The sequence below is a fragment of the Antedon mediterranea genome, chromosome 5 (genome assembly GCF_964355755.1).
Source record: "Antedon mediterranea chromosome 5, ecAntMedi1.1, whole genome shotgun sequence".
Classification (NCBI taxonomy): Eukaryota; Metazoa; Echinodermata; class Crinoidea; order Comatulida; family Antedonidae; genus Antedon; species Antedon mediterranea.
Genome location: NC_092674.1, coordinates 11,417,253 through 11,472,655, shown reverse-complemented (window position 1 = coordinate 11,472,655; position 55,403 = coordinate 11,417,253). Strand labels below are relative to the sequence as shown.

Here is a 55,403-nt window from a genome sequence, read left to right as displayed (position 1 = left end):
AGGATATGTGAGTACAGATGGCAATGACAAACTGAGACGACCCATGTGTAGTGCACCAACATCACAAATACACAACTGCTGGATGTTCACAAGGATATGTGAGCATAGATGGCAAAGAGAAACTGAGATGACCCATGTGTAGTGCACAAAGAATTCCTTGCGCAATTTGAATTGAAACATCTGTTTCAAATTGCGCAAGCAACGTATTAAATTGCGCAAGTAATCTGCAAATTGCGCAAGGTTTTTTGACAGATTGTGAAATCATGCACACCCATATTTTTATAGTAATTTCTAAGAATGATTAAAAATTAAAGATAATATCGCATTTCCTTATTTTAATTGTGAAAATGTTGTTATTGTTAGCATACCAACGAAGACCCGACAAAGGAAAACGAAGTGGTGGTGTTCCCCGGCGGGTGACTATACTACTCTAGCTTACTACTGGCTATGTTTTGATAGCAAGTCTAAATGGTGGTGGCGGTAGACTATGTTGTGTATTACTGCCTTAATTTTTGTTATTTTTACATTCATTTTGATTTATTTCAAGTTACAATGAGTGATAATATTGTGATGAATTGAGTATTGAGGGCGCTGCGTAGTCATTCTGTAATTGGAATACAGGTGACACTGTGTGATAAAAGACCGTGCGTAAGCAGAGCGGGTCTTTTGTTCGTTTTGTTGGCTCTCGCTATGTTACTACAGTTTTGGTTGAGAGTTTGTTTAAGCTATTGATATGTTCTTATTTTGTAAGTACTAAGCTTAACTTATATATATATAAGCAACTGATTTACCATATGTTAACTATAATCATGCTTGCAATTAATGAAACTTGCATTTACAATATTTATCTTAGTTTTGCTCAGTCGGAAGTATAATAATCAGGAGTTGTTATCTTGTTATCACGAGTTGATGCTGTGTCATACATACGTTGGTGTTGATAACTTGAGGTACTATTATATTGTGATTGTTCGTTGTTGTATTAGTGTTGTGAATTATTACATTATTACTTATTGTTATAATTGACTGTTAGATACAGTGGCAATTGTTATTTGTTATTCGTATTTTGCAGGGCTTGAATCTTATATCTTAAATCTCGAATTCTTGTACCTGAAATGACTTATGCCTATGTAATGATTTGACGAAACTAATAAAATCGCACTGAAGGAAAGAAACCAAGTGTTTTCTCCTCTTTATTTGTTCGGACCACGACAATATTATTTAATTGTGTATGCCATTTATGTTGTGTATTATACACATGTTATCTTCGCATTTATTATGTTTCATTTTGAGTTATTAGTTTCCAATAAATTATTATTGTTAACCAATCGTCGACGTTAGCACGCATTCTGGTAGAATTCTGTTGCGCAATTTTACAATTTTACAAATTGTGCTGCGCAATTTGAAATTGCGCAAGGATTTTCTTGCGCAATTTCAAATCGTTCAAATCGCGCATAACATAATCATTCTACTTTGAATATTGAGATTTTCAAGGATTTATTTTCTAATACAGCTAGGCAACCATTTTGTTTACAGTCGGCATGGCCTCACAAGTGGCCCGCCAGAAGGTGGCAAACCAACTAGGGATAGGCCTAGCAAGAATTCTACCAAGGATGTTCCTGCTACTTCAATGTTAATGGATCTGCACTGGGAGATGGTTGAGCAATTAGCTCAGCCTGGAAGTGGCTAATTGTAACCGTACGCACCAACAGATATTCAACGATTCAAGAATATGATTAAGTTGGGTACAAAACATTTTCTTTCAAAATGGAAATTCCATATTTGGAAACTTGATCAAATGTCATTTAGCAGATTATCGTGCAAATGTTATAGATAACGAAGATTGGAAGCTAGATAACATTTTTGAAGCAGGCGTAAAAGTACGCCTGTATATCTGTTCTAAATTACTTATAAAGGTAAGAAGCATAATTATGTGTATGATCTAATTGGATAAAGACAATATTCCCTTGCCCTCCCATACAATGTATTCTCCCACCTGGCATGTTGATACATGCGTGTGCTTTTGATCAGCATAATATATATTATTATGTGTGACTTTTTTGTTTTAATTTAGCTTTTTGGACGCGACTGTTTCAGAAGAGGGGTTGTGCACTATTCCAAAACGTCTACGGGTAGGCCCCCGGTTGTGCTCTCCCTTGCTTCAACTCCTGGAAGTGATATTTGTACCGTCCGGTGTGTACAGGAATATGTGCTCATGTTTAAATACAAAGTCGGCCCTCTTTTGTAGATCTAGATCCTGCCAGATACAAGGTTTTAGAATTGGGGCGGCGAGCGAGTCGGCGTCTCAGGGTGTGGCAGAGAATGAAATTCAAGATTTAGGTAGATGGAGATCACGGGCAGTCGTTTTCGCTTAAATGGGTTAGGGGAACATAACACAGGGGTCCAGCATGTGACTGTCCCTACTACGGCTTTACTAAGGGTAGATTGAGAGGTTCAACAGATGGTTGCCTCGCGGAGTGGTCAAGTAGAAGTGGGAAATGGTGTATATGGTTCCAGAGGTTCAGCATATGGCTGCCTCGCACAAGTGTTTAGGTTAAAAGTGGGAACTATGGGAAAAGACGAGGTTCAATATATGGTTGACTCGCGATCGAACATAGTAAATGGGGTAACTATAGTGGTCAAAGAAATTGTTGAGGTTCAGCATATGAACCTCACAACGTCTGGTTGTCACCCAATTTCATCCAACAGATACGATACTGTGGTTATTGCAGGCAGACAGGGCCAACAGACTTCTGACCTACCCATACTATTTGAGCGGCTAATTAACAAACCACAAATCATTATTCAGAGGAAACATTGTTCATAGAAACAGACGAAATAGTTAACAAATCAGCTTGAAAGCACGTCAGCTTTAGTGGATTTCCAGATATTTTCCTCAAATAAAGGTAACAAAGGGCAATTTTTTCATCAGCACAAGAGCTTTGTCATATTATTAATGACTTTATTGCGACCCCTACCACCTATTTCAAGGAAACATTGTTCATAGCAACAGACGACATAGTTAACGAATCAGCTTGAAAGCACTGCTTGAGTGGATTTCCAGATATTTTTCTCAAATAAAGGTAACAAAGGGCAATTTTTTCATCAGCAGAAGAGCTTTGTCATATTATTAATGACTTTATTGCGACCCCTACCACCTATTTCAAGGAAACATTGTTCATAGCAACAGACGACATAGTTAACGAATCAACTTCCATATATATTCCTCAAATAAAGGTAACAGCGGGCAATTTTTTTAACAGCTTTAATCAACATTTCCTAGGCCTCTGTCTATTGTCTTTAAGCATAATTGGTTTTATTGTACATCCTGAGCAAGCTTTGTTTGCTTATTTCAAGATGGATGACCTAAGCCTAGCTTTTAGCTTTGTTTCTAACCACTATGACAGTGACAGCGATGATGAAAGCTACTTTAACAGCATTCAACAGTGCATTACGCCAAATGTCATCCACCCCAATTCAAACAAGGTGCAGCAGGAAAAATGCAAGACCTCAACAAAGAAAATCCAATATACTTAAAACAAGTACCTCTTCCAGCCAACCAAAGATAAGAGACTTAAACTTTCGGGAGATGGGAGATGTGATTCTCCTGGCTACAATGCCAAGTTTTGTACATATACCTTAATGGAGCAGGAAACTGGTACAATTCTGGACTTTGAACTAATACAGGTGAGTGAGGTAAAAAATTCTGGTGCGATGGAAAAAGAAGGGCTCATTCGGACATTAAACCGATTAACAGAATGATGGTCTGTTCGTCCAGTCTACGAAAAAAAGAATTATTCATTTGTTTCTTTGTTGATGGACAAAGTTGTTGAATACAAGCGTAATGGACAATCTCTGCCTTATATAGTAGTCTACCACCATTGCCTGTAAACATAGCTCCAGTACCACAGAAAAGCCAGGCTATCAACCAGCACAATAGTAGATTTTAATTGGGCAATGAAACAATTTTTTTTTTGTAAAGCTAATTTATGTTTACTGTATAATGTCATGGCATTTTATTTGTAAATATTCATATGGTAGACATTCAATTTATGCTTGATGCCTGCATTTTATTTGTAAATATTCATATGGTAAACGGATCACTTGGGTCTAGGCCAGTTTGCCGACTCCAGTTTGCCGACTGGCTATGTGGATGGTTGTTCGCAACCTCTTTACCTACACAGTCAACCAAATACCCGCTGCAAATCATCCTGGTGTTCCCGATCTTCTACAGTATTTCAGTGATACCTGGTTGAATGGTTCTTTTCCCATCGCTATGTGGAATGTACATGAAGAAGACAGCCGAACCAACAACATGCTGGAAGGTTGGCATAACGGATTCGCACTCGCTATAGGAAAATGTCACCCAAATGTCTATGAATTCATCATGGAAATGAAGGAAGAACAAGCTGCCACACAACGAATCATACGTGCTGCCGTGTTAGGTCAACAGCCACCACCAATAAAGAGAAAGTACAGAGAAAGAAGAACAGCTAATCAGAGTGCCTTGCTTTTCTCAAACAAGTGAAATCCTTAGAAGCCCTACTGAAAGAAAATTAAATGTTTAGAAATCAAAATGACTCTTTGACGTATCCAGTAAACACATCCTTATCAACATCACCAATTGAACTGAATAAACTCTTTGAGTGTCTAGGCAAATCATGAAATAGTATGGAAAGTGGACAGAAATAAGACTTTCACTGTTCACCACAAGCTAAAGAAAAACAGATCACATGCTGCTACTCCCACAAACCTAATAGTGGGCCATTAGATTCGCTGAAATTTGGTACTAGACTGACCGATCATTTGCCACTACATTGACCGATCATTTGCCATTAGATTCACTGACAATTTACCACTAGACTGGTCGACCATTTGCCACTACACTGACCGACCATTTGGCACTACACTGACCGATCATTTGCCATTAGATTCACTGACCATTTGCCACTAGACAGACCGACCAACCATTTGAATATAACCATTTGCCACTACACTGAACGACCATTTGCCAAAATGTCTCGATTTCTGGCAGCTGCACTTATGCCACAAACTCACTAAGAGAGACAAGGAAATATATATTTCACCTCATTGTACCCTTACGTCAACAAGTACATCGAGTACCCTGTAGGTCATATTGGGAGTCTACTTGGAAACTAATTTTGTTCATTCATACAAAGTTAGTCTTGGAATGCAAACACAAAACCATGAAGATGGAAAAAAACTACACTGCACTGTACGCCAGCTGAATGTCCTACTAGAACAGTAGGTATGTGAGATGTCTCACTTATGATACCCTTGCAAAAGTGACAACTGCACGTTATGTGATTTCAGGCAACGTCACGAGTGTTAATTAAAGCTGTATTCAAAATGCAAAATGGCAGTTCTGCTGATAGCATTTAATGTGCAAAAAATAGATACACTTCGAAATTGCCGGAGAAGAGGCCAATAGTGTGGAAAAACAGTTTCATTTGCAGTTTTGCAGGTGCAATTTCACTTGTAAAGATTTGGATATTTTTATGTTCCCAATTGTAGATATTATAGCAACATAAGACATAGCAATACAGGAGTTTTTACTACTGAACTCTTCAATTCAAGAGTATTTGACTTTAATCTTTCTGTTGATGTGTTTAGTTATTTTTTAAGGTTGAAAGAACATTCTTTCATCAAAGAAATAAATTGTATTGTAATTGTATTGATTTTTGTTACACATATTTTGTATACATTTAACCAAATACAACAATATTGTTACTAACTTTTGCTTTCCCTATTTACACAGTGGATACATCACAAATGCACAATTGCTGGATGTTCACAAGGATATGCGAGTATAGATGGCAAAGAGAAACTGAGATGACCCATGTGTAGTGCACCAACATCACAAATACACAACTGCTGGATGTTCACAAGGATATGCGAGTATAGATGGCAAAGAGAAACTGAGATGACCCATGTGTAGTGCACCAACATCACAAATGCACAACTGCTGGATGTTCAAAGTATACTTCAAGTACACAGGATATTCCTCTCAAAAATGATGTCTTGAGGGTGTGATGGTAAGGAGGTTGGCAAGCATGATATATCTTTTCAAGGACCACAAATATGGAATTCTTTACCTGAAGAACTCAAAATTATTAATTTTATATCTTCATTTAAGTTCAAATTACATGAATACCTTGTTTCTACTATTATTGTTTAAGTTAATAATATATCTCTCTTAAGTTAAATTATAACTGCATTTGTTAAGTTAAATGTCTTTTTTGTTCATTATCATATAATTATATATATATCTTACCTTACCTTAATTTTAAACATGTTGCCTGGACCCCACATTTTAAGGCTTAAGCTTCCAGTGGGGTACCATTTTTCTCATTTATTATTTATTATTTCTAGAAAATGTAACTGTATTTTTGTTTTTATTTGAGAAATAAATTTATTGATTGATTGAGTCGGTTCATGTTGGTTGCAAAAAAAAGAAAATATTGATAGGTTCTACAACAGAAAAGCTGGCACTATTGAAATTGTTATGACAGAGTCTGTGAGCTACATTCATTCCTGAAAGGGGAACGCAGGAGCAGCTGACCAATTGGTAAATCTCAAGTTTGTGGTAGACCTATTCCACATTAAGACACACAAACGCAAAGCATGTATGCCGTTGGGAACCCTGAATGTCAATATCATCCACAACTTCCAGAACACACAGTTATAGCTGGTGTTAACACACAATGTGCTGACATTTAAGTCACTAAACAAATATAAATACACTACTAAACGAATGTCACAGTTCAAATGCAAATTGTTGTTTGTATACAAAGACAAAATTAAAGGATACAACAGAAACTGCTGGCTCAGGGTAAACTTATAGACACTCAATAAATACAGAAACTTTCACTTTACAGATCGGTTATTGCTGTACTTTCCAAAATGGTATTGCTCAACAAAACATATCTTTTCAAAATGTTTCTTAAATGGGAATGTGATTATGAAGAGTATTTTTTAATGATGCTTAATGACTATATTTTTATTACTGGAAGCCTGCACTATGTCTCTAATTTTAAGAGGCAAGGAAATTGAATATATTTTACTTCATTGTATCCTTACATCAACAATTATGGCAAGTACCCTGAGATTCTACTTGGAAACACATTTTGTTCATTCAATGTTAGAGGTCATCTGACTGTGTGGATTTGTACTAGAAATTGTCTACAAAAAATACTTCATTTTCTACTTAAAATTTGTTCATTTTGAAAACTTTTGGATCACTGTGCTACTTTAATACCTGCTTGCCGGGCGGATTGGACAAAGATTGCAATCATTCTACTTTGAATATTGAGATTTTCAAGGATTTATTTTCTAATACAGCTAGGTAACCATTTTGTTTACAGTCGGCATGGCCTTACAAGTGGCCCGCCAGAAGGTGGCAAACCAACTAGGGATAGGCCTAGCAAGAATTCTACCAAGGATGTTCCTGCTACTTCAAATGTTAATGGATCTGCACTGGGAGATGGTTGAGCAATTAGCTCAGCCTGGAAGTGGCTAATTGTAACCGTACGCCCAACAGATATTCAACGATTCAAGAATATGATTAAGTTGGGTACAAAACATTTTCTTTCAAAATAGAAATTCCATATTTGGAAACTTGATCAAATTTCATTTAGCAGATTATCGTGCAAATGTTATAGATAACGAAGATTGGAAGCTAGATAACATTTTTGAAGCAGGCGTAAAAGTACGCCTGTATATCTGTTCTAAATTACTTAAGAAGCATAATTATGTGTATGATCTAATTGGATAAAGACAATATTCCCTTGCCCTCTCATACAATGTATTCTCCCATCTGGCATGTTGATACATGCGTGTGCTTTTGATCACCATAATATATATTATTATGTGTGACTTTTTTTTTAAATTTAGCTTTTTGGACGCGACTCTTTCAGAAGGGGTTGTGCGTGATGGTGCACTATTCCAAAACGTCTACGGGTAGGCCCCCGGTTGTGCTCTCCCTTGCTTCAACTCCTGGAAGTGATATTTGTACCGTCCGGTGTGTACAGAAATATGTGCTCATGTTTAAATAAAAAGTCGGCCCTCTTTTGTAGATCTAGATCCTGCCAGATACAAGGTTTCAGAATTGGGGCGGCGACCGAGGCGGCGTCTCAGGGTGTGGCAGAGAATGACATTCAAGATTTAGGTAGATGGAAATCATGGGCAGTCGTTTTCACTTAAATGGACGTGACTGTCCCTACTACGGCTTTACTAAGGGTAGATCGAGAGGTTCAACAGATGGTTGCCTCGCGGAGTGGTCAAGTAGAAGTGGGAAATGGTGTATATGGTTCCAGAGCTTCAGCATATGGCTGCCTTGCACGAGTGTTTAGGTTAAAAGTGGAAACTATGGGAAAAGACGAGGTTCAATATATGGTTGACTCGCGATCGAACATAGTAAATGGGGTAACTATAGTGGTCAAAGAAATTGTTGAGGTTCAGCATATGAACCTCACAACGTCTGGTTGTCACCCAATTTCGTCCAACAGATACGATACTGTGGTTATTGCAGGCAGACAGGGCCAACAGATTTCTGACCTACCCATACTATTTGAGCGGGTAATTAACAAACCACAAATCATTATTCAGAGGAAACATTGTTCATAGAAACAGACGAAATAGTTAACAAATCAACTTGCAAGCACAGCTTTAGTGGATTTCCAGATATTTTCCTCAAATAAAGATAACAAAGGGCAATTTTTTCATCAGCACAAGAGCTTTGTCATATTATTAATGACTTTATTGCGACCCCTACCACCTATTTCAAGGAAACATTGTTCATAGCAACAGACGACACAGTTAACGAATCAGCTTGAAAGCACTGCTTTAGTGGATTTCCAGATATTTTTCTCAAATAAAGGTTTTGTCATCATCAGGAGAGCTTTGTCATATTATTAATGACTTTATTGCAACCCCTACCACCTATTTCAAGGAAACATTGTTCATAGCAACAGACGACATAGTTAACGAATCAACTTCCAGATATATTCCTCAAATAAAGGTAACAGCGGGCAATTTTTTTAAACAGCTTTAATCAACATTTCCTAGACCTCTGTCTATTGTCTTTAAGCATAATTGGAACTGTTTTATTGTACATCCTGAGCAAGCTTTGTCTGCTTATTTCAAGATGGATGACCTAAGCCTAGCTTTTAGCTTTGTTTCTAACCATTATGACAGCGACAGCGATGATGAAAGCTACTTTGACAGCATTCAACAGTGCATTATGCCAAATGTCATCCACCCCAATTCAAACAAGGTGCAGCATGAAAAATGCAAGACCTAAACAAAGAAAATCCAATATACTTAAAACAAGTACCTCTTCCAGCCAACCAAAGATAAGAGACTTAAACTTTCGGGAGATGGGAGATGTGATTCTCCTGGCTACAATGCCAAGTTTTGTACATATACCTTTAATGGAGCAGGAAACTGGTACAATTCTAGACTTTGAACTAATACAGGTGAGTGAGGTAAAAAATTCTGGTGCGATGGAGAAAGAAGGGCTCATTTGGACATTAAACCGATTAACAGAATGATGGTCTGTTCGTCCAGTCTACGAAAAAAATAATTATTCATTTGTTTCTTTGTTGATGGACAAAGTTGTTGAATACAAGCGTAATGGACAATCTCTGCCTTATAGTACTCTACCACCATTGCCTGTAAACATAGCTCCAGTACCACAGAAAAGCCAGGCTATCAACCAGCACAATAGTAGATTTTAATTGGGCAATGAAACAATTTTTTTTTTGTAAAGCTAATTTATGTTTACTGTATAATGTCATGGCATTTTATTTGTAAATATTCATATGGTAAACATTCAATTTATGCTTGATGCCTGCATTTTATTTGTAAATATTCATATGGTAAACGGATCACTTGGGTCTAGGCCAGTTTGCCGACTCCAGTTTGCCGACTGGCTATGTGGATGGTTGTTCGCAACCTCTTTACCTACACAGTCAACCAAATACCCGCTGCAAATCATCCTGGTGTTCCCGATCTTCTACAGTATTTCAGTGATACCTGGTTGAATGGTTCTTTTCCCATCGCTATGTGGAATGTACATGAAGAAAACACCCGAACCAACAACATGCTGGAAGGTTGGCATAACGGATTCGCACTCGCTATAGGAAAATGTCACCCGAATGTCTATGAATTCATCATGGAAATGAAGGAAGAACAAGCTGCCACACAACGAATGACACGTGCTGCCGTGTTAGGTCAACAGCCACCACCAATGAAGAGAAAGTACAGAGAAAGAAGAACAGCTAATCAGAGTGCCTTGCTTTTCTCAAACAAGTGAAATCCTTAGAAGCCCTACTGAAAGAAAATTAAATGTTTAGAAATGAAAATGACTCTTTGACGTATCCAGTAAACACATCCTTATCAACATCACCAATTGAACTGAATAACTCTTTTTGAGTGTCTAGGCGAATCATGAAATAGTATGAAAAGTGGACAGAAATAAGACTTTCACTGTTCAACACAAGCTAAAGAAAAACAGATCACATGCTGCTACTCCCACAAACCTAATAGTGGGCAACCTAATGTAATTCCGTGAGATTATAATGTTGAGTTCTTGGCAGTTTTGGAATCCTTAGGACTAGTAGAATTCATTGCAACTGGGGGTCAATTTTTCCCGACCCTATTTTGGCCGCCATCTTGGATTTCAAAATCCCCATTTTTTACTCAAAAACTGATAATAGCTCCTATTTTAAACCACGTACGAACGTAATTTGTGTGACAAATCTTACAAGATTATGATAAATCAGTCCGATGGAACAATTTATAATAATAGCATATGGCAGCCATATTGGATTCCAAGATGGCCGCCATTAAAAATGTATATAATGTATGCATTTAATCATCAAATTAAGTTATTTGCAGGTTTAGAATCAGCACTATCAAAATACATACTCTAGTAGCTAGATCAACTTTTCGTATGCACATTGAAGAGAATCTGACTGACAGAAATTGGTTTAGGATGGTCAAACAATCATTTTTGGCTTGGTTACAAATTTTGAAAATGGTCACAGCAAGGTAATTTTGGTCTCAAATTGATCAGAAGGTATACATTTATATTTAGTCTAATGGGGACATTTTAGTCAAAAATGACCAGAAATGCCATTTCTGACCTTTGACCCACAACCGTATGTATCTCTATAACTACTGGTCGTAGACACTTGAATTTGGTCTTAAATTGTTCGAATACATGTTGTTATTTGTTACACATATTGAAAAATATTACAAAAGGTCAAAGGGTCAGCGTCAAGGGTTATATGAACACATGTAAATAGGTACTTGTATCTTGGCAACCCCTGGTCGCAGCAAGTCAATTTTAGTCTCAAAATGTTCAGAAGGAAATTGTGCAAGTATATTGTTCGAAGGCGCAGCTGCCACATACTACCATTTGACTCGCATCACAAACTTTGTTGCTCATCTGCCAGAACCTAATTGTCTTCTGAAGGCTGTCAGTGAAAATGCCCAAGAAAAAATACACCTGTCGGAACTTAGAGCGTTGGGAAAACAATTACAGAGCCATTGTGGCATGTAACTAAATGTGCAGAGAACATATTCTCACTGAATAAGCCATTGCATGACCTCCCATTAAATTTGATAAAATGGAAGGACGATGCTTCTGCTCTACTGAAGGGAGATTGTGCAATGAATGAGCACATTATAGTAAAAGATGAAATTTATGCTTGTCTTTTCGCTGAATGCACAGATCCAGAACTACATGCAATGTGCCAACAAGCTGTGGAGTTGATGTGCTGTGGCATATCCTACTCATCCTGGAACGGCAATGCAAGGACCAACTTCCAGGTGGCAGGTACTGGGCTCCATCCAATGAAATGGAAGCTGCTTATGCCAATGTCCCTTCTACCAACATGATCGGAGAAAGAGATTTTGCCTGGCTAGATTTTCTTGTAACGGAGAAACCATCTGCTCGAGTAATCAAATTAGAAACACTTATTATGTGGGCCAATAATGGTACACATCAGTGTCTTGACAATTTAGATAGTTCAACGAAAGCCATCTACATGGAGCAAGCTAGAGCTCATGCCCCTAACATTCAAGAGCATTACAAGAACAAAATGACGCAAATCAAAAAGCAGCGCTGGGAGCAACTCCAACAAAAGGAAAATATAATCAATGAACCTAAAAACGTTGAGAAGCAAACAGAAAGCTATAAAAACAGGAATGCAAAATCAACCTCTAAAAACTGCTTCATAGAAAAAACTTAATAGGAAACTATGTTGAAACATATAAAAACATGAGGATTTCAAGATACATCAGTTATTACAATGAGAGTGGCTGTGATAACTCAACTAGGAATGGAGCTGGCAAATCTAGACCTTAAGCCATGTGGAAAGTGTAGTCTTGCATACAGGTACAAATGATTGCAGTGACGTTAATTTTGATGCTTTTGAAATTGCATCCCACTTTCAAGATATTGTATCTGCACTGTATGGCAAAGAAAGTTTTGCCAAAAATAGCCTGAATATAGATATTTTCTTAATTTCAACAGAAGTTAGCAAAGCAGATAATAAATTTTCCCAAGATTTTATTTACAATTGCTCCAAACAGGAAGTTCAGGAAAACAAAGAAGAACAAAACACCAGAAATAATAAGCACTCATTACATGAAACAAAGGAAACCATTGACCCAGAACTGTGCAACAATAGCTTAGACCATAGAGATATTATAATATCTCTATGCTTAGACCTAAATGCTTTCAAAACTTCAAATATCTTAACAGAAAATTGCAATGTATTTGACAAAAAAATATTGCTAGTTTAAATGGAGTAACTTTACCAGAAAATTTTGAAGAAATCAAATATTTAATGGAAAATAATTGTATTGATATTTTATGTCTAAATGAAACTCGCCTTGATAATTATATTACCGATAATGATGTCGCTATAAAAGATTTTGACATTTTTAGAAATGATCGAAATAGGAAAGGGAGTGGGGTTGCTGTATACATAAATAAAAATGGTGGTTTCACTTACAAGGTAAAAAATGACCTTTGTATCAATAAATTAGAAATCATTATCTTAGAGACTTGCTGCAATATCACCTACATCCAGGATTCTGGGACCATGACATCTCTATGACAATACCAATCCTAACCAACCACTCTCATCAATGGGAACAAGAGATACTTGGATTACAAAAAGAAACTATTTTTATGTCGCTGCCAAAAGTTGAAAAAAATGTTCAAATGTTTTTAATGTACAAAATTGAAGGTAAATTTAATTTTTTGTTGTTGATGTTACCAACTTAATTTCCATATAAATCCATGAATGTTTGAATGAAAACAATGGTTTAAAAGGATACTAATTAAATGCACATTACACACACAGGAAGTGAAAGTGAAGAGTGCAACAGTGTTGGATCTACTAATTCTTTTTCCAGTGTAATTCATGTTCCTTCAGATTGTAAATTCTTAGTATAATGAAAGCATAAGGCCCTTAACTGTGATTTTTGTGGACTCTCTACAGTCTTGAAGAATCTATTAGTGATATTCCTGGCGAAAGAAAATCACACGATCTTGAAAAGATCGTGGACATAATTGGTATTGGCATAAAATAATTTGATTTTGATTTCACTGAGAAAGAAGATTATTGAGGAAATGCTCAGACACAACGGCTCTATAGGACAGTATAGAACCACAACCAAACTTTAACTTTAAAGTTAAGTCTTGTTCAATTGTTTAATTCTAACAGTTTTCAATAACTGGTGAATATTACTTGCAGGTAGTGACTCAAATTTCCTAAACGATTATATTTATGCAAAATGATAATTTAAACGTTAACAGATTGGAGACTTGTGTCTAAAACTTTAATTCATGTGAATCAAATATAAAGTTCTACACACTCACATTATAGATTCATTTTAAATAGTATAGAAATACAAAATGCCAACAGTGAAGTGTACGCACAATTGTGGGAAATATTAGGCCAAATAAAAAAACATACTTGTTAAGCGTCACCGCCCGCTCCTGATTATCCAGCCGCCTCTCTTTTTATTTTTTTTTTTTTTTTACCCATATACAACGGAAAGTTTAGCGGCCCGGCCCAGCTCCAGAGCAGGGCTCAAAATTCACGCTAGCAAACTAGCATTTTGCTAGTAGATTCTTTATAATTGCTAGTTGAAAATTTCAAAACTAGCAAATGTTTGCTAGGCTGGTGTAATTTTTGAAAAATACGTACTTCTTAGCTTAGCCACGCTAGCTAGCCACCGATCGCTCTATGTCGACAACGGCAATTTGGTGAAAACAATTGTTTCATTTACACGCCGCCGATTTACGTCAAGGAAACGCGAATAGCACCGCGAATCATGTGTGGTAAACAGCAAGCTTTTTCCCCAACACATTAAATCACGTGCATTTAGTACGTCGCTGAGGATTACATCATCAGTCACGTGATAGAATACACGATTATCAATTTAGGGATTACTGAAATAAATATTTTGCCTACACAGTGGTCGAAACGCGTTTTTTATAGGTTCGTAAATAGGAAACACCCCATACATAATGGACTACCAATTTTGTTTACGATGATCTCGCGCTCGAGATCGGCACACCACGAGGGTCCTGTTGGGCGATGGGCCCGGCGATGCGTTTTCTTATGCCTGGTTTACCTGTGGAATAATTACACACACTTTTCGCATCACAACTTTAAATACTGATTTACACAGCAATTGGCAACGGATTCATCAAAGAAGAATGAATACGTTGAATAAAAATTCACTTAAGAAATGCCGTAAGCTGTTTTCAAAATCAGCCCACTATAATTTAGTATTAATATTGAGACCAACATCATGCTTCTCGCGATAGGGAATTTCCTGGATAGATGAGTCGAGCGAGAGACGGCGGACCATGGCCGCCGATGAGTGAGGCGGGGGTGGCAGCTTGGACGGATTAGCCTAGGGCCTACAATTTCGCTCGGTGGCAATTAAATTTAATGTTTTAATTACGTCTGGATATAAACAATACAAAACTCAATTTTGTCATCGGCAATAATATTTCATACATAGTCAATTTTGTTCTGTTTCGCATTTTAAAAGTTTGACGTTTCGTCCTAAAAAAAAGTGGGCCAAAACGTCCATCGCGCAAAATTATACCTCCATAAAAAGTAAAAAAAAAAAAAAAAAAACCGTCCCCCCGCCCCTGAAAATTTATGAGGGTGTGACGCTTAACAAGTATTTTTTTTTATTTGGCCTTATATAGACTGAAACACAATATTATTAAAATTGGAATATTGAATTAAATCAAAAGAACCACTTCTTGATGAAAATAAACCTTTAAATATGAAATGCATTCTTGACAGCTGAAAGGTTGTACCATTGCCACTTTGCTGCTGAACAATTGTCAAATTTTAGCAGCATCTTGTAAATAATCCAGCTTTTCACTTTATTTTGACATTTTGTTACCTCATACAAGTTAAACTGCTTTTGGAACAAACTCCTTTAGCTCTGCTGGTATTACAAAGCTGTTGTTCTGAAATAAATAATGTTATTAAAAGATATTATCAAAAGCTTCCGTAGTCACACACTTCAGTGCATAGGCACTAACCACATTGTATTGTATCTCAAGCATCTCAGGCATAAAAAAGTCGGCCTTAAAAAATCGACCTAAAATTCAAGATGTTCTGTTTTTTTCAAAAAGCACCTTTTCAATTGAAAATAAATGATTGTTTAAAAAAGTTCAAAAATTAACTACTATAGGCCTCTCTTGAACAAATGTTTTTGGAATCCGGCTTAGAAATAAAAAAGTACCTAATCAAATAGACAATTTGTACAGTATCTTAAATGCAAGTTCAGCGCCATAAGCAATGACTGTTGGAATGGCGCTTTTAAAAATGGAACGATTGATTGATTTTCATTAATACAGCTTCACATATCATAGGAATAAATTTAAGATTACAGAAAATCCTGTCTTTCTGTCTATAATAATTTACTTTATATCTAATTTTCAATAGCACTATTTGGTCAAATATATTTTATTTCTACCTCTGATTGGCATGATTCCAATAACACAGCTAGCAGCACAGGTATTTGAACTGCTGTTCCATGAATCTATAAAAATATATTTGAAAAATTTAATATTTTTAGTGAACAATATTTTCAACAATGTCGACATTAAAAAACTAGACATCAAAGTAAATATATCGAAAGTTTCTTGTTGAAACAGAAACTTGCATTTTCAATATATTTGTGAGGGCGTGTGGCGCAGTGTGTTGAACTCTCGCCGCATTGCTTGTATCCTTAGGCAAGGTACTTTACTTACGTTTGTCTCTCTCCACCCAGGTGTAAATCAAGACAACTTTGTGCTGATTACTAGCTGCATTATGGGAGTATGTTTCCATACGCATTTTATCCAAGAAATGACTGGGGTAATAATGTTCAGCGCATTGAAAGCTTGCTTATATGCGCTATATAAGAATGAACTATTGTTATTATTATTATTATAATTTGTATTCATGCTTCAACATAGACATACACAGAAAACAATTTTTAAAACAAAAACAACAGTGGTAGTATTATTGTGTAATACATATTGGTGCTGTACTGTGTTACTATACTAAATGTTTCTATGCAAGAATATGCATATGTTCAAACAACTAGATTGAAGTATAGTAAATTTGATGTAATTTTCTTTAAATTGGAGGTTTATAAGTACTGACATGCTTCTCAACATACATTGTTTTATTAAATTATCATCTTGATATATTATTTAAAAGAGTTATGTTATATAACTTAGCATGAAAAACAACAATTAAATATGGTTTTATCTTACTGTGTGTGCATGGAGTCTCTTTCTGCTTAAAGCAGCAGTTTGTTTTGAATCAGCTGGATATCGTATCTTTAAACGTCTACTGACGTAATCTCTACAGCTATAAACAGAGGCAACCTAACAAATATCAACAACAAAATGTTTTTAGAATCGTACATAAATTTAAGTAAATGGCGAGTCCTGTATTCTTTCTAAACATGGAGAATGAGCTGTTAGGAGCTTATTGCACAAAGCATTATGTGTCACCAGTTCCTTTCCATGCTGCAATTTACTCCCTAGTATTTCTTAACCAGGTAGTTATTACAGAGCTAAGTAGTGAGTGGTCGAGCGGTTAAAACAGTGGAACGGTAATCCATAGCATTATGGCAAGGGTTCGAAGCTTACTCGCGTCATGGTTCTGGTGGTCTTCTCGGATAAGGACTATAAACTGTAGGTCCAGTGTACACTCATGTGTACTTTAAAAAACCTAGTACATGTTTCACACAGCCATTGGCGTGGACAAATGAAATAGTGATGTAGTTGGCAGCACTGCAAAGCATGTACTTGAAAAGTGTAAAATCCAAATCCACAGTGCATTGAGAAGACATTGTTTGTGGAATGCGCTATATATATACACTAACATTATGAAGTGGACTAGGAGTCATTTTAGTTTAGAAATTGACCCCTGCATTAGAGTCAAGTATCCTAATCACTTGGCTACTGCAGCTGCATTCATTTAAAGACACCTTCCCTAAAATTGTTGACGTTTTGTAAAAATAATGCATAATACTTTAAAAACATTAAACCAGGTCATCCCTTTTCTTAAATGTTCGTTTTATGGTAAATTATGATAAAAAGTGAGAAACAATGCACTACATAAGTAGCTCGAGGTGAATATCCTCCCATCTATTCAGAAAATCACAGCAATAAGTGATTTATGGATTAAATTAGAAAACAATTGTGAAAGTGTACGAGTCTATAATCAGAATGTTACTGTACATTGAATTTTGTTTATAAATATACCTCATGATATTCTTGCGTTGATGGAAGCCACACCTCAATAGCTTGTTTTCTGTACATGCTAGGTAAAAAGTCTTGCACACTAACTTCAACTAGTCTAAGAAAAAATTATTTATACTATTATACAGTATACTGTAGCATTTTATACCCTGGGTTGGGTGAGAACAACTAAACAATCATTTGATTGGTTAGTTTTCAGGTAAATTATAGATACTAAAAATGCACTATTTCTTAATTAACTCTTTTATAGCCCATTTTAGTTGCCGAATTAACTTTTTCAAAACTTTAATCACTGCGATTTTAATAATGGGCAACTTCATTCCGTATAATTTTTGTTTAGTTTAGAATAAAATTTTTAAAAAAGATCAACTAATACCTTAATTGCAATGGAAGCTTTGAATAAAGATCAAACAGCGTTGTAACAATCTGTTTGAAAACATCCTCCTCGCTATCTGTATGGCATAGACATCCAATCTCAATCTGTTTCCTTTGCATCAAATTATGGAGACCAGTAAATGATTTAAAATCTATAAAAAAAATCAGATGAATGATTTAAGTACAAAACAAACAAATGTATCATACAAGAATTTAAATCATGAATGTATAAAAACTTAAAAATTAATTGCTTATATACAATATTGACATTATCCATCTCTTGCCAATATTCATCTTAGAATAGAATGTCCATAATTTAGTATCTGGTATAGTAGCATCTATACTATAAGGCAAATCATTGTATGACAATACCTTTTGTTGCATCATAATAAGTTCCGACAGAAAAACATCTACAAAAACAAAACAAAAACTTGTTAAGCATTATCTAAGGAACATGTCTGTACACAACCATTTCATGGTAGAAGCTGATGGTAATCATTAAAAGCATTATGCAGAGGAAATTTAAATATTAAATGTTAGCAAGCTAACAAAACTGTCTTACCTACTCTAGCTGGGAGTGTAAACTGAAAGCCATATCAATATGCAAGATATTGAGATCATGAAATTGATACAGAGACCGAGTTCCCAGCACAATGATCAGGCACTGAACATCATTCTGACCACCAGTTTTTGTATACTGTATAGCCCAACATTTTCGCGGCCCTAAATTTTTTTTTGGTGTTACATTTTCGCGACTTTAGTTTCGATGAACGTCAAACAACAATTGAATAGCGTCTTAATTACAGAATACGCAAACATTTTGGACTTTATGTGTACTGTAGTTAGAAGATTGCAGATTACACTGTTGTTAGAACAATTAATCAACGACAGAGTAGTACACTAACCTCTGTGGTAGTTCACTATACTCAAGAACTGCCATCATGTAGTAAGCTAGAAAAATGTAAAAAAACTAAAGCATTAGTTATTTATTACGAAAAAATGTTTTTTAACATGCCATGTCAAATTTAAATCAAAGCATGGGCTCAGTTCACAAGATAAATTTAAGGTACGGACAGTTAACTGCTAAATAAGTTCACTCCCATGAAACCTAATAATAAGAACGTATTACATTACTTTGTAACAGTTTATAACTATGCCTTAAATGATTGTTGACATCTTTGATTGGCTGATTTGTTTGATTAAATTTAATATTGTGAATGATATGTCTTGTTTTATGTCTTCGCCTGATGATGGACTAGGTCCAAAACATTTGGTAATACATTTATATTCAAGCAGTTCCAACATATTTTATTTTGATTTTTTCTATACCCTGCCTATGCAGATGATTGATAATTGAACAATTATCTACCTATCCACTGGCCATTGTACACATAGTACACATTTCTATGGTGTATGTGTACATAGCTTAATTGATTATAACCATAGGAAGTAATAGAATTCTATGAGTCTTGACCAATCTAGTGCATTGTCCATACCAGTATCCTACATTACAATTTTTAATTCTAGGTCCGCAATAGTTGTACATCTACCATCAGAAAACATAACTATTAATTGGCTGTAATTTAAGTTTTTTGTCTTCATTCTCTCCATGCCTTCTCAACCAGTACACTGCATGCTTGCCATGGTCAATTCTGGCTTAGGTTTGAGTTCTATTTGCAGACACTTACCTGCGAAAGCAGCTGATGACACGCCTGTAAGGTACATATTACTATCACTAGTTAGCACCGTAAACACCTAAAGAAAAAACACACAAAATCATAAATATATCTCTCCAAAATGACCTAAATTCATTTCTACTATTTAAAATACTGCACAAAATTGATTGTTAAAAATGGGCTATAAATTGGTTGGTTATTTTCCATTAGGTTAGCTTTATGGACCAATTATTGCTAACTTTGGTGGGTAACCAACTTACCCAGGTAAGTCTGAATGGGTCCAGCGACAGTTTGCATTAAAGATACACTGAACTGAGATACATAAACCGCAGAACTCTATATTACTCTTATCTACTAATAATTAATCTTCTTCAGTAAGAAACATAGTTTTGTACTGCATTTTTTCTACACCATTTTATAATATGTGTAGCAATACATTTGTTCTGCCACGATACACTGGTGAAATGTTTACCTGTTCTGGATTTGTTATATCAACTCCATATGCTTCCTAAAAGACAAACATAGCTTAAAATAAATAATGATAAAATAAATAATTAAATAATAAAACTGTCTCATTTTAACAATTATCAGTTACTAAGTTCACCAAAAGTAGTAGTACTAGGCCTAGAAATACAACTGGATATTCTCTAATGTTACATTTTACTGTGACCAGATTTAGCATTTACCGTATATTTCGGTGTATAAGTCGCACCTTTGTATAAGACGCACCCCCTAACTGAGAGTAAAATATCGGTATTTTTTATATCGTCGGTGTATAAGACGCACCTTATATTTCATCAAAACAATGTTTTTTTAAATTGTAATCAATATTATTGTAATAATATATTTTGTTATATCTGCAACGGCGTCCTTTATTTAGGTTTTTTCTTACCTAGGCTTGGCCGCGCCCAGCCTCAACAGCCGCAACATCGAGTGCATGACCATGTGTGTATACACGTACATATGTGTGCTAGCCTCGCTCGATCATTTCGAGAGGGCGGACGTTTTCACGGACAATCGTATTCGATTAGTATCCATGTATCTAAGAAGTGTATACGCTAGGTCCATGCTATAATCACCTGGAGAATATACTAGTCGAATACCGTACACCATGTGGCCGCCAAGAAGGGCTTGCGCTGGGGGTACGGCGATCGTGCGTATAACTACTGTATAAATAAATACTATTCCAATCGTACGTAAACGTTTACAAATTAAATTTTATCGCCATAATGAACAAATCTTTTCATCATATTTTTAGTATAACATCATGCTAAAATGCCTTGAAAACTAGGCAGAAGCAGGTTGCCGTTACGTTAGTTAGTTACTTTAGCTAGGCCTAGCCTACTCAGGCCTAGCAAACGAGGTGACGATAGGCCTAGGCTAGGCCTATGTACAATCTGTGTGGTGAGGCATTTATGTTCGGTGTATAAGACGCACCCTTAATTTAGAGGTCAAATTTGCGTGTCAAAAGTGCGACTTATACACCGAAATATACGGTAATACACACATACCAATGCTATAGGTTTATACATATCAGGGCTTGAGAACCTTGTAAAACCTTTCTTTATTAAAGCATCAGTCATCCACCGTTGTAGTGCCATCTCAAGTAATGCCAAATCACTATGTAAATAACAGGTACCAGGATGTACTACATCATGGCTAGAAGAAAGTGAACATCATATACTTGTTTTTATTATTCTACAATATTAATTTTATAATGTATATGGTACATAGGGAAGATTTTGAATTGAAACCTTCAAAAAAAGGTATGTAATATGAATACTACAATTAATGATATCAAAGCATCGCACAATTTGTATTTAAAGAACGGAATATCAATGGTGGATTTAGGATTTTGAAATAATAATAAGTGTAAAATTAAGTGTTTGTTGATCTTAATGTCCTTTCTTTTGAATTGAAAATATCAACATTTAGCCTAAATAGGGGCCAGCTGCCTCTTACCCCACCACATTAAGGTCTAAAATTGGGAATACCCAAATCTCATAGTTTTAGATTGACATTTTACATTCTAAAAGGTCCCGTCATGACCATACATAAGATTTTAAGTTTCTTTTTGTGAAATCTGGAGAAAAATTAACTTACTTATAACTTAATAGATGATTTTCAGACCCAAACTGAACATGGTTTTTGATGAATTGTGGTTTCTCACCCTTCACTTCAATAACCATATCTTTTGATGGCTAAAAAAAAATATTTTTATTCACATGTCAGTATAAAACCTTCCAACTTGGAAAAATGAAATATTGGGAGAGTTTTATTAAACTATAGAGGGTGCTACAATACATAAAATCAGAGGGTCCTATCTAAAGATATTGGCATCTATATATAATGGGTATGTCAGGCATGCCACAGCAGGAAAATGCCGTGCCAACTCATTATTTACAGTTATTAAACAATGTATGAATACTGTAAATTATATACATTTTACGCACTTTTTTCTTATCTATATCTAGATTTAGTAGAAGTTAGTTACTTACAGTGTCTGGATGTAGAATGTTTGGAAGTTGAAGTGTTGAAATGTACAGTTCTTCTGATAAAGAATTATACAGAGCCTGAAATATAATTTTTCTTTAAAGTTAATATATTAAACATAATTGATGCTAACAATATAAATGTGCCAGGGCATATGAAAAAAATAACTTTTTTAATTTTTGTGTTGAATATGCAATTGTAATATTACATTTACTAACTTTTACCAAAAAAACTTTGGTCAAATTGGCTGGCAGCCAATTGGTTTTTGGTTGAATTTAACCGTTTATTTTGTCCTTTTATAAGTGAAAATATTATTTTTTTCCGGTTACGAATTGGCTATTCAAAGCCTGATTTTATTAATCTTATTTTTTCATGTTTTTGGCAGACAATAGGTCTTTAACGGAGGAGTTGGATAGCCGAGTGGTTAGGACACTTGACTGTCGTACAGATAGACCCGGGTTCAATACCCGACAACTCCCAGTACACTCAGCTGTAAAATGAGTACCTGGTTGAAAATACTAGGGAGAAAAAAGGCGGCGTGGAAAGGAACTGGCTACCCTACCACATAATGCCGAGGCTTAGTACAATGAGCTCCTAACAGCTCATTCCCCTACGTTCAGAGAACACGGGACTCACCCTACGTCTTTAAAAGATACACAAAAAAGAAACAACTTTAGGCCTACAATTTCGATTTAAAACAAAATTACCACTTTATAATTAAATCTAGATCACAGGATTGACAAAACATACTTTGGCTTTTTTTAAGTTTTCTCGAACACGTTTTCCATCTGTCCGATAATTCCCATCTTCAGGTTTAATGTTCTGTTAAAAAAACATATAAAAAATAAGTGATATTGAAATTATAATAAATCTAAAAGTTACAAATTTATAGTATGTAGTGAAAAAGACACTAAATCTTTGTTCCCATTTATTGTCCATTTAGAACTCTCCATCTTAAATTTTGAATACAGTAGAACTCATATATTAGGGTCCCACCTTCGGGACCAACAAAATTTTCCCTGATTAGGGGTTTTGCCATAGAGGTATTACTTGTTACATCCTGTTCACCACACGTATGGCGTACACCTTGCACGTGAACTAGGCAGTGGCGTTATCAAAGCAACTCACTAAGCCACATACCTGAAGTTATTTATTCCAGCGACAGTTGAATGATTTGATCTTATTTCAAGATATTTACCAATTAATTCTTGTTTTACTGTAAATTTTATAGCCGATATAAAAAGAAGCTATTTAGCTGGTCTCTGCTCTTGATCTAAAAGCGCATAAATTGTTTATGGTAAAATAAAAGTAAATAATGGCCAAAAGCAGAGTTTTTTTTTCAGGAAAGAATTGATTTAGAAATCAAGTGCGGACTATATTTCAAGAAATGGTTTAAAAAAACCCAAAAGATTGTCATAAAGACAGAGTAAAATCTAAAAAGAAACGAAGGGTTTAACTTTTAAAACGTAAACGGTACTTACGCAGTACGTGTGAACGTACCCTTTGGACTTCTTTGCCATGCCATTCTTAGGCCATATGTGTGAACGTACCCTTTGGACTTCTTTGCCACGCCTTTCTTACACTGTACGTGTGAACGTACCCTAATTCATTTAATGGTGTCCCCTCAAAGGAGGAATTTTACTGTAATTGAACTTATATTGCTGTACTTACCAGTTTGCTAAATTTCTTAGCCTCTTCCTTTAGCATTTCTCTTTTTGATTTAAGAAAATTCATGTTGTCTTCAACATCTTTTAATTTCTCCCACAAGTATATCTGCAATTGATAAATATCAAAACATACAGTACTACAGCTCAGCTTAAGATAAACCACTTTATTCAAAGTATACTTCGGGAAAAAAGGTCATATGCTGTCATATGTCAATGCAAATGTATGCAATGAATCTAGTTGACACAATGAGCTCAGCCAAGGCAAAACAAGAATAATACTAACCTATCATAAAATACCTAGATGGAGGCCTATTTGTTTTTGAGTAGAAACTAGATTTTTTATAATTTGGGCCCAACATAAGACAGCAAATACTATGGAACATCCATAATTACTACAGAAATTCGGCCCAATTACGGAAATATGGAAAGACTTACAGTAAAAACTTTGCAGAATTATGATTTGGTCTAAAATTATGGGAAACTCGCAGTAAATGACAATGGTTATAGGGAAATCAACAACCCATAACTTGTTTTTTAATAATATAATATCATCTTCAGCCACATTTGGCTCAAAATTCACCTAGAAGTGGTTTTTTTTTTATGGTTAAGATATCTTAAAGACATTTCTAGTTGAGTGGATAAGAATATAGAATATATATATATCAATTTTATAGCGATGTTCCCTGTAACAGTAATATTGTCCATGTGGTAGGGCGCCACCATAAGTGAGGATGTATCTGGGATGTATACAACTTTTTGAGACGGTTTCACTAATCAAAGGCTAGACCACCGGTAGTATTTTCATGATAAAAAATGTTATCAACTACATGCCAACATCATGTTAAATGCTATTTGGATATTTAATTGTTCGTTTTATGCAATTTATTTAGTAAAAACTGCCGTATAAACAGTTCGACTTTATCAACCGGGCGCTACGATAGCGTGACCGGGCGTGTCAGTATTTATGCGTTTTCACGAAGGATAGTTTAATAATATTCCTATATTTAACTTGTTTCTGGTAAAACAAATAAATGTTAATGAAATTTAACATTGTATCCTATTACCGGTAATAACATGTATTTTATACTAATTTATATCATAAAAACAATCCTTAATTTACAGGTCGTAGATTAGTGCGAGACAATGGTAAAGAATAGGCCGTGCTGAGTAACGATTCGTTGATTTTTGGTGTTGCTGTGTTAGGCCTTTTTTGTGAACTAATTTAGCATGGTAGTAAATCATTTTCTGTAGAAGTGAATGTACACTAGTTCGTTATTAAATGCTGTATAAAATGTTTTACAATTGCAAAATATATTATCATAATTCTATTTAATGTGACATGTATAATATCTATTCTTATCAAGTCTTATTTAGTCTGTATACATTCGCCCTCGCTCTTTGTTACAAATTTATCATGCAAAAATCGCGGAATACTCATTCTTGTGATTTATATTCTTTGATAAAATCGTAAATACCACCCTCTATTTTGATAATTTTAATTGATATTTCTAATTTAATAATTTAAAATGTTTTATTTATACTTGATTATTTTTTGGAATGAATATACTTTGTACAAATATTTAAAGTATTTTTAAATAAAACTAAAGCATGATTGACTGTGTGAAGATGATCTTTTGATCTAACAACTCCCGAGTTGATGTTGGTACCTTTCACACCGACCGCCCTGGCGTGTCCCCGCAGTTCGCCATATCAGAAAACATTCAGATGACATCTCCTTGATTTGAGTTTGTAAAATCAAATACTTACAAGTTTATTCAAATTAAAATTTAGCTTCCTTTTTGATATGCTTTCTTCCAGTTTTTTTATATTTTTGTCATCAAACAACTCATTGAAATCAAATTCGGGCTTCATAACAATTGACACTTTTTTTGATTCAGTCACTGTTGTGTACAAGGACGTTGAATAATACATTTTGTTGACATCATTGGCAAAACCAAGTCTATAGTTGAGGAGGGCAATCATTATTGGCATAGGACTGGGTGGATGCCGACTGGGTCTGGCAGTGTAACTGTTACCATGGGTTTTAGGCCTACTTGATGTAGGCCTAGGCTTAGGCCATCCCGCCGCACGTGGCCTGCTGCACAACTTGTTTGCACTAACAACAACCGAGCCGGATGTATGCCTTCTAATAATACGACTACAAAACATTCTTGGAAATCACAGTATACAGTATAATGACTTAAAATAATCATTTAATAATAAATACTACTGCATGGCCTATAGCTAGGCCTAGAAACTTGAGCAAAACGTCAGCTCTTTGGCAGCAGGGAACCAGGTACACTAAAAGAACAATGCAAATAAAAGCGAGACAACATCCATGGAGCTAAATTTAAAGGGCGCCTCGCACGTCGAGTAGGGATACGGAAAGTTATTGTATAGGAAATAGGCTATTAAAGCAGTAGAATAATATGATTGTAAAATTAAGATTTAATACGAATTAACATTATAAAATGTAATCTTATCCTTATATATAGAAAGTACAAATGAATCATATTTATATGCTTTGGAATACAAATTTCTGTTTCAATTACCTTGAATTGTTTAGGTACCTGAAATATCTACCCGTATTCTATTTTTTTTATTTTAAATGTTTTTTATTTGCAAATCAATTTAACTTTTTTAAATTATTTACATTTAATTGTTTATCATTGGACGGACGGAGATAGAGAATTTAATACCAAGCTTTAGAAACACTTCTTCATCAGAGTGAATAAATATATAGTGGTAATAATAATAGGCCTACAATGTGTATACCTATATAATAATCCATTACGTATGGTTTATTTCTAAATGGGTAATAAAAGTCAATCCATCAATATTTATTGTAATCAATAATATACAAATAGTTGATCTGTATACAATGCATACGGTACCAGTAAGTAGGCCTATAGGAATTTAGGACTACGAGTATGTTTTTTTACTGAAAAAAAACAATTATTGTTAAATATCTATTAATTTTAATAATTTAAAGATGTATTGTCCCCCTGAAAAAAATTTTTTTTTTCAATATTTTTGTTGAATAGGCCATTTTAATTGCACATAAAAGTTATTCACTTTGACCTCAATTTGGATTGAAAAAAATAATTTTTTACACGGGAAAATCGCAATTTAATGCAAAAATTAACCAACCGGAAGCTATTTGTCTGGAAGACAAATGTGTTCCGGTTTAATTTAACCCTTGACCTGAGTTAGCTCATAAATATTCATATTGTATGGATACATCATGTGGATGATGATGCTTTCCAAATCAACAGCCAACAACGATAGCAATGCGTGCGTGCGAGAGAGTCGAGTAGTGATGCGAGACGAATCTTGAAGAAAACACGAAAACTATAGCTAGCAGAATGCTAAGTTAGAATTACAGTTAGTAACTTTGATGTTGAATCTTATTCATTTAGGTGAGTTTTTGTTTCGCTAACAGGAGAGGCCTAGCTAGGCCTAGGCCCGAATTTGCTGCTACTGTACTACTAGTCTACTACTACTAGCACTGACAGTCTCGAGTAGCCTAAACTGCTGCCTACTTCTGTCTCTAGAAGTAGAGTGTAGTAGGCCTAGGCAGTACACTGCTAGCTAGGGCTACAGTAGACCACCACCAGAAGGGATGTATTTTTGTTTCTATCATGATGAATTGGTTTAATTTTTAAAGATTTCAACTATCTATTCGGCAGTGAAAATTTAAAAAAAAAGAAAATCTAAATATTGTTTTGGATGTTTTACTGATGCAATATTTTAAAAATATTTTCTTTATCAAATGCAATAGGTTCAAATTAACATTCCGCAAATAAACATTTTATGCAGATATTTTGACACAAATTTCTTTTTTTTTAGGTTGATTGATTGAACAATAAGAGCAAGTAGTGAGAAACATAAAATGTATCGTACAGTGGCAACATTCACAATTTATTGAAACGTTTCTTACTATTAAAATGACACTTTGTAATGGATGTGAGCGATCTTAGAAGACTATAGCTGTCGTAATTACTGCCACAATCAACACATTGATAATTAGTAGACAAATTGACACAAAAAACAATACAGGAATTCAATAAGATATACTGTATATATATATTTTATTAACTCCTTTTGCACTGTAATATTTACAGTAAAATTATGAAGTGTAAGTAAATTTGAAGAATTTATCCTGTGTACTGTTGTAGTAGTTTTTTTTTATTTATTGAATGTTATGTTTACAAAATAATATACTGTACATATAATACAAACAAAATTATACAATATTTTACAAGCTGGACAAGAACATATTGGCCGAATGCAGCAGGAGAGTCGGAAATATTTTTCCTGCAATATCCAATCATATTCCAATACCGAGTCTATCATTGTTGTCTTTGGGTGACCTCTGTTCCAGTCTTCATCAACGTCTTTAAAAAAAGTAAAAGCAAAGTATGAAAATCTGGAAAAAATAGATCATGCATATTTAGTGCAAAATTGTGCTAGTGAAATTGCTTACTTTGACATATAGTCAAATAAGTACATATACTACCTTTCTATGGTAATTAAAACACATTACTTATAATGTTATAACTTATAAAAAGAGAAAATAAATATTTGACTTACTACAGTACAGAGAACATTTGTTTGTGTTGTAAAATGGCTAAGCTGGCTTTTCCCCTCTGTCTACTTGTACAGTGCTGCTGGAAGGTTCTCCATTTCAGGCTTGTATTGCAACCATTTTCCCTGAAAAATGTTTGTTTTATTTTTATCATAAAAATTAGTTAAACAAGCTTCACCTGTAAATATATATGGTACAGCAAGCTGGCTGTATTTTCGGAATGTAGCTAAGATTGATGGCATATAGCCTAGGCCAGTCTATGAAGAGTACAATGTATAGGGCCTAGCTGGGCATCTTCTGCAGGGACCTGATTGTCACAGTCTGCTTGCTACTAGCCTAGTAATATGCAGCAGCATGTATTAATTATTCTAGGCCTAGCCCTGAACTGAAAAAATCCCAGGCTAAGTTAATTAATTTACCTTCCTGTTATTATTGCGTTATATATATTATTATATTTAAAATAACCGTCTAGGCCTACCTACCGACAAATTAACAGCTCAGCTTTACATATTTATACGATCAGGCCGGCCAGGGAAACCCACAGTCGAGTAGCGTCGATCTCTGGTGGTGTTGTTGTACAACGTGCATCGTCCATTGTTAGATCAGATCTCTGCTGTGTGGATGCTCATTAACATATCATGCATATGTATGAGTTAGCTCTACCGGCCTAATTTCTGAGCCGACGAGTTCGAAAAAATGGTAAACTTATTTTGATTTTTTTATAAGCGAAATCAATATTTTTTTCGGATTTTTTTTCGGTGGAAGTGAATAACTTTATGTTAACTACAAAACGGTCTATTCAAAATTTGATTTTTTCCATCTTTATTTTTCATTTTTTGGGGGACAATACATCTTTAATAATAACTAATTATTATATTACTTGTAACACTCTCTCAACTTTCGTGCATTCACCGTAATTTTATATGCCATGATTATGTAGAGATGGTCCAACTTTGTAGTTACCGTGGTAGTTCATGGGCATTGAAAATGTTTAGCCTATTTGTAATAGTTCCCCCATAACAAATTACAATATGACAAATATGGAAGAACCATTATATAATGAAATATTTGTTGGTAAAATATATTGAAGTTTCATCATTACTCCAATATTTCTTGAAACCTGATTAGTAATTTTAGTCATGCAATCTCTCGAAAATGAGGAAATTAATCTAAATCAAGTGCAATATATTTTAGATGGGTTATGTAGAGAGATGCCATACAATTTGAACACTACTCGGAGTTGATGACTCTAATCAATCAAAAGTTTCGCAGAAAAGTTTCATGTTTCGTTTCCCTCTGTATATTTCTTAGTGGTTGCATGATGCCCTCAACGTTTACATTTAGTTAGACTGTACGCCAATTTGTCCTTAGGGGGCAATGTTTGTCCTGGCAATATTTGTTTGTCAATCAAGGAATTGTGTGATTCTGTGTTATAGTGTGCGTGACAGTTGTGGGCCACCGTAAGGAATCATGTCTTTAACGCCATTTGTTTGGCTTACCGGAGCGGAATTGTTGAGTACGGCAACGTTTGTCTATTTTGGCCCTAATGGCCGCCCATAACCTTTGACACATACACGGTTGTAAATAAAAATGCGAGCAGATCGCGCACTTTCCTCTTGATCTGGTCACGCGAGGGCGCTATACATTTTGGTCAATTGAGGGCGCTATACACCATTTTGTGAAAACAGAATTAATTCATCCGATACATAGTTCACACGTGAAACGAAAGACAACAAAACACAGTTTCTTACCTAAAAATGAAACTACGCATACACGAACATTTAAGTTTGATGATGTATTTTAACTGCAGTGTATTAACATTTTCTGATGTTCATGTTTATATAAATTAGACCGATAAAAAAGATGGATTGAAGATCTTCTGATTTTTGTAAGCCTAAGTTCTATTGTTGTTAGTTTCAAACAAAAATAAGTAAGAATTCAATAGGAATATTATTCTTTGTTAACATGAAGTTACAGCTCCAGTGGTTTATCCATTATATTTATATAAACGGCATTTGAATTATTTCTCAAGTTTTTTATGAATTAAATAAATTCTTGAAAAGCATTCATTCATTAAACTTTTTATAGGGGAACAATGATGTTCAAACAAATTATTTACTTTGTATCGGCCGTGAAATTGACTTTTGATTTTGTCATCCTTTATAAACATATATTATGCCTACAGGCCTACGTGATAAGGTCCCGTGGTTAATAATTGGTTCTTAGTTGATAGACGAAAACAATATTAAGTTTAACCATGAAGTTTGTGTGACTAAAGCAATGTTTAAAACTTTACAATAAAAACTAACAATATGAAATGTATACTACAGTACCAACAATGGAACATTGTACATGAATGGAAAATTTAGCAACAATGAAAAATGTGTACATCCATCTAATTAATCATCAGTAAACTAAACATCAATTATATTGATTATACTAGAGGTCATTTTTTCAAACTATCAAAGCCGCGGGTCAAAACTAAATGGGAATCAAATAATTTTGGAGCAAGGGTAGTTAACGATTGGAACGTTTTTCCGAGAGTTGTTGTAGAGTCAAAGTCATTGAATCAATTTAAGTCTAATTTGAAAGAACACTGGAAAAACCACCACCAGAAGTTTCAGCCGTATGTAAGAGATTTGTAATTCCAGAGAGGCGAATAAGCAATTTGCTTTAGCCTTAATTTCAAGGTAATTCAACGTAACTCAAGGTAATCAACTTATAAATGAACAGTAAACAAAATAAATCTTTAATTTTCATATGAAAATATGTAATTATATATCATGACGTCGACTTTTATGTATGTTGATATAAAGTTTGATCCCAACTTACTGGACTTTCTGCATTCTCACTCCTGAGGACGATTAAAGTAAGTATATTGATCGAAACGTCAAGAAACTCAACAGTCTTTTAAGAACTATATTACAGTATATTAATACACGTGGTGTACCGCGAACTTTATATCAACATATTAATTTTGCCATGCAAAATAAAATTGTTATTTACAGAGTATACAAATAGACGGCCACACCGCCTAAGAAAAAAACAACAACGTTATGAACTACCATTACTTTATACAGAATATTATTATATTGAAACATTTAACAATTTTTATGAATGAGGTACAAAATAAATACAATTAACAATACTGAAATTAATCCAAGGAGTGCTAATCCAATACAAGCTCCAATGGCTTGAGCTTTTGTGACCTTTCTCTCAATTACTGCCTCATCCTTTTCCTCGTCGTAAAAACAGTCAAACATTTTGTCAACAATTGTGTATTCTTCACGAAATTCAGAGTATTCTTCTGTTTCCCTCTTTTTTCCAAGATCGTAAGAGTCGCATATTGGATAAGAACACTAAAATGAGGAAAGGGATGTTTTAGATATACCATGGATATACCAGACTAAATAAATAAATTTATTTTACATCTCCCTGGATATACTATCCTGTTCTCCATTGGCACGATTGTAAATCTTCTTGTGTTTGTTTTATTGATTAGAAAACTAGGAAGTTGAAATCTAAACGTATCTGTTTTATAATATCATTAATTATTTAATTTGCATTGATATGATTTTGGCCAACCTCAGGGATTGGTACGGCCATTTTCAAAATGTGCAATTATGATGATCTGGTAGCTCTATTTTTCTATAGGTAAGCACCTACCATGGTAGAGATGGTCCTGAGACTTTATTTCGTTTCATATTTCAAAGAACATCGAGTGCAATTTCCTAGGACCTCTATAGCAGCTTTATTTTCAACATTTGCTTATAGGTCAACCCTAGTCATGGTAGGGCTGGTCCTGGAGACTTATATATTTTTAAGTGCCATTTCAAAATATGCTTAGGTCGAAGGAACTTCTAACACCTATCAACCTTCCATATCCATCTTCATTTAATGTTTAGGCATAAGTGGTGAGGGGGAATAAATCACTGTTGTATCTAACCTGAGACACCTACCTTACTGTCTTGAACATAATCTTTATCACTTTTGTACAGCATGGCAGTTCTGTTCTGTAACTCTGCATCAAGAACTAATACAGTAATCATCAAACACGGATAGTTTCCTTCTTTGCAAAACAACTTGTAGTCGTCATAGCATTCACATTCAGGATCACTTATTATTGTGACATTGTGCTCGACCACGGTGCACACGCCTTCCTTGTAGTCTTTGGTTTTAACAAAAGGAATAACATAGTAGATAGCAAGACACAAACCCACCGTTACACCTAATGAAATTAACCCGGATAGAGCGTCGTCTGTCCCCATTTTAAATTTAATGTAGGTAGCCTATAAGGAAATAAGTTATTTCTCAACGGTTATATATGCGGTACGTTAGGCCTACCGTACGGTTGGGCTTTTGGTCTGTTTATAACTGTGAAATAACTATTGTTGAATTTGTCACTGCGCTTTGAGATGGTTATGCCGTGGTTTAAAGCGCAATATCGACGACCTGGATAAACAGCTATGTTTTGTTCTCGAACGCGGCACTCTAATTGAGTTATTGCAGTTGTATTGTGCTAGTGATATGTGAGCCCAATTCAAATCAGTATACCCATTTCCTTTTGAGCAGTGCAATTCAAAAGAGAAACATTTTTTAATGCAAAAAAAAACAAGTAGTTTTACTTGTACCTAATTGTCGCCAATCTGGCACACAATGCAAGTGCATTGATTAATTGTTGCGTTTATATTCGTGCGAATTCAACAGTTATGAGTTCTGTCTGGCATACATGATTTAAGGTACTTACAAAGATTAGGGGCGAACCCGATCCGAATTCGCAGTTTATAATCTGCCATTTGGAAGAACATAATGGGCTACTACTACTAAATTAATATTTACGGACATATCAAAACAAGATCACATTTTTAAACTTTCCAAATATTGTCGTGTTTGGTATCATTTTTAACAGTTGAACAATTAGTTATTTGGCTTACTGACATGTGTATTTTGTATATTTATCCAAATTCGTTTTTTAGAATTCATAATTTAGTGCAACTAAATTTACGCCGATTCAACATTTACAATTTCCATTATTACAAATGGTTTACAGTCACAATGAATACGTTCTTGGCAAGCTTTATATGCCTCTTCTACAGAAGCCCATTATGGGTGCCATCTCCATTTTATATTTTCACCAGATTCATTTAGAAGAATGGGTTGGAGCATTAATGTTTGGCCCCGTATCTGCCTTAGCGATTTTCCAAATTGTTCCAAACGCGATGCTAAGTAAGTCGGAGGAATGTTCTGTGCAAAAAAAAAATATTTTCTAAGCTTATTATTTACATTGTCCAATCGACACTGCTTCATTCTAAGTAAGACACAATCCATTTGAAACGATTAGAATCGATAGCATATGCTTGTATTTTATTCATAGTCTTTGATGTGTGCCTTTACTTTAGTTCGCTAAATCACACCTCCTTCTTTGTCAGTTATAGATATCCACTTATCTAGCACTGACTGTCATCAGTTGCTGCCTGCCTTCTATTTGTAAGACTTTTGCCTTACTTCAGATTTATGCGCTTGTTGGTGGATCAATGATAACTTCTGCTGCTTTCAAGAAATACGAATGTATATGCTTTCTGGGTCTTTTTTTTACTTCTGTAATGTGAAATTCTCGTCCAGGTTGTTTAGCATATTTGGTGGTTTTATCTCTCCACCTTTTTTATCTTCCTCTCTCGGTTTTGGTTCTATGTGCCTCTTGACCATCTATTGTCTTCTCTTGTTAAGCTTCCTGTGCCAGTCTCCATTAGGCCTACATTTCTTTTTTCATTTTCTATAATATCCTTTCTTTTTTTGTTATATTGGAAGATAGTTAGCTTTAAATTAATTAGCAAGTTTCTTCTAAAAGTCATAGTTTGCTTTTCTACTCAACATCTATATTTCTGTATAAAATTATTTTGTTGTAGGCCTACTATATAAGGCCTAGGCTAGTACTAGTAGTGTGCCGGTAGCCTATTTGTAGCGGTAAAACATTTGTTTTTGGTTCATTAGGCCTATTCATCAGGAAAATAATTTCACATTGGGCTATATGAAAGACAAAATCATAATGATAAATTTAACAAAAACCTTTTGTCTGAGATGCCTGGACAGACAATTATGGACTTTGGCCGTTGCCTTTTTTTAAATCAGGCCTACGATTGTTTTTCTGACGCAACTGTAGGAAAATGTAACGCATAGTAACGCAGTTTACTTATAATAACAAATTGTACTGCGCTTGCGCTGCACAACAGCCGCAACGGGATTTTCCCCTCTTAGCTTGTTGTTGATCTTCCCAGGGAGTTGTTAACTCCCTGATCTTCCGATCTTCCTAGCTGTGTTACTGTATCTAGGCCTAGCCTAGGCCTATATGGTAGAAGACTATGGTATTATATTTAAAACATTATTTTATATAGGCCTAATCAGGTTGATAATAAAGTGAGGCCTGGCCTAGCCTAGTAGGCCTAGCCTAGCATTCCCTATACTATAGAAGGCCTCGGCCTCCTAGCTAAAGCTAGGCCTAGGTAGGCTAGGCCCTAGCTAGGCCTCCTAGCTAGGCCTACCTAGACTAGAGAGTAGGCCCTAGCTAGGCCTACTACTAGTACCCTAGCTAGTACTACCTACTGGCTAGCCTAAGTACTCTAGCCTCCTACTAGTAGGCCTAGCCTCCTCACAGTCACAACAGAGATGCAGCAGAAAGCTGAATGTAGCAATCCATAACAATTCAAATTTGGCATATTTGATTTGGAATTTTTGTTGAGTAGAGTAGTCCTACTGTTATTTTCAATTAGTGTAATTATTTAATTTACAACATAGAATTTCAAACGTTAAGTAAATAAGTTTTCATTTTTTGTCACCAATAAAATGTAAAAGATTTGTTTGTTGATCAAAGTCAAAAGAAGTTCCTAATCGAATAAAACAGCATCAAATCACGGCATAGTAATACTAATAAGTAACTTCGTTATTTTTTTAGATTTTATTTGACAAGATATGACAACAAAATCATGACAGAGGTTAATCATTATTCTACTACTAGGCCTAGGAGTGAACCATTTCATTACCGCCATCATGTCAAGAACAAGGCCAAACGCCCACGTTATAATCACCACCCTTCCCCATCAAAGATCTTCTCTGATCGTGTAAATTTAGCTGCGTCTGCCCAGTTTGAAAAAAAGTTTTCTTTTGAAGACGAAAACCCATGTATTTTACCCCACCCCTCTGATATGTTTGCTGAAGGTAAAATTCAGGTAATTGTTTTATTTTTGTTATTCGCTTTTTGTTTCAGTAATGTAGTATCTGTACTTTTACCATGAGTCATTTTTAAAATGTTTTCATACAGTATAGTACAGTGGCGGACCAAAGCGTGTGGTTGGGACGCACAGACCCTAAATTTTATGAGTAAATAAATTATATTGAAAGTGCAAGGCTTCAATGCCGGTTTTCCTTGACGTTTGCATTGAAAGCGCAAATCAAAACACAAAGTTCTTGAACGATCAAACGATGGGCATGTTCCAACACAGAACACGCTTGTTTACTTGCAGAAACGGTATGATCGTTTTGCTGATACAAAGCACACTACATGGCAGTGTCATTTCCGTTTGTCATTCACTTTGATTTGCTTAATCGATATTCCATTTTTATGCCCTATATTCTATTTCAAAATTCTGTATTCACCTTCAGTAGAGGAATGACACTTTAACTGGAGATAATGGCTTTTTAATCATTCTGTTGAATCATTTTTTCTTTTCTACCACAGGAGGTAAACAGTGATTTACTTCAACTTAAAACAGAACTGAACGATGTTAAAAATTCTCTCAGTGATAAAGAAATCCGCCAATGGCACTCACACACAACATCTTTACACTGTGGAGGTAAAACCATGCATCATCTACGACGTAACTATCATGTAGAACTGTGCACACAGGCCTGGTGTAAGTTCCACGAGATTTTGACATTCTATCCTGTAATCCCAAACACTGTACACACTTCAGGATTTCTCAATTCTGTCCATCTCTGTGAAGCCCCTGGGGCGTTCATCACCAGTCTTAACCACTTTTGCAAAAGTCGCCCTGATTATACGTACTTGCAGTGGCGTTGGGTTGGCACCACGTTGAATCCTTACTACGAAGGAAACAGTCTAGGATGTATGATAGCCGATGATAGGTTTATTCAGGAGACTTTACCAAATTGGTTCTTCGGTGTGGATGATAGCGGAGATTTGATGCAGAGAGAAAACTTAGAAGGTCTGCTCACCCGTACTCAGATAGCAGAAATGGATGAAATACATTTGGTAAACTAATTCACAATTTATTTGTGGCAAGATATCAGAATTGAGTTAATTTCATTTGGTGCAAGATGAAATGTTCTATTTCACTTTGAAAATATAACCACCTTTTACCTCATTATTTGCCCTATTGCACTCATAAACATTCATTATTTCTATACAATTCCATATTGCTTTCTCAAAATGTTTTTTTTTTTTGGTAGTAAAAGTAAGAGTAACAACTTATTTTTAATCAATTACTAATAAAGGTAACAGCAGATGGCAGTATTAATTGTCAGAATGATCCAGGTGAGCAAGAAACCTTCGTTTCCCAGCTTCATTATTCCGAGATGATTACCGCCCTCTATATTCTTTCTGAGGGTGGTTCATTTGTTATCAAGATGTTTACTATGTTTGAGTCATGTACAGCTAACCTGATGTTTTTACTGAATTGTAGTTTCAAGGAGGTGAGTATTGTTGTAATAATGAACACAGTCAAATCTTGAAATACCAGACTTTCTGGAAACTGGGATCTCTCCCAATACCAGACCAAATGGTCCCAAATTCTATTTTGCAATTAAAAACACATTTAGAATAATGAACACCAGACATAATTATTAGCCCAGCATTTGGAGCAGTATTTGGAGTGTTGACTTTACTCGATAAGTAAAACGCAAACAAAAGTCATAGTTGCAAATAATTAGAAACTAGAAAAGTACATGACAAGCAAATATAACATGTATTTAATATTACCTGTAAACAAATAAAGTAAACAAGGCCATACACATGGCTGCAGTCGCGTGCTCAAGTTAGTGTTTACTAACCGACCGACATAGTGAGCTGTAGAGCCTAAAAATAGAAGATTAAAAATAATAATTAAAATAATCTATACTCATCTTGTTAGCAAAAAAAAAACACAAAAGCAGCCACTGATTGAGAGCAGAAATGCTAGATGATCCTGATACTCGGTACCATTTAAATTACATATTTTTCAATCATTGTGGAAAATACCTTTTGCAATAGTTTTTTATCTAACAAGTTTGAGTTTTAAATACTCATATATTTATTTACTTGAATATCTGATTTGCTTTCCCAAGGTACATGTTTTCAAACCATCAACAAGCAAAGCTGGCAATTCTGAAGTGTACGTCATTTGCTTGAATTACAAAGGACGAAGTTGGCTGGACCAATACTTTCCTGTCCTCTTACAAGCATTCTGTAAGAAACCTCTTTTATTACCTCCGCCAAGGAGGTTATGTTTTCACCCCTGTATGTTTGTGTGTTTGTGTGTGTGTCTGTGAACAGCCTGGAGGCCACAGTTTGTATCCGATTCTAACCAAATTTGGACACAATGATCTATGCCCAAAAAGCTCGGACGAGTTCGAATTTGAGGGGGAAAGGTCATAGGTCAAGGTCACAACTAACAAAAAACTATTTTACTGCCTAGAGACCACAGTTTTGATCCGATTCTCACCAAACTTAGCCACAATGATCAATGACACATCATATAATTGTGGTTACATTTTGAAGGGTCAGGGTCAAAGATCAAGGTCCACCAAAAAAAAAAAAGAAATAAAAAAAAAAAAAAAAAAACCCTCAGTGGGACTTGAACCAGCGATCTCAACTGTGAGAGGCTGGATACATAACCATTACACCACACTGTCATCCACAACTTTGTAGTGTGCAGTTAACATATTTACACTTAGAACTAATAAAAAAAAATGTAAAAAAAAAATATTCAGGGGGCATTTTATGTAGGGGAATTTTACAGTAGGCGGAGGTTTGTACTCTCGGAGTACCCTCTAGTTATGAATATTTTACTTAGATGAACTAACTTACTGGAGTAAAATGAATAATTTTGTTTATTAATATTCTACTAAAAAATGTAGAGATGTGTAGGCTGCAGAAATGCGTAATTATATCCTGAAGTATTCCGAACTACCTTGGTGATGCGGTATGTTTTCAGTCAGCCATTACCTACCTTGATACTTAATTCCATATTATTAAAGATAATGTATTCAGCTACAAGCCATCTTTCACTCCCAACCCCAACCTGTATGTTTACCAATAGCAAAATAGTATATATTATGATATAAATCATTTCCCTATCTAAATGAATACCATTTAAAGGAAATTCTTCAATAATTTGTGATATTATATTTTTTTTATTTCGCGTTGCGGTGAACATATCCACTGCATTTTTAGCCATATATGCCACGTTTAGCTGTCGAAAACTAAAAAATACATTTTGTTGAACAGCATTAAGAAACAATTGATCTCAAATTAATCCACCATCTTCGTATTTAGCTTCTGCTTCTCCAGACCGTCCTCTATTTCCATCACTGCCGCCATCATTTATCCAAAAGTTAATCGACTGCTGCAAGTTCTTCAAAGACCATCAAGTAGAAGCGATAACAAACAATATAAACTTGTATGAGAACATGACCGACAGCGACGAAGAGTATGCAGAGGATGTCAGAGACTGCTGTACTGAACTCTTTGTTGAAAAATGTCAAATACAGATGTTGCAAAGAAAAAAGAAGATTGTAAAAAATAATCTAGTAACGGTAATTATTATACTTAAAGATATATTATTCCCCTAAAAATATATAATTTTTTGTTTATGTTTTTGTTGAATGCCATTTTAATGTCACAAAATAGTTATTCACTTTGACCAAAAATTGGATGGAAAAAAAAACCTGGAAAAAAAGTAATTTAAAGCAAAAAATAGTCAAATTGAATGTAAGTAACCATTTATAATAGTCTTTTTACAAGTGAAAACATTTTATTAAAACTGCGAAATGGTCAAAGTCTGTTTTTTATTAATCTTCATTTTTCATGTTTTTTGGGGACAATACATCTTTAAAATGGAAATTATTATATTATGTTATATTTTTACTTTTAATATGACGTTTTTTTAATTTTTCTTGACTATTGCTAGGTCATAGAAAAAAATATAGTATATGTAGTATGATGTATACTTTGAGATATAATTATGTGAGGTATTGTTAATTAGTGAAAAGCTTGTTCGGCAAATTTTTTTTCATATCCTTTTCATATTATGGACAACCTAAAAGAGGTCGCACACAGATAGCCTCATTGGAATGTACTTTGGTCTGCACTTCTTCTTTGCATTCAATCTTGTGACAATGTAAGCCAAGTTTTATGGCACATATTCCCACACATATATTATGATTGTTTTATGTTGTTTGAATACAAATGAGAGTATCATTGCATACACCAGGTCTGCATCTAGAGAGTATGTGCAAATTACCATCAATTATGTCATGATCTAGGGAAATATGTGCCATTTTACATGCATTGTCCTGTAACATCCTGCAAGTTAACCATAAAAATGTTTATGAAATTCAATTTTAATTCATAGAGTTCAAATGTCAAATCGTGTATGTATAGCAAAACACTGCAACAACGACTTCAGGGAACGTTTAATGAGAGAATGCAAAAGCAGCAGTTGTCATGGCACCAAAAGATGTTGGGATTGAAACAAGAAATATCCCAATTAGAAATGCAGCTTGTTGATGAACCAACAGTTTTGGAACTTCAGGTGAAACAAGACTTTTTTAAAGTGATATTTGAACAAAAATAGTGTGAAGATCAGTACAGTAATTATGAAAGTATATGGGCGTGAAGTTGTACCTTGGTGGTAAAGATGCCTGGCTATTGATCCTAGGGTCCTAAGACTTGTCTAAAACTTTTTCTACACTATCAAACTAGTTTGACAAAAAAAGTGTGATTTGCCCAAATATGGTACTGTAGTTTGATAGTAGACAGAGCTTAAAGCTCTGTCTATTATCAAACTTTGCACCAAGAAATATTCTAAAACAAATATATCTTTGAATGTTATCAACAAATAGAATATTGATGAATTTTTTTTAGAACACAAGAGAGTTATGCGAGAATAATGTCTGTAACTGGAAGGAAACGTGTGGTAAAGAGATACAGAAATTGCTTAACTCTCCATTCTGTTCCAGTCATGTCATAAGCCACTGGATAGATGCACATGCCAATTCAAAGGTAACGTTTGAAAAATAGAATAATGATTTGCCAAGTCAGGTCTCGGCAATCCAGTTCAGAATCTCTCAAATTATTATTTTGAAGTGGGTTTATAAAAATGTACTAAGTCTCCAGAAAAATTGGCACTATAATTTATAGTTGCTGCGAAGATGTAGTGGAACTCGCTTACATTTTTTATTTGTGATTAAAGTTCTTGAATTTTTAAAGAATGGCTTAAGACCCATTTATTTTTGTCAGTTTAGTCTTTGATTTTCATTTATTCTTGCCAGTTTCTATAGCTTTTACTATATTGAAAATACAGAAACTCGACTGTCAGAATTTATTGGTTTGAACACTGGTTAGCAACAAATCCCCACATAGGTTTGTGTGACAACATTGACTTTCATTTTCTCCTTTTTCTTTTTTTTTTTTTTATTATTTATTTTAAATCAATCGACAGAGATGAAAACCTCCACTAAAAAGTTGATAAAAATGAAACAGTAACAATTAAGTATACAAAAATGACAAAATATCTTAATTTTTCATTGTTTTTTACAGAACTTTTTAGTTTTTGCACTTTATAATTTCATACCCATTTAACAATAAAGTCATTGCTAAAGATAATAATATTACAATGTATTATTACCATGAATGTTATGAAATATTATCTGTATTTCACAGTTAACAGAAACATTGAGCGAAGAATGTAAAGTGACACCTGATATTGTATCCTACATTGAATCTGCTTTAAAGTCTCTTTCTGGGGTACGTACAGTTTTACAATAGTATGATATCTTTACAAAGTGATTTTATACTTTCCCTTCACGTGACAAAAATAATTTCTCACTCACGGCACACTTCACTCACTTTAAAAGTTCTTTTTACCTAATGTCTGCAAAAGTGCTGTTGGACTATTATTTAATTCTCTACACTGTGTGACTTCATTTATTATTTTGATTATTTATCATTTATGTCTTTAGGCCAATGGTAAATTAATCACTGTTCAATCATCAGGTGATAATCCCCCAGGGGTTATTTTGTGAACCAGGTCACCGGAGTAACCCCCCTACTCGAAATGTAATATGGTTCTTCAAAGTGCACACAGATAAACTGTGTACACTGGACCTATGGTTTATAGTCCTTATCTGAGAAGAAGACTCCACCACCAGAACTAGAAGCGAGTCAGCCTCAAACCTATGTCGATATAGTTGGCTCTTTAGTGTTGTTAAAATACTGGAAACTAACTCCATCCTAGTTCCTTTGTCTTGGCCTATTGTCTGATGGATAACAACCGTTCGGCCATTTGACTCACTTTATCAGTATGATTTATGATTGTTCTCCCAGGACCAATACCAGTAACATTATGCACACCAATTGACCCAATATTCTTTTTTTAACTATAGATTTCACAAGATTCACAGACAATTATCTGTAACTGCTCATCTAGTTCTGAAGAACCAAATCCTGTGTTAAAGATATTAGAAGAACATGGTTGTGTCATGGTAATAATAAGGCATTGTATTTTAGCCACAAATATTTGTTGACCATACAGATCATTTCTACACCCCCACCTTTAAAAAAATTAAATTTAAAATAAACTTTTTTAAACAAAAATCTCTTTTTAGTGTTATACATACATTACTACGCCTTGTTTCACAAGAGTGTCCTCTGAATAGGGATGTCCTTTGAATAGTGGTGTTAGATTCATGGAACACTTTACCAACATCATTTTACATATTTAGATTTCTAGATGTGCAATAACAGAGCTGGCAAAAGAAGAAAAGACAGGCCTTGATTGCAGTATCACCAACCAGCTACAACAGACATATAATAAGTAAGCATTCAGGTTTTGCAGAGATATGAAGCAATAATTACTACAAAAAATGCTATTCTCTCTAAAACGACGTTTTTGACAACCTATCTACACATTGCACATTATCTATAGATACACAACTCTCAATACTGGCTGTCCAAAAAAGGTAACATCTAAAATGCAGCTTTATATAGAAAAGCACTTTTAGACATTTGGAGCATTAATACTATTAGTATTTAGTTAATAATGGTTTGTCTGATCGGAGGCCCAAAGTGCCAAAAAGATCTTCGTTAAGGTGTCCCATTGCCACCTCTCTACACACTAAGCACACACAAGTTTTTTTGTTAGCCTATGTAGACCCTTAGGAAAAATAATTAAGAGGTGTACCGTTGCAAATTTACTGCGGTCTTCCTCAAATCCACGATGGCGTAAAAAATGCCTGCCATTTCATATCACAAACCTATTATTCTTCGTAACGCAATCAAAATTTTATTAAACATTACTGCATATCGAGGGGTAGCGCTCTCTAAACAACTCATGGACCTCCGCTTACACATAAAAAATTAGAGAATTAAGCCATTTTTAGTTGGCCATATAATAATACTTTTGTTTAACATACAGGGTTCATGGAGTCTTTAGTCTTGTTGGCCATCAGACAGAAGGCTATGACAAAGGAACTAAGATGGAGTTAGTTTCCAGTATTTTGACAGCACTTAAGGTATAATTTAGTATGTTTTTTAGTGATTTTTATTTTATGAAAATATGATAGGATAATGAAAAATAAAAGAATTTCATATGGTTTCAGTGTATATACTAGGCAAAATAGATTGATAAAACAACTAAGAAGTCAAGTTGAGTGGTTTGACGAAACTGTATTGGAATGTTTTATGAGTCTTTTTTTACCTAGTATGATAGGATAATTTAAACTTGCACTTAAACTAAACTTTACATTAATAATGCTTGTTACGCTGATATTTGAACATGTTATACCCTTAACATATTTATTTAATATATTAAAGTTATAAAATGTTCAAATATCAGCGTTAATTCACTAACTGTTATATACTAAAAATATTGACATCATTTTCAGTTTCCTTATTCTGCATTCAATTGTAGAAAGGATCATCTTTCTCATTAACTTGTTTAAAATATTTTATTTTGGCCTAGGGCCATATTTGAAGGAAATAAATAAATGTCTTGATAATAATCGCATCAAAACAAAAAAACTATTAATGTCGCTGCAATATTGATTCATCCACAGTATGTTTCCAATGGTGGCTGTATTATTCTACAAGTGAACAATCTTCTTACAAGATTCAATGCAGGATTTCTGTATATTTTATATAAGATATTTGACACTGTAAGTATTTTGTTCACTTATTTCTATGTTGTATTGGTCTCTAAACAACACCAAACCTCTGTGTTTATGTACTTATGTAATTTGCTTGTTTTGCAATGTCCACACTTTACAACAGACCATGCCAGAAATTTGAACAATACTGTGAAAGCTCCAGTGGTTGAATGGTCGGGAAGATTCTGTGTTCGAATCTCGGTTGGGAAACTGTTTCTCATTCTCACAGATTTCCTCATCGTCATCATTTATCTTTAATATGGGCTGAAATATTTAATAGTTCACCCTCCGTCTCTCTGCATGTTGAAAAGTATTTGGCTCAGCTTCTGAGTTTTTAATCATATTCAATTGTTGCTTGTTTTTTAAATGTTTTCATTTTTATCGATGATATCTTTATAATGAATTAATGTAGTGAACATTTTAATATCTTTATTAAATTTAATGTGTAGGTTTATGTATGCAATCTTCAAGCCAATTCCACTATCAGTTCATCCTGTTTGATAATTTGTAAATGCTACAGAGGTTGCCAAGGACGCATGATATCGGTGTGTATAATTTAATTTATTTTATGGTTTATTTATCTTTATTAAAAAATAATGCTGACCATCTCTTACCACACCAGACTTGTATTACATGCTGGGTTTCAAGTTCACTGCAAGTAGTATATAGATTCTATACAACTTTGCAGACCTTGAGTGATCTGCTAACTCCTGCTAAAGGTTCAATTTCTCCCAATTGTTTTGAATATACAAAAAAACATTTCAATAATGAATAAATTTACTGTTCATGTTCTACTGCAAGGCACCGATTGCTTTGCCACTGCACTTAGGCACATCAGCATATTGTTAGATTAGATGTGCAAATTTCATTCATTCCTTTTTTTTTAAACCTCTATGGGTTTTGGCCATGTTTTAAGTCTCCAGATTTCATTTCTCCAAGTTTTTTTTTTTTCCTACACTACAACCCTAGTTCAATGTAGATAGAAGTCATTTAAACACATATGACAAACCTGAGTAAGATTTAAAATGTCCGTGGAAGATGAGATATTAATTTAAATACTTTTTTTTTCTTAGTATCTTGAAACACTGTATAGCTCCATGTTATCATCAAATGAAAGACACCAAAGCATACTACAAATCTTGCCTATGTCAGAATTGTATGGTAAGTTATTCAGACCATGTGGGAAATGTTCAGACCATTGTTTTTTAAGTGCTACATTAGGTACAAAGTTTTTTCAACTGGTGTTTTCAATGCAGTACTCTTCTTCATGGTTAACATTCACACTGAACCCAGATTCATGTGTAAAGTGTGGTCGGATAAAACATTTTGGAAAATGTATATATGGCATAGTGCATTGTATAATGCATTTCGAATTCTGTACAAAATTTATGTATGTGATTGAAAATTCGAAATGCACTTTTAAATGTGTACTTATTTTTATCTAGAAGTCCCCTTTAAAACAAAATGTGTATTGAAATTACAAAATGTTGTTCACTTGTAAATCGGGTTAAATTAAATTTGTGTACTTTTGTTTAAATCTAGAAGTCTCATTCAAATAAATTTTTTATTATAGCATATTTTTCTATCTATTTTTCTAAATTGATTAAATCTCGGTTTTATTGTATCGTCCTAGTTGACAGGGGCTGGTTAAGCACATCACAAGATGACAGTTTTATTACTTTTGCTTTTCCACTACTCCCCTGTTATACTTATGTGTTTTTTTTTATGTAGAAAGATTGAAAATAAAATAAAATAATACAAAATGTGTATTGAAATTTGTACTTTTTTTTATCTACTTTAGAAAGAGAATTTGAGCAAGCATTGACCCATTTTAATGAGACATGTTTAATGAGACAGGTGGTTGCTATTGTCAACATGGAAATGATGGATGACACAAGTGATTATAGTTCACAGGAATCTGGTACAATATGAAATGTCTAAAAGATTATTAAATGATTACATACAGCAATAGCTGTGTAATATAGTTGTGCTGCTTTGCATATTATGAAAGTGCACATTATGATTTCTTTGTACTGTATTAGTATATTATGTACCCAGCCTAAGGCTGTTTTTAAGGCCTTCATCGAACCTAACCTCACCCCCAGCAACCAACCCAACGAACCTCACCATTGTGCTATTTCCTATACCGTCCGTTAACTATTTGAAACCTCTATTAGGAACAGGTATTAAACTAGAATTTACAGTAGGTTAAGGCTTGTCTAGGCTATACTCATTTTGCTTGTTGGCACAGTTTTTGAACAGATAGTATTATATCATATATACAGGGGTCAGTCAGCCGGCACGGGTTCCTCTAAATTAAAACATTGCGATACAAGAGCTAGGTTCAGCACTTCACTTTATCATTTTAAGAGCTACCAATTTAATATGGAGCCTTGAGGCATTCATTCAAAATCCATTTGATTGACTTACTTATGAAAACACTGTTGTCAAAAATCTGATGCTCTCTGTATTCTATTTTCAACTTTTTTTAACATTTTAAAATCAGTATTTTAAATTTTAATCATGTAAAAAAGTCTTCTTTTTAATGGTGTTTTTATAAACTGTGAGTAATATTATGTCCTTTAATTCACTAATTTTCTGTACTGCATCTCCACATGAGATTATCTGTCCAGTATCATATGATATGCTAATTCTGAAATACAGTGTAACATATGTATTGCATGCGACACTTGTATCAATAAGCTTATGGACTGTGATACAGGTGGTGTCACATATGATATATGACACTATATTTCCCTATGATACTGGACAAATTATATAATGTATTCTAACAATGTTAAAATGTAGTGAAAAGTTGTCCACCAAAGATTATAGAAACAGAATAATGTTTTAGGATTATCAGTTAGAAACATGTTAATGTCAGTTTTGGTAACTAAAATAGTGGAAATTTTAGATAATAAATGTGTTTTTTAATCTTTTGAAAATTGAAATTAAATTTTATTAAATCAAATATGTTTCTGTTTTTATTTATTTGGTTTACAAAATGCTACATCATCAGCCACGACTGAAAAGGTTTAGTCTGGGCTCCAGACGGAGTTTTGTAAAAATATAAATATTTTTGCACATATGGCGTTTCATACGTGTATTACTTGATACTTTCAGACAAAAATCGCGGTCGAAATAAAAACAAATAAATTAAAAAAAAGACAATAAATACAGACTTGGGGCAAGTCTAGAAAAGGTTATACACAGAGACGTGTTCAATAGAACATGAACCTAGTTATTTCTCAAATTGTGGCAGTGGCAAAATTGAGAGATATCATAAATGGGATGGAGAGGGGCGCAGTCTTACAGATCACATTTAAGAAGACCCTTTAATTAAACTCTGTATCACAATACTGTAATACATACGATCGAATGACAAAACTGTACTATACTGTATCTAGACTCTTGTCCCAAGTCTGTATTTTTTTTTTTTTTCATGTTAGTCCACCAGTCGTCGTTTGATGTTTGTCTGAAAAATGCAAAAATTGTGAGCTCAAGTATTATACGTATGAAACGCCATAAGTGCCAATTTATTTATTGGTTTACTAAGATTTCGAACTAAATACTGGATCTAATTTGTGGAAGGAGTAGTCTTTTATTAATTTTTTAACGGGTTACCCTATTAACCCAAATGTTACTTTTGATCCAATGTTGCAAACACCACATAAATCGGAGAAAGTATTATTGAGTGTTTTTCCACTAGTAGCATTTTGCCAGAAAGATTGAAAGAAAATTGTATTTAAGTCCAGAAATTAAACTATAGTATACAATTACCTTCTGTGGCTTTTACTAAAACATGTAAAGTTCTTCAACAAATCAGTGTCAGGACTTTGGCATATACTATGCTAATGATCTGGTTAAACCAATCACAACAAATAGTAAGATTAAAACGTAAATCATCGTGTAATAATGACTGATGTTTAATTGGAATTCAGGTACCAGTAATGCGATTGCTATCTGACGTGATTTGAGAGAGAATCGGTAAACCTTCAAGGCACACACTACATCATTTCAGTTTTACTTCCAACATGGTGCCAACGACTTCCAGGCCTACTTATAACGTCAACTTTACTTTCAATAATACCAGAATCTATGTACAATTGAGTGTGGCATATATCTTAATGAGTTTGACCCATTTCCGTAAATCTGCAGTTAAAATCAGCGATTATTACATTAGTCACACCATAATGTGGATAATCTTATATCTACGTCGGCACTGCGTTTGCAAATCTTTATAGTCAAATGCTTATCTAGAGTATAGTACAGTAGAGTTTTCCAAAGCATAAGCTTACCATCCTCATAATGTTTATTTCCTCGTATCTTATTCTGACGATATTGGCACTTAAGATACCAATAATGTATTTGAACGTTTCACATCAACTAGTAAGCTTTGTGTAGTCACGCCCTTTTTTAATCTTTCTGACGCTATTTGCTATAAGCAATTAGAACATGTGGATATGTTTTAACGAAAAATGAAAATATTATCAAAATGCGATAGGCCTATCTAGTTATTATATTACATTATTCTTCAAGAAGCCATTTCGCTTTTGAGTTGGTGTTTTTGTTACCTATAATCGTAATACTATTATTTTAATATCTTAAAAAGGCAATTTAAGCCTAACTGCAATAATCAGAAGGTTAACGAAATGTAATGAAAATAGTGAGTCTTTTGCTCCATGGTTGAAAATGTGGCTCAGAGGCTTAATAAACAAAATCAGCAACGTATGATTTTCTCTTCCTCGCTTTATAACGCATAGGCCTACCTGTAATTTGCATTTTCACCTGTTTACACATTTACTGTAAGAGCCATTGTCTGTAAAAATCAAAGATTTGGTGGCAGATGTAAAAATATGGATTCTCTCAAATTTTTACCATGAATAGACATTTAAAAAAAAGCATATCTACAACATTCATTTTAATTTTTAGCTTCCGTTGCCATGACAACGGTCAATTATCCAAATTTTGATGTTTTTGCCATTTTTCAAAGATTTTCTATAGTGAAAAAGTACAAACTTGAATACTTATTTTAACCAAAAATACTTACAGTATACAGTTTTTGTTTATAGCAGTGTAAACAGCATGTATTGAGTTCCATTTAATGTAGAAAAAAAAAAAATTACAAAAATGGAGTTTGGTTGATACCACTATTTTAAAAAGGGGTGTTTTTAAAAAATATTTTTTTTATAAAAGTACACCCCATAAACGTACCTATAACTTCCAAAGTGGTGTTTTTATATTAATGAGGTTTTGTAATTTGATATTCAATAGGTTTGTCAACAACAACCACAAAAAAAACACTGGGGTAAATTTCGTACATAGGTTTTGTGTTGCCAGGAAAATACAAAAAATACAAAAAAATACAAACAAAATATCAACAAACAAAACACATGAAACACAATTTAAATATGGCTAATCCAATAATAAAATGTATATGTGGCTTGTCATAATGTTACTAGAGTCATACGAATAGTAAAAAAAATTAAATAGGAGAATGTGTTGCCAGGTTTATTTCAATTAATTGCCAGAAAAACATTATTTTGCATTGAAATATTTAGTTGATGGAAAATAATTGCGTCGATGGTTTTTATAAATTTTTACATCTATTTTGTGTAAAGAGATATAGAAAGACCTCGAAACAAAATCTGACCTTGTAAATAGGTCATTTGAGGTCAAAAGTGGTCAGAATGCAAAACAGGACAGGTCCCCACTTTACTACAACTATTAATGTTTAATCAAAATTTACAAGATAGTTCATAAAAATTATCAACAATTTTCATTTTTTACCTTTAGTGTTACCTTAGCAACCATTTCTATGTGTAACTAAGAAAAGTAATTTTGTTTTAAAGGGGGTTCCGGGTTTAAAATGAATAGTAAAAAATGTAAAATATATTTGTTTGTCTCTTGAACGGTAAAAGTTTCAATTTATATAAGCGTCCAGTAAAGCAGAACGAAGGCTGTGAAATCAGGCCAGATTACAAGTGCAGCTACGGCAAAATCACACTGTGGTTACAAAATAGGAAATTCGTGAAATGGTCCATCTTCCGACGACTCGTTATCATAAACCATATCAATTACTTTTGTAAAATTATACTTACCTGATGTAATTTTAGTAAGTCTTCCCATTTATAAAGTCAATTTTTTATGAAAATTCATCAAAACAGTGAAAAATTAGATATGTTTGCACTTTACGTTTGCCGATTTTCGCACCGACTTAGGGAAAAATCAAAATCAATGAAGCGTAACGTATACTGTACATTCCTGCTGAGGATCGAGCGAGACGACGATACACGTGCTCTCTCTGCTGCCCATGCCTGGCATCGTCACGTGATAAGCAGATACAACAATACCAAACTGGTCGGGTCGAGTATACCCCGTCTATAATCACAACATGAACGATGTACAGTATTTGATTGAAGGTCGACTCGACCTACCGGAATGGTATAGATAATATAGCTCGAATGAGAGAGTTGGAATATTTGTGTAGTGCAGCCTATAGTAAAAGGCCTGGTAGTATCAATTCACATAGGGTCTACTACACTAGCTAGCTCAATTTTTAACTGGGCCGGATCGGCTAGGTCTCCTTCCTACTACCTGGTCTACTTGCTTGATGCATGAGTATCCGCTTTTTTGGAGAGTAAACTAAACCTATTTATTTTAGGCCTACTTAGACGATCGGGACACCATACGTGTGGACGGCGATCGGACCTTGTTTTGCTTCAATATTTACAACCGATTTTGTAGAATGTTTTAGGTTTAGATTGTTTAGGAGTTTGGTTGATAGGATGGGTTTTGTTATTTATTTATGGGCCAATCGTCTAGTAGTAGGCTAGCTAGGCCCATGGGCCCCATTGTTTTAACGTAGCCATCGTGGCATGGAATCCCTAGTCAGAATGGCTCTCGCCCATATTATTATTAGGCTAGGCCTAGAGTAGTAGGTAGCCGATCACTCCGGCCGCGCTTCACTCCGGCCGCCGTATCAGTTTAGCGCGATGTTATGCACTCCGGCCGCTATTCAATTCGACTTCCTGTGCAAAGGGGCCGTTAGTATGGAGCGCCCATATCTACGTTTTCTATACTGTTCAGTGTTATAACAAATTCTTGGTGAATTTAAATGGAACTAGTTGAATATTTATTAGCAACAATTTTACTTGTTTCATTAACAATAACATTCAAAGAAGTTGGAACTGCTTTTTCTTTCAAACTAAACTTAACTTAATTAAATTCAATAATAAAATAATAATCAAATACCCGTCTAATTAATGCTTGAATAACAATATTTAATTTCTTTCTATGTACATTTATTTTTATAGCTTTACATTTATTAACATTAAAAATTAGTTAAAACCCTTATTTTTATAACACTTTATCTTGCCAGTACCCATACTTACTAATTATAGTTAATAACAATATTTACAATATTAATTAATTTATTTCAAATAATCAAATATCCGTCTAATTAATGTTACCTGGAATTGTATCAAGAATTAATATATCATTTTTGTACAGTCCAATTTACAATGATTTTATATTTTAATTTATATATGATAAAAATAATATGACATATAGGGTACATTGCAATAAATTACATTAATTAATCACATTACAATTAATATACTAGCCTATTACATTGGATAAAACACATAAATTATTTTGTTCTAGCATTAGACCTAATTTAAAACACTTGCGATGTTGTTGTGATCCTGAAAGAGAAAAAATATACTGTATTATTACAAATGTTTATTTTGATTCTCTACAAAAAACGTGTCTCGGTTGTAAAAGACTCATTGGGCGCTCCATAGCTGCGGCCGGAATGAATCGCGGCCGGAATGAATCGCGGCCGGATTTGAAGCGCGGCCGGAGTGAAGCGCGGCCGGAGTGATCTGTATTCAGAGTAGTATTGTACGTGAAGCCGATAATACGATCTGTACTATAGAGGTATAAAAATAGTATAATTTATGACTCCGTATCTGTACTAAATTTTGTATTTCATTAAATGTCAAATAAATATATGCTACTACTGTTATTATTACACTTTAGGCCTAGCTTAGAAAATCTACAAAAAAATGTATTTCACAATGATCACAATGGTGGTCGTCGTTTGACAGGGGAGAGAGATGTAAATTAGTTGACAAACACAACGTACATGACGTCGCGAGTTTGGAATCCACTGGTGACGTGATTTTGTGAATATCTCATGAATATTAATGAGCTTCCCTAAGCTGCTAAAAAACAGACTTTCCATGAATTTACCCTAAAATGTATATGAAATTTAATTTTTTAAATTTCTCGTTATTACTTCTTCATTCTGAAATGTCTATATTGTTATAATATTTTTTATTTAATAAATAAACGATATTTAAAAGCAATTTTAAACCCAGAATCCCCCTTTAAATATAAAAAATTGTGTTTTTGTGAATACAAAGAATTGATGGCATTTGTAATTTTTCTCAATTTTACTTCTACTGCATTCTAATAATCTTAAAGTGATGACAAACTTGACCTTGTAAATTCATTCATTTTGAGGTCAAATGAGGTCAACATTTTACCACAGTAACTGTTTCTATGCGAAAATATTTTTTAAATAAGGGGTTTTTCATAAATACAAAACATTTTTTCTACATAGTTTTACCTTTCTACTTTTTGCCAAATTTATTTTAAATACTGAGTCAATCCTAATAATCTCAGAAAGAAAGTCTTGACAAATCTGAATAAAGGTAAAAAATTGACCTTTAGTTTTATCTTAAACCTGTTTACGTAACTAAGGATAATTTTGTTAAAATAAAATATGGAGTTTTCATAAAAAAAAATTATATTTTACATATTGAGGTCAAATTACATCAACATTTTACCTATAGTGTATTGTAGCAACTGTTTCTATACGTAACTAAGTACAATATTTTTAATATGGGGTTTCATGACTACAAACAATTGATTACATAGCTCTACTACTTTTTCCCAAATTTACTTATCTACTGAATCCCAGAAAATGTCTGACCTTGTGAAAGGGTCATTTGTTGGGTCAAATGTATTAATACATTTATGTTATCTTAGAATCTGTTTCTATGCGTAACTAAGGCTAATTGATTTTTTAAATACAGTTGAACTTCCCATAAGTGGCCACGCTCGGGACCTGGAAAAGTGGCCGCTTACGGGCGGTGACCCCTTACGGGAGGTTCTGCAGATAAAGGGCCAAAATCACGTATTATGGCTATGCACGATATTCTTAACGAAACGAGCCTCTCAATTTTCCAGCTAATTGTATTATTATTTATAATCAGATGGCTTAGTATTTTTTAGCATTTTCAGACAAATTTTAAAAGCTTTTATCATATGAAAAATGGTCGGTCAAAATCTGTGTAGTTTTCTCATCTCTTCACAGTAATGTTTTTAAAACCGCTTCGAAATAAAGCTAATATAGGCCTATAAAGAAATACAATAAACATGGACCTCTAATTCATAGGTCCATGCAATAAGTATCACATTTTTCGGGTGACCGCTTATGGGAGGTCATTTATCATACAAAAAATCTCATTTTTAGTTTAAAAAGGTGCCCGCAGCTGCTTACGGGACGTGGCCGATTACGGTAGGTACCAAATGCACTAATTAGATAGGAAGAACAAACAGGCTTTTCAAAGAGCGTCCGTTAAGGGAGGTGACCGCTTACGGGAGGTGCCCGCTGTAAATAAAATATGGGGTTTTCATGAATAAAAATAATCACAGAAGAAAGTCCTTACGAATATGTCGACCGCCTTGTGAAACGGTAATTTGAAAATACAAATAAGGCATGCCTGCTAATAATCTACAAATTTAAATTTGTATAAGATAAGTACACTATGAAAAATCTAAAGAATTTCTCAATTTTAGTTACCATAGTAACTGTTGCTATGCATAACTAAGGGAAATTAAATAATTATCAGATAATTATCAATTAATAATTAATACTGAATCCAACCATCACAGTAAAAAAATATAGAATTTAAAACCAATATTTTTATAAAGTTTGATATTTTATATGCTGACCTTAAATGAAATGAAATTTCACATCAGGACTTCAATATTTGTTAAGTAGCATTAACATACCTGAGTATATCATTGACTTTTGATTGGTTCAATTTTGGGGAGGGGAAGGTGGTGGATCCAGGAGTTTGAAATAGTTAGGGGGTTGGAGGCGAGGGTCTAAAAACTTAACTTGATGTCCTATCTTTTGCATTGCAATTTTTAACTTGGGGTGGGTGGGGGCTTGGAGAAAGGGGAGGGGGTGAGATGGAGGAGTTTGAATCCGTCTATTGGTTGGGGCGATAGTAGCGGCAGTGTGGGTGATGCTTGAATGCATGCATTTGACACTCTATAGTGGATGATCGACAAAAGTGTTGCAGTTTATCTTTTTGTGTTTATTGTCGGGGTAGGGGGGGGTGCTGGTGTTAGTCGAAAGTGGTGGTGGATGGGCATGTGGGATCTGCTTTGGTTAGCAAATAAAAGAAGTAAAAAAATGAAAGAGGAGCTTCAAAATAAGAGAGGAGTAATCTGTTGCAAAGACAACGATCTGATAATTTATTCAAATTTTCAGAGGATATAACCTATAAAATGACATTAAAACTGGGAATTACAGAATCTATAATTAAAAATATTGATTTTTTTTCTCACAACACAACTAGAACTATATAAAACGAATTTTTCTGACCAATGAGTTTAAAATCAGATAATCAAAGAAAATAAAATGTTTTTACTAATATACCATGTTTTTTTTTATAAAAATGCCTATGTTTCTCGCAACACTGCTTGTAGATTTTTAAATTACCCCAGTATTTTATTTTAGAAATCAATTATTAAACATTAGAACTACCTATTTGTAATAAATCAGCTAAAAAAATACACCACTTTGGGCGTTATGGTGAAGTGAAGTTTAGTTGCATTTAACAATTTAAAAAAAATGAAAAACACCTCTTTCTAAATAAATGGTATCTCCCAAAGTATGAAATCAAAAATTTTAAAAAAATATGAAACAGGTACACAATGCATTGTTAATATGCATACACTAACTATTTTTTATAATTAAATGAACAAAACAAAAATATCGTTCATCAAAGTAGTACCAATATCCATTTTAAAAAAACTTTAAAAAGGACAAAATTGGTCAAAAACACAAATTTGGCCGTTGCCATGGAAATATGTGTGTGAAATAAAAAATACTTCATATTTGATTTCTCTCAATACATATATAGCCATGTGCAAAATTTGAAAGAAATCCATTTTTTGAGTCTGCCACTATTTTTGATATTTCTTTGATTCTTACAGACAATGGCTCTTAAACGCCAAATTATATGAGTCATATTTATCTTAATTTTAACATT

At 34.1% G+C, this 55,403-nt stretch overlaps 3 protein-coding genes and 1 long non-coding RNA gene across 4 annotated transcripts; 1 reads left to right on the top strand and 3 right to left on the bottom strand.

Annotated features, from left to right (window-relative positions):
• Positions 1-13,990: 13,990 nt before the first annotated feature.
• On the bottom strand, positions 13,991-26,259 carry LOC140048696 (serine--tRNA ligase-like). The gene is made up of 15 exons (XM_072093465.1): positions 25,809-26,259; positions 24,046-24,147; positions 23,125-23,196; positions 22,380-22,454; positions 21,985-22,082; positions 21,393-21,540; positions 20,354-20,389; positions 19,894-19,960; positions 19,111-19,156; positions 18,578-18,615; positions 18,207-18,357; positions 17,834-17,927; positions 16,835-16,948; positions 16,048-16,113; positions 13,991-15,535 (listed from the first exon to the last, which is right to left on the bottom strand). Exons 1-15 carry the CDS (start codon positions 26,208-26,210, stop codon positions 15,479-15,481), a joined length of 1,566 nt encoding a protein of 521 aa, XP_071949566.1. The 5' UTR covers positions 26,211-26,259; the 3' UTR covers positions 13,991-15,478.
• A 1,854-nt stretch (positions 26,260-28,113) lies between these two features.
• Positions 28,114-29,245, bottom strand: LOC140049066 (uncharacterized). Its single transcript, XR_011845177.1, has 3 exons — positions 29,112-29,245; positions 28,635-28,754; positions 28,114-28,438 (listed from the first exon to the last, which is right to left on the bottom strand). It is a non-coding gene; the product is annotated as an uncharacterized lncRNA (long non-coding RNA).
• Positions 29,246-31,627: 2,382 nt separating this feature from the next.
• On the bottom strand, positions 31,628-32,897 carry LOC140048878 (uncharacterized). The gene is made up of 3 exons (XM_072093683.1): positions 32,589-32,897; positions 31,779-31,988; positions 31,628-31,663 (listed from the first exon to the last, which is right to left on the bottom strand). The coding sequence occupies exons 1-3, from the start codon at positions 32,895-32,897 to the stop codon at positions 31,628-31,630; spliced, it is 555 nt and encodes a 184-aa protein (XP_071949784.1).
• A 2,027-nt stretch (positions 32,898-34,924) lies between these two features.
• LOC140049440 (cap-specific mRNA (nucleoside-2'-O-)-methyltransferase 2-like) lies at positions 34,925-46,967 on the top strand. Its single transcript, XM_072094321.1, has 16 exons — positions 34,925-34,991; positions 35,579-35,852; positions 36,362-36,895; positions 37,138-37,335; positions 37,966-38,086; positions 39,176-39,435; positions 40,254-40,433; positions 40,766-40,903; positions 41,564-41,647; positions 42,286-42,384; positions 42,625-42,716; positions 43,317-43,413; positions 43,957-44,055; positions 44,496-44,591; positions 45,120-45,207; positions 45,848-46,967. The coding sequence occupies exons 2-16, from the start codon at positions 35,610-35,612 to the stop codon at positions 45,976-45,978; spliced, it is 2,460 nt and encodes an 819-aa protein (XP_071950422.1). The 5' UTR covers positions 34,925-34,991; positions 35,579-35,609; the 3' UTR covers positions 45,979-46,967.
• The last annotated feature ends 8,436 nt before the right edge of the window (positions 46,968-55,403 follow it).

Bases quoted from the DNA above. Each gene is read 5' to 3' on its own strand.
- LOC140048696 (XM_072093465.1), bottom strand. From the start codon at position 26,210: ATGTTTTGTAGTCGTATTATTAGAAGGCATACATCCGGCTCGGTTGTT. The intron at 19,157-19,893 runs GTAAGTGTCTGC...ACATTTTTCTAG, and splicing joins GTCATCAGCTGCTTTCGCAG to CTTACTACATGATGGCAGTT. The intron at 15,536-16,047 runs GTAGAAATAAAA...TATTTATTTCAG, and splicing joins TGGAATCATGCCAATCAGAG to AACAACAGCTTTGTAATACC.
- LOC140048878 (XM_072093683.1), bottom strand. From the start codon at position 32,897: ATGGGGACAGACGACGCTCTATCCGGGTTAATTTCATTAGGTGTAACG. The intron at 31,989-32,588 runs GTAGGTGTCTCA...TCCTCATTTTAG, and splicing joins ATTATGTTCAAGACAGTAAG to TGTTCTTATCCAATATGCGA. The intron at 31,664-31,778 runs GTATTGTTAATT...TTTTTTTCTTAG, and splicing joins CACTCCTTGGATTAATTTCA to GCGGTGTGGCCGTCTATTTG.
- LOC140049440 (XM_072094321.1), top strand. From the start codon at position 35,610: ATGACAGAGGTTAATCATTATTCTACTACTAGGCCTAGGAGTGAACCA. The intron at 42,717-43,316 runs GTAAGCATTCAG...TTTAACATACAG, and splicing joins CTACAACAGACATATAATAA to GGTTCATGGAGTCTTTAGTC. The intron at 44,592-45,119 runs GTGTGTATAATT...TTTTTTTCTTAG, and splicing joins GCCAAGGACGCATGATATCG to TATCTTGAAACACTGTATAG.